Below are 70,794 nucleotides of genomic sequence, written 5' to 3' on the forward strand. Positions count from 1 at the left end.
CACCCCTATGGCCCAAACTAGGAAATCTGAGGAGGGGCAGAGTTCAGTTACAGATGGTAGTGAAGGAAGAGATGGATGGAGGCACAGTCTAACACTAAGGTTCTTCTACTGGTCAAGGAGAGAGTTAGGTGAGACTGAAGACCTGGGAAAGCAGGAGGCTGAAAGGGGGTGGAAGCTTATTGAGGGAGGCCGGTGGTTAAAAGGGAGAGGAGGCTGAAGGAGGGGGAGGAGCCAGAGACTGAGCATGAGAGGCAGTGGCATGTGGACTTCTCTGGACCAGGCCCACCAGGCATTCCATTGGCACCTGCTCCTAGACTGACCTGCCGGGATGAGCCACCGAGACCTCCAAGGATCCGGACCTCACCCCATCATTCCTCCCTCTCCTGGGAGCCCCGATGGGGGATGGGGTGAAATTCAAGGCCGGTGAGGGGAGCCTTTGCAAATCGTGCTTTTCCTACCTCTCGGAGTAGAACTAAGCAGACCACTTGGCTCGCCCGTCCCCCTCCAACATGGAGGCCATTTGGGTCCTGGCTCGACCTCGGGCCTCACTCTTCTCTTCCCAGACTCCCCTGGTCCCCACTGTCCATGGTCTCTGCCATCTCCCTAAGCAAAGGATGGAGGGGCCCATGTACACACACACACACACACACACACACACACACACACGAGCACACACACACACACACGCACACGCACACGCACATGCACAAGCACACACATTTTGTCAGTCCTTCCCACCAGGGTCTCAACCCTGACATTTCCTTCTTCCATCCTTCATTCTTCCCTAAAGTTGCCTGGAGAGGGGGAGGAGACTGCTCTTAAGGTAGTTGCTGGGAATAGGCCCGTGAAGCTGTGTCCACATGGCCAAAGTGCTGGGCAAGACTCCAGCAGACCAGCGCAGTGCAAATGGAGCTGTCTCCCCTAGGTGGGCCGCCACGGCCATCCTCCAGATCACTCCATCTGGTGTCCAGCCTCATGCACTGCTTAGATCAGACTGACTGCCTGGCAGAGCAAGCTCAGAGCTGCCCACCCCCCCCCCCCCCCCACCGTGAGGGACACAGGCGCTCTAACCGTGGGGCTCCAGAGGGAGGCTTCGGAAAGAGAGTCAGTGGTGTCTGAGGTCACCTCTAAGAGGCCTCAAATGGGCCGTTCCCCTAGTGAGCATTGAAGGTCAGCCCCAGCCCCAGCCTCCCCAGGCACAGCCTTCTTAGGAGCTCCTGAGAGCAGGGTAGGACCTCACCTGGGGAGGGCCTTCACATTCCCAGGCTCTGGAGCTGGAGGAGACCTTTGCCATCCTCTCAGCTTACCCCGATTAAGAAGAGGAAGGGGAGGCGGGTGGAAAGGGTAGAGCCTCATTTTGATGCCAGGCCCCTGCCCCCTACCAGGTGGCTATGGTGGGCTCATGCCCCCTGGTTCCTGATGTAGTGGAGCCCCTCCCTGAAAAGGGGTGGCAGACTCTGCTTAAGGCCTGAAGTATCGTGTGTTTTTCCAACTCTGGTTGTGTGGACGCCTGTACATTCCTGAGGGCAGAGACCAACCCCAGACATCTCTAGATGACCCTTCCCAGCCTCAGCCCTGGTGGGCTTCCTCCCCTCCCATTCAACCTTCATGTACCTGGCATCTGAGAAGAAAGAAAAATGAAAGCCAGCTGTGTCAAAGCAAAATAAATATTTACTATAAACCCAAGTTACTGATTCAAGTAAACAGGCCTTACAGGGCATTCACACTGTTGGGCTTCCCCCAGGACACGGCCGAGCTCAGAGGGTCCATGGAGACCTCCAGACATCCCTTCTGGGTCCTGTCATTGGCCTGTTCTGGCCACATGAGGTTAGTGTGAAAGGTGGGCTGGCCTTGGCTCAGGGCAGAGCACCTCCAGAGGGGGATGGTGGCTCCAGGGGCCAGGGAACACTTGGCTTTTTCACCCCTCCAAGAGGTCGGTTCACAGTACATCTCCTGCTCCCCCTCCCCGCAATATCAGGGGGTGCTCGTAAAGTGAATTAAAAACAAATACAACACACAAGGAGGGCAGAAAGCAGATGGTATATGTAACATGGCAGTTTCTGCACCTCTCCAGAAAGTCTACACAGGGTGCTTCACTTCACCCTCTGACAGGAAGGCCTCCCCAAAAGTGAAGTCAAAGCACCCATCCTCCAGATGCCCCAGCTGGGTCCATTGAGATCATATCTGTAAAGTGCTTAGTGAGGGACCTGGTATACAGTAGGCACTTAATAAATACTTCCTTCCCCCTCTGGTCTCAACACTACAGCTGAGTGATAAAAATCAGGGCTGTGCTCTGAGTCCCCACACACACTCTACAAAGGTGGGGGGCACCTCTGGGTCAGTAGGAACAGCCTTGGGGAATCCCTGAAGGCAACATTCAGTGACAGAACCGATGCCATCCAGCCCCAGGGCACAGCATGCTGTCCTGTTCCACCATCCTGCTCTGACACCAAGTCATCAACTACTTGTCCCTGGATGCAAGCACCCCCACGTCTCCCTGGAAGTAGGTTAGAGAGCCATCTGTGTTGGCATCAAGCCCTCAGCCCTCTCTGGGGCCCATGCTTCCCAGAGTGCAGAGTCCTACAGCCATCCAGTGGGCAGGGACTTCACTTTGGGGAGGGTCCAGGACAGAGGGAAAATATCACAGCTTGACTGCTAAGTGTAAGTAAGGGGTGGGGGTGGGGGGACAAAGGAACGAGCCCAAGTAGCAGAGGAAAAGAGCAGTGAAGGGTCTTGCGGGCAGGAGCCCCCACCAGCGTGGTGCCATGCACACGGTAGGGACTCGTTGTCTGCTGAATTGAAATTAATTCAAGAATCTCCCTCCCCTCACCCCACCTCTGTTAAGGTGGCTGCCTGAAGCCCCTGAATCTTGGTGGGTTCTGTCACCTCCCTGCTGGATCCCTTAGACAGTTTTGGGGTTTATCTTTCTGAAGCTCCAAGAGGCCCCAGGAGGTTAGGGAAGCCTAGTGTCAGGCTGTGGGAGCTGGGGAAGTCTGGTGGGACCCAGCAGCCACAAAGTCAGAGGTTGGAAATCTGCAGCCAGGGGCTTTCCTCACCACTGGGTCCCCATGAAGTGCTTTTGACTCCAAACTGAAATGTCTCTTATGTTAAACACGTGGCTCACTATGACTATCTCTGCTGGCTTATAGGGTTCCTCCACTTGGACAGGGATGGGACAGCTGTGGCCCAGGGCCCCCCTCCCCCGCCAGGGGACTCCTAAAGTCCAACAGGCCAAGAGTTGGGGGGAGGCCCCCAGCCCTCATGGGGCACAGACCCTTAGCCTGCTGGGAGAACAACGTGAGCATGGAAGAAGGAGGTTGGGGCCCCCACCACCAACATCGGCTCCTCTGTGGCCAGAGACCCTGGATCCACCTGGACCTCAGCTTAGGCCCCTGGTGGCCAGGCCAGGTTTGTGCCTCCTATAGGCAGAGAGCTCACACTGGCCTTTTCACCAAGGGACCAATGGCAGAAGGTCTGGCTGGACGAACAAGGCCAGATATGGAGACAGACAGGTAAAGTCTCAGGGACTCAGGGCCCGCCTGCTGGGCCCCTTCCTCCAAATGGGCTAGTACCCCCAAAGGCACCAGGGACAGTGCTGTCTGCCAGCCCACAGGTCCAGGCCCATGGGGCAAAACCATATTCCCAAGGACTTGGGTCCCGGGGTGCCGCAGCCTCTTCACACTAGGCCTCACACTGGCCTCTGCTGACTACACTGAGGTTTCAGGAACTTCATCCATCTCATCAAATGCATTAAGGGTGGTTTTGCTGTTGTATCTGGAGGAGTCCTGAGCTTTGCTGAGATCTGTTGAGGAAAAAGAAAAGAAGGGAGGGATGGAAGAAGGGAGGGGGAAAGAAGAGAGGAAGGGAAGGAAGGAGGGAGCAGGAAAGGAGGAGAGGAGGGAAGGAGAGGGGTCACTTTGGAAACCCTCGAAGGGCCAGGATCCTGGCTCTCCTTCCCCCCTACCCCCACTTCACCCAGGTTTCTAAACATACCAGCACCACAGGCTCTAGCCCTAAAGCTAGTGAGGAGGCCCCAGAGCTTCCCAAGTCCCTTAGATGGCCCTAGAATGAGATCCTCGTCCAGTGGCCAGATGCATGCCCAGCACTGGTCCTGGCCTCCAAGTCTGGCCCACCTGATGGCACAGGCTACAGTTGACATTCCACTGGCAGGACCTTTGAGGCCCAAGGTCCCTCCCCACTACGTTTGTAATGTCGCATCAGTACAAAGTAGGCAGTGTGGAACAGTAGGCAGGGCCCTGGGCCTCAGCTCCACAGAGCTCCCACCATCCGGCTGGTCCTATGACGTGAAGCAAGTCACTTCATCTTTCCTGGCCCAGTCTCTTCACCTATAAGAAGAGGGCGATAATGCCAGCCCTTGCCTCCCTGCTGGGGTGCTGAAAATCACACACACACACATAAGTGGATGAATGAATAAAGGTGATGTAGATAGATAAAGATGTGGAAGAAAGGACTCTGCAAATCTCAAAGTGCGGTGCAAATCTACCTAGGTGAGGAGGATTTGGGGGGTCACGGGCTATTCTGTTCTGGCAGAATGCATGACAGTGGAAAGGGACCTGGATTTGGAGGCATGGGACCAGGGTTCAAATCTTGCCCCTGCCCTTGGTTTCTGTGTGATCTCTGGGCCATTAAATGCCAGGGAAATGGGCATTGTCTGTATGAGCCTCTTCGGCCCTTTGGGAGTCATACCCCAGCACAGGGAGTGGGGCAAGCCTGGCTGTAGGAGGCTGAAGGGACCTCGGTGGCCAGCAACCCCAGGTGGCCAGTGACCCCAGGGAAGCCAGCCGCAGGAGGAAAGGCCCTGAGGCTTTGGGCTGATGCTGCCTTGGTTGGCTTGGGCAGTCCTCCACTGTCCTCCTCACGTGTGAGCGCCTGGGGGCCGTCAGAGGTCTCTGCACAAGAGGACTGGGGGCTGATCTCTCTAGCACCATCATCTCTCTGTGACTCTGGAAGGGAGCAGCCACTCACCGGCACAGGTCAGCAGGGCTCAGGATTAGTGCCTGCTGCATGTCCAAAGCTTTCAAGTGAAGCCTGGGGCCTGCCTGGTCCAGAGGCCTGGAACTTGTCAGTGTGAGATTGCTGCCCATCCTGTGTGGCTTTCATCTGCGTCTTCCCAGGTGGAGCTTTCTTCACATTTTCTGGACGCTGCACATGGGCTGACCGTGGGCTGCCCTTGCATCATGCGGCTGGGCCACCTTTCCTTCCATCTGGGTGTTTCTCTGCAGCCTGACCACCCCTCTCCATTGCTGCCTGGGCAGATGATCCCCAATCCAATTATTTGGAGATGGCCAAATTCCATGACTTGAAGCCAGACACCATCCTTGGAGAAATCCTAATCTCAGCTACCAGGGAGTCTGAGGCTGGCAGATCTGGGACTCTGCTGGCTGAATGTCTGCACAAAGTTTGGCGCCCATATTATGGGCTCTGGGGAGCAGGGGGCCACCAACCAGCCTGGGTCAGAGGCAGAGTCAAAGTTCTTGGCCTGACTCTGCGTCCAATGTTCTCCATGACAGTGGTGAGCGCCTTTGGGGAGAAGCTGTCTCCCTGTTTTCAACTCCCTTAATACAAATAATTGTCCTAGATGGCAAAATAGGTGTATGACTCTAACCTCTTGACTCCCTCTCCCTCCCCCCCCCCATTATATACGTAAAATCTTGATGTGTGCAGGGAGACACTTTGCTGGAAGAGCATCTATAAAGCAGAGATTTGCTCAATTGAACCCAATGCTTTCTGATAATATGGGGGAAAAAAGCCCAGCGGGTCCTATGTTTTCTAAATCTCTCCATCAACCATCTTGTTGTAGAGATGGGGTCTGCTGAGGGGGACGGCTTGTGGAAGCCTGCCTGCTCCCTCAGTGTGGCTGGGGATCATCCTTCTAAGGATGCTGTCCAGATGGGGAAGGACTAGTGGTCTTTTTCTGGATGCTTTTGGGGTAACAGTGGAGTCTGAGATTCTTTCACGCCTTTGGTGTTCTCCTCTCCTCGACTTTGAGAATCAGTCCCTTGATGTCCTCAGATTCACCTCGTCTGTGTACGTACCTGGTCATTAAAGCGTCTTTGTCTTTTTCAGCAGCATGTCTTCCCCTTCCTCATGACGGACATCGAGGATGGTGAGGTAAGAGGCCAGCCATGGTGGCCCCAGTGTGCTGGGTGTGTCTGCAGAGGGCTTCCATCTTCCATCTGTGGGTACTCTTTCCAGCTTGGTCCTTAAGTACTGTTGGGTTGATTTGCCTCTTTAGGTCTCTCGTGAGCTTTTCTTCGAGCTGGGTTTTCTTCCTCTGCTCCCCAGCTTCTCACGGGGGGGACACTGTTCATATTCTTCCATGACTTCTCAGCGAAGAGTTAGAAAAGAGTCTAGTCTACACCAGCCGGGCTTTAAGCTGCCGTCTCTCCACACAGCACTGGGATCCCTAGTTTGCTGAGAGAAGCGATCTCAACTGACTGACCTCATTGAACTTCTGTCGCTGTCCATTATTCTGTCCATTTCCCATTTGGGGCATCAATCACTTTTTAAATGGGTCGGGGTGGAGTCGTCTTAACCTGCCATCTCCTCCTTTTTCAAATTCTCCCTCCGAATTTTAATTTTGATCTTGGCTCTAACAAGTTGGGGCTTGGGCCATCATTAAGAATGATGCCCACCTCCATAAGGAGCCACTGTCTATTAATGCATTTCTATTTGGAGCATGATGTGACATGGGGCTCACTAAGCCTGGAACCCCCTTACTCTCTTCTTGAAAAAAAAAAGTTTTCAGGATGTGTGGCTGTGAAACATAGACAGTCTACAGGTGTTTGGCTTCTTCTTCATGCCTGGTGCCTGAGTTGTAATCTTGGGCACCTCCCCCTATGTCCGGCTCTGCACTGAAGTTACTTCCTATCAAAATGGTATTTCTTTCATGGGAGGGGGGCCATCACGTTCTTTGGAGAATCTCTCCCACATCCTTCATCCTCCACCATGGCTGGTGTGTAAGCTGCAGCCCTTCTCGGTGACTTTCTGGCAAATGCTTGCACTGCCCCATGAGATGCCCCAATGTCTGGCATCAGGACGCTCTTGGTTACGTTGGCCACACAGTGGGGCCACCTCCACCCACTGTCCCATCCTCTTCTCCTGAGAGAAGCCACGGACCATTCCCCTCCACGGAGCTGCATTTCCCTTCTCTCTCCTGGTTTTGTGCATAGTGAGCATGTCCCCCAGTTTGCTGGTTCCTTGGTCACAGGACAAGGGTTTTCCATTCACTACCAGCAGCGAAGTTGAAGGCAGAAGCCCAACAATGGTATGCTTCTTAGCATCATCTGACGGCTCCCCACCCGACACTCTGCCACATCACTGAAGACGGGAAGGGGGCCGTGGAAGACCAACCGACTGGGTGAAGCTCTTTAGCCAAGGATCCCACCCTATGGGGCCAGGCCAGCCTCCCCTTATTTAGCTAGGCTGGCATTTGGGAAGGGTTCAAAGCCTTTCCATCATGGTGGAAACTGCCCTCCCCCCCCCTCCCCGCCCCACGTTAGCACAGGCTCCAGGAGCCCAGGTCTCCCTCTATGCCCCTGAGGCATCGGAGTAGGACAAGGAGAGGTCCTCCATGATGGATATTCATTTCTAAAATGAGATAAAAGGAAAGCTGAGCTTGTTTGGAGATTCAGCTGGGTCCACTGCACATCAGGCCTCCGGACTGCCAGCCTTCGGCTCTCCCCATTGGCCCACACTGCCTTCCTAGAATTCCAGCTAATAGACGTGGTGGATCTGACGTCTGCAAGCAGCCTCCGCGCTTGTCCCAGCCCCGCCCCAAGTCAGGCCGCCGCGCCCCTCCCCCAGTCAGGCCGCCCCGCCCCCTCCTCCAGGGCATCCAATCCAGCTTTGCTGGGACGGTACCTAGCCGACGTAGCGGCCCCGGATCTTCATTAATGAAGGAGACGTGAGTTTTCCATTCTGTCCATTTCACTTCATTTATTCTGTATAAACAACAAAGACAAAGTGGACTCGTTACTTGCTACCATGGATGTCCCTGGCTGCCAGCTGGCCCTTCCTGATCTCATGGAGGGTCACATCCGGGCCTGATACTGGACTGCAGGAGGCCTGGACGCCAGGCCCAGCTCTTCCACTTACTAGCTGGGTCCTCTCCTGTTGGACCTCAGTTCCCTCATCTGGAAAATGGGAACGAGGCCCTCTGGGACAGTGACAGCAGGAGATCCAGAAGATCAAAGAGGCGAGAACCCCACCCCCAGATGAGAGGGCCAGGGGGGTTCGATGAGGAGGCGGAGGGGTCTCACCTGGGAGGACTAGACTAAGGTCAGGTCAATGTGGGGAACCAGGGAGGGGCTAGGCAGTGAGTGACCAGAGCCTGGGCAGGCAGACCCCCAAAGGGCAGCCCAGCCTACTGGCCCCTGACATTGTGTCTGATGAAGCGGCAGTCCGAGACAGATCCCGTTAAGGTTGTGACACGCCCACCATGCAGCCTCCTCCCTCTGCCGCCTCCATCCCTAACAAGAAGCACTTATTAAGCACCTACTGTATCAGGGCAGCTAAGTGGAACCGTAGAAGATCTGGAGAAGATCCAACCTCAAACACTCACAGTCAGTGTGACCCTGGACAAGTCACTGTACCTCTACCTGCCTGTTTCCTCATCTGTAAACTGAGGCTCATAATAGCACCTGCCTCCCTGGGTGGTTGTGAGGACTGAGAGAATACCTAGCGCAGTGCCTGGCACATAGTAGGTGCTCCAGAAATGTTAGCCTCATTGTTATTGGGGAGCTCCAAGGTCGAGAGGACCCCGGTGGCCAGCTAGTCCAACTTCTATCTAGCAAAAGTCTCCTTTGTGGAGCGCTGGACACAGGAACAGCCAGCCTCAGCTCAGAGGCCTAACCCTGAGCCTTCTCCCGCCACCCCGCTGACCCCTAGAGACAAGCAGGCCGGTCTAATCTGTACAGTCATGGCCCGCCCCAACCCTAACCCTAAAAGCTGAACGTAGCCGGGTCCTCCAATTGTCTACGTGGCACGTCTACAGCATGTCTGGCAGCTAGGGGGTCCCACCGTGCACAGAGCACCAGGAAGAATCATCCATCTTCCTGAGTTCAAATCTGACCTTGGACACTAGCTGGGTGACCCTGGGCAAGTCACTTGACCCTGTTTGCCTCAGTTTCCTCATCTGTAAAATGATCTAGAGAAGGAAAAGGCAAACTATTCCGGTCTCTCTGCCAAGAAAAACCCTAATGGGGCCAGGAAGAGTCAGCCACGACTGAAACCACTCAACAAAGACAACTCTGCACCTTGGCCTGTGGGCTGCTGCAGCGCCCCAGGATGGCAGAGGCTTGTCAGACTCCGCCGACTGGATATGACTTGGTCCCCATTCCCTGACCCATGAATTGCCTGAAGCTGACCAGCCAGGATCACCCTCAGCCTCGGACATTTTGTAGAGGTTCCAAACTCTCTCCTCCAGAGATTCCCAAGCTTTCTCTGGGGACTCTGGCTTGTTATGCAAAACAAATAACCTAGTGAAAGTGGGAGAGGGCCCTGAGGCTCCCACCTGCTTTGTTCTCTCAGGCTGAGTACCCTGAGCCCTCTCTCAGGTGCCCCAGCACTTGCTGTGGGGTTCCGCCTCCATTTTGCTGTATTGGCTGTCTTCTCTTTAATTCAGGTTGGCTAATGCCCTATGTGCCTGATGTCAGGTGAGCAGACAGCTGGTCTCCAGGGGCCTTGGGCTATCATGGCCAGCCAGGGTGAAAATGGCATCCCATGTTCCCTCCCTGCCTCAAATCCAGCTTTTGCTTTAAGCATCTCCTTCTTCCATAGGGTGTGTTTTTTTTCCCCTAGGGAGACTATTTTCTATGGAGACCAAATTGTGGGACACATCCCTGTGGCGTATGATATGGGCCAAGTTTGGTAGGAGAGTGGGTAGCTCTCCTCAGGGCACCGGACAACTTGGCCTCTAAAATGAACTGTTTATGAGCGCCTGGGCAGGACAAGATGGTAGACAACATCAATAAGTCACTGGGCTCACTGCCTGCACCTTTGACCTCTATGTCTCGGGGTAGGCCTCAGCACACACCAGCGCGTCTACACAAGGTACCAGCAGAGTGGCAGAGCTAAGGCAGAAGCCAAGACTGTCTCATAAAGCTTGTCTTTCCCCCTGCCTGCTCCCTCTTGGCACATTATGTGACCCAGAAATCCCACCTCCTCCATGACTTGGGATTTCCCCAACTTGTTCAGTGGCCAGTGTTGGAGGGTAGCCCAAGTCCATTTGTTCTTCGGGGCGGAGTCTCTGGAGGTAATAAAGTGATCACCGGATAAGCTCCTCCTCCACCTGCCCAGGCCTGCAGCTCTCCCAATATGGCCCTCCCTTTGAACTTCTCCACAATGACTATGCTGGACAAGTCGAGCCTTCCCTTCCCTCACGTCTTCTCAGGCATCATCTCATGGGCCACTACATTTCTCCCAGAGTAACATCTAGCCGGCTGGGCACTGGCCACAGAGTAGACCCACCAGTCCTGGGTGCTGGCACTCATTGATAAAACTCCTTCCCTCACTTCTTGGTGGTCAGTGCTAGAGCCTCAGTGGTAGAGACAGGCCCAGACAAGCTCTTTCTAATGACCGTTTTCCCCAGAAAATGGGCAGGGCTGCCGCCTTGGCCCACTAGATGAGAAGGCAGTCTGCCCCACCAGAAAGGGTTAACTGCACTTCTCTGCCTTGAATATGCTGAATTCATAGCAGGCTCTAGCAGTGGGCATGGTGGGCACACAGCTGAGGTCTGTGCCAGGCAGTGTGTTAGCCATTGCTGGGGAAGAGGATATGGCAGTGATGTCCCCAAGTCCCCTACAATGGCTAGATTATGCAGGGCCAGACAATGGATCCTTAGGGCCCTGAGAAGAACAAGAGATGTTTAGGGCACTACCCCAGCCAGGTCTGCTGTGGCCAGACCAGAGTGAAGGCTGGGGCATTCTGTGAGGCCCTTCCCCATCCCTGGGGCACCATTGGTGCTCAGAAGCTCACTCTGGCCCTCGAATCCACCAGAATTCCCTCCTCCACAGACAGGATGTGGACCTGAGTCCAGCTAAGGGAGAAAGTCCTCACAGGTGACCTTTGGCTGCTCTGAGGCCCCACGCTGAAGTCTGTTCAGAGCCACAGTGGGCAGCATTAGAACCTGGGGTGGGGTGGGAAGGGAGGATCCCAAAAGCCCTGAGGCTGGAGATCAGACCCTGGGAAGGGATTCTTCTCCCCACCCAATTGTGAAGGGGCTAAATCCAGCAGAGGGAAGGAGGGAAGGCTGCCAGGGGAGAAGCTTTCTGCCCACTTCTTACTCCCAAAGAGCTGCCGCCACCCCCCAGGATCCCCTACCACAGCATCTGGGGGCTGCAGAGGCTCCTCTGGGAAGGAGACAAAAGCCAGGTATGTGGAGACAGCAGAAACCTTTCACATGCCCCAGCCGCCAAGCCAGGCTGCCTAAGCAGGGCCCTGACACCTCTGGGGACCCATAAACTCCTCTGTCTGGGACAGAAAGCCCTTGACAAGCTGGCTCCTTCTGGCCCCCTCCAGTCTTCTTACCCATCTCTCCACCCCCCCCACCCCAACACACACACACACACACACACACACACACACACACACACACACACACACTGGCCTATTACTCACACCTGGCCTTTGGCTCTGGCCATACACCACACCTGTGTCAAGCTCCCTCCTCCCCTCTGCCTGGTGAAATCCCCTCAGTCTCAGCTCAGGAGCCACCCTCTGTGTGTAGCGGCACCTGATCCTTCGAAGTAGCTGCTGGTGTCCTCCCTCCCCCATGCGTCCATTCTTACAATCTAGTCTGTGTGTATTTAGCACATGCACGCACTGCCTCCATAGAAAGTAATGAGAGCAGGGATGATTTGCTTTGGTCTTCCTCTCCCTACCATCTTTCACAGCACCTGGCACACAGCAAGCGATTAATAAATGCTGACCTATGGCAGTCAATAAGCATTTATTAAGCACTTACTATGTGCTGTGCTAAGCACTGAGTGATCCCTGAATACCAGGAAAGCCCTAGCTTAAATGATGAGCCACAGGAGAAGCCCCACAGCAAGATGGCAGCTCTGATGTGACTCAAGGCAGGGCTACTCCTGACACCCTTTGGGGCAGCCCACACACTCACCTCAGACACAGCCTGAAGTCTTCATCAGCCACTTTGCACAGTTCTCCCATGCGGAACTTACTCCTCAGCCACTCGGGCAGCAATTTCTCAAATTCCAGAATGGTCCTGGCTCTCTGGCAAGGAAACACAAGCATGGGCTGAGACCCTTGGACCCAGCCTGGGAGCCCCTTAGGGAAGACAGTGCCCAGCTCATGCAATCAATCTTCAAGGACTGGAGGGGAGGAGGAAAGGAGGCTGAAAATACTCCCATGACCTTGAGTGTGTTTGAGGCAGTGTGGCCTCAGGAGCCAGAGCTGGGAGGGACAGTCCAGGGTATGGGGAACTGGCTTTATGTGAGCTTTCTCTAGAAGCTATGTGACCTGGGGACATCCACTACCCTCTCTGTTCCACACAATGACAAGGTTGGAGGCAATGGTCTCTAAACTCCTTCCCCATCCAGAAATCTGGGGGGCGATGTAACAGACCAATGCTGTTATTTATCCATGACCCAGGCTTGCGGGTAACGAGCTCCTGGCCCAGGCTGGCCTCCCTTGCTGAGCTCTACTGGTGAAGCACCAGCCACAGGCCCAGATCTCCCTGTCTTAACAAGCCTTCACTTGGTGGTGTCCCCTAGTTCAGCTGCTGCCCACCAGCTCCCCCTTCCTTCTGCCAAACTCCTGAAAAGCACCGTCGACTCCCATTGCTTCCCAATCCTCTCCTCTCCCTCACTTCTCAGCCCCGTACAGACCAGCTCCCACCAGGGAACAGCTCTCTCCAAAGCTAGCTAGCCGCTGATCCAGGTGGTCCATCCTCAGGTCTAGGCCTTCTGGACTGCTCTGCAGCTTCTGGCGTCGTCAGTACCACCTCCTCTGGATGCTCCCCCTTCTTGGCATCTGTCAGTGACTCTCCTCCTTTCTGGTCCCCCTCCTCCTCCTCTATGGGGAATCTCTCTTTCTTGGCCCCTTTGCCCTCATCCCCTTCCCTAGGCCTGGCTCCTTCCCCCCTCTACGCTTTTCCCTGGTGATCCCATCAACTCCCAGGAGCTCATCACCCAGCCCAGACCCTCTGCTGAGCCTCAGTCCCTTGCCACCAGACATTCCACATCAACAAAATAGTCTTCCTAAGATGTAAGTCTGACCTGACTACTCCCCTTCCAAAGAAATACATCCCCAGGGGCTCCCTATCACTTCTGGGAGAAAACACCAGTGAGGCGTGAAAGCCCTGCAAAGACAGTCCTCACTCCCCTGCTCGGCTTTACATGGGGCCCTTGTACCTCTGCTTCTGTCTCAAAGGCACCTCCTTCCTATTCCCTGCACATGACCCTCCATATCCGGCCTTCATGCCTTTGCATTGGCCGTCCCCATTCCTGTACTTTTGAGGGGATGCCATGGAACCAAGTTCTCCTGGTGCTCCAGCTTTCTTAGACATCATCTCCCTGGCACAATGGAAGGAGCCTGGTTTCTGGTCCCAGTTTTCTTACAACCTTGCTGTATGACCTCGGGCACATGGGCCTCAGTTTCCCCACCTGTCAAAGGGGCCCAGGGTCTGCCCACCTGGAGACGCCAGATCCGCTCACTCTCCTTGGAGATGTTCTCCACGGTCTCCCCCATCAGGGCGATGAGCATGTTCAGGAGGAGGACGAACGTCAGGATGACGTAGGTGATCAAGAGGAAGAGGAAGAGGATGGGGTACTTGGAGTTCTGCTGGATGTTGAGGTCTCCCAGGCCGATGGTGAGCTTGAAGAGCTCCAGTACCGCGTCGCTGAAGCTTCCGTAGGAGCTGCACTCGGGGTTGCTCTGGGGGCACTTCTCAATGAGGGAGGCGAGGGCTGGTTGGGGAGGAGGACAGAGAGTTACCTACCCACAAAGCAAGCTGCTCCCCCCTGGCGGGAATGTCCCCTTCCCTCCCTGCCTCTCAAATCCAACCCCCATCTGAGTTCAAAAATCACAGGAACAAAGAACGTGGTCACATGGTCAACACAGAGGACCCACGCATGATCACAGGCTACGTGCACATGAGCCCCACGCGTGACCACACGGTTAATACAAAATACGGCGCCTGCGGCTGCTAAGCATGGTGGGAAGCACAGGCATGGAGGACTTTTCTTTCTTTAGAACATTTTAAGGATAGATCCAAGATCAAGAGTTAGGCTTGCCTGCCGAGGAGAAATGCTAGAAGCTTTCAGAGGTTCTTCCTGCTACCCACAACTAGCACTCTGGGAATGCCAGAGCCAGAAGACAACAAAGAAAACAGAAGGTGGGTGAACATCAGCAAAGAGTGTTCCCTATCTGCGGGTGAAGCAGGTTTAAGGCGTCAGCCGTGAAAGTCATTGGGGCAATTCATTGCTTCGAGCAAATCCTGTTGCTATTCAGTCATGTCTGACTCTCTGTGACCCCATTTGGGATTTTCTTGGCAAAGATACTGGAGAGGTTTGCATTTTCTTCTCCAGCTCATTTTACAGATGAGGAAACTGAGGCAAACAGGGTTAAGCGACTTTCCCAGGGTCACACAGCAAGTAGCCGAGGCCATATTTGAAGTCAGGTCCTCCTGACCCTGGTGCTCTATCCACTGCTGCCCCACCCTAAATCCTGCCGTCTCATAAAGGCCGTTTTATAGCCTCTCTCTGCCAGGAAATGTTCCCAGTCGACCTCAGGCCACTTTGTGCTCTCCTACCACTGCATATGGCCTGGACCCTGGACCCTGTCCCTGGTTTACACATGCCTTATACTGTGGTTTCATCCTGGGTTTCTAATGTTGACGTATACCTGGGATTTCTCCACCAGACAGGAAGCACCCCGAGGGCAAACACAACACTCTCTCTTTGGCATATCTCTCTTAGTATAGCTGGATAAACACTCTACCGTAGATGCTTGGCTTCCCTAATTTAAGGCTGAATAAATACATAAAAGTCTTAATCTGAGGCTAAAGGGCTTTTTTTTTGTTTTGATCACTGTATTATAATTGGCTTCCTTTGTAACCCTCAATGCACTTTATTTTAAATAATTAAAACTCCTACTCTGGCTTTACTCGACTTCCAAAAGTGTCCATCACACACCCCCCCAAAGGGGTTAAAAACCCCTGAAATAAATGAAAATGAAGCAGTGCTAGGGACTTCTGGCTAAAGGAAGAGCGCTTCAAATCTCCGGGGCGCCGAGAAGCAGCCCCGAGGGGTATCAGAGCTGCGTCCCAAGGGCGTGTGGGCTGCGCCGCGCGCGGGCAGCCCACAGAAGGGAAACCATGTGGCTCCCTCTGTGAGAAGTGGAACAGACTTCCCTCTCTGCGCCCACTAGGCCAGGAAAACTCGGAAGGTTTTGTAGCGGTGGGACGTCCTAGCTAGTTCCTCTTGCCAGAGACCACGCGGGCCTGCAAGAGGACCACGCCCCGCACGGCCTCCGTCATGCCCAAGAGCCACGTGGCGGTGCCTCGCTGTGGCATCCCAGGTTTTCTAGCACTGACTCAAATCCAACACCTGGTGCCAACTCAAGCCCAATGCCCACCTATCACAGGCTGTTAGGCTGTTCATTCTAATAACCAAAGGAGATTCAGGAAGATACCTAATCAACGGCTGAAAATGGGTCTGTGGTTAAGCTCCATGAATGGCCATGCAAATCAATTGAAAGATCGCCCATCAAGGACCGTGCATGCCCAATGCCGGGCCAAGCCGGCCTGGAGGGGCTGCCCCTGAGCCAGCCTGCTCTTTGATGGGGAATCTGTGGGCCTCAGCAGGAGGAGGAATATGCCTCAGGTGCGACCAGCTGGTCCCTCGGCGACGTTGCTGGCTCTTCAAAGAAAGGAAACCCTAGGACACTTACCCACGCCGAACCCAAGTAAGAAGACGATGTACACAAACAGAAACTTCAGAACGTCGTGCAAAATGACCTAAAAGGAAAGAAAGCGGTCACGAGGGACAGCATGGAACGTCCCGCGTTCCGCGAGCCCGGTCTCTCTCTTCTCTCAGGCTCCCTGGAAACCTGCCTCCTGCCCGCCCGAAGCCTCCCCGTTCCTCCTTCGCCTCTCCAGCAAGACAGTAAACCCCCTAAGGACAGAAGCCTTGCGTCGCCACCCCCGCCCCTGGGGTAGGGTCACAGGGTGCTCAGCATCCCATAGTTCTCCAGCCTCAGGCCGAGCACTTGAGGACTGCGGATCCTCAGAAGCCGGCCCCTGGCTGCCCTGAAGCTTCCCCGGCGCGCTCTCGCACCATCCTGCGCCTTCACACTGAACGTGGAAGGAGGCGTTTTCTCCATGCTGCCCGCCGTCGGTGGAGGCCCAGACCCCACTCGAGGCCGGGCTCTAGAGCAGCGGCCACGTGGGTGCCAAGTTTGGCGGCAGCTCACCTTTTGTATCATGACGCTGTACATGCCCATGGACTGGAAGCCTCGAGTGTAGTATAGCATGTTGGCCCAGCCCAGCGCCATGGCAAGCACCAGGCAGGCCAGGTATTCTTTGTAGGCAAACAGGTACAAGAAGACAGAGAGTATCACGAGCACAGCCTGAATGAAGCTGCGGGAGACACAGCCTCGGCGTAAGGAATCCCGGCCCCACCAGGGACTCGCCCCAAGTGGCATCTCCCCAGCCCCGGGACCCAGCGTGGTGACATCCCTTCTCCCACTTCCACGCCTTTACCCAGGCGGTTCCCCAGGTCTGGCATACATCCACCCTCATCTCTGCTCCACTGCCCCCTTCCCTAAAATGACTGTGTTTATGCCACGTTGTGTTGGCCGCTGGCTTCCGTGTGTGTGGACAAGTTGGTCTCCTGTCCTTCCCGCCCCGCCCCCCTCCCCATGCAAGCTCTTCGAGGGAAAGGACTTTTTCCTCTGTGTCTCTGTTAATAAATGCTTATTGGATTGACTTGAACGGGCATGGCACCCAAGGGTGGCTGGCCCTGGGCCCACGGGGGATGAGCGGCACCAAGCCCCCCTAAGTCCTAGGGCCTATTCTGGGTGCCGAACCCCGAAGGAGCAGGAGGGTTTGGGAGGGCTCCCTCCCTAGGAAGCACTCCCTACCTCCTACCCTTGTGACCCCTTCCCCCAACTCCTTCAGGGCAGGCAGGGAGACTGAAGGAACCACTGTTAGCAAAGAAAAGGCTATTCATTGCTGCCCAGTCAGGCCTCTGCCCTGAGGAAGTCACCAGGGTCTTTAAGGGAGGGGGTGCCCCATCCCCAGCTTTGTTGGTGCCATCAGCGGGTCTGAGTGGCGTCTTGAGGCGGGAGAGCCTTTGCCCTGTGGCCTGGAAGATTTAGCTTCCCTTCAGAGCTACCTCCTCCAAGAGACCCTCTCTGATGCCCCAGTGGTTCGCATGTCAGATGACTGCATTTACCGCATACTTATTTGGTATTGACTTATATTGGGTTTGATGTTTTCTCTGAGAGAATGTAGCCTCAGCACCCAGCACTGACTCCCCTCTCTGCCTTAACTGGATGCTCTTTATTCATCCAGGCCTGGCACACAGTAGGCATTTAATATATGCTCATTCAATTGAACCCTACCTCCAGCATATGTCAGCTGGAGGCTGGGGGTAACTCACAACTCACATTGGCCAAGAGCTCAGCAGCCCCCTAGTCTGACCGAGAGTGGACCAAGAATCCCAGAACTCCCAGATTCCTGACAGGCAGTCTCTGCTCCGAAGCCTGGGTGGGGGGCCCTCTCCCCTTCCTCTCTTCCCAAGGCAGCACCAATTGTGGGGAAGTCTTCCTGCCTTGGTCCTACCCCCTGCCGCTGGTTCTGCCCCCAGCACCCAAGCAGAACCAGGCTCCAAGCCAGCTCTCTAGTCCCTCCCCACCCAAGGCTAAACACCTAGAGTTCCTCCAGCCTTCTCTGTTGACCCTTCCCCATCCTAGTCACTTCCTTGGATGCATCTCTCCTAAACTGTGAGGCCCAGACCTGAACCTATATCTGATGAGGCCTGACCAGGGCCAAGTTCAAAGGAGTTCTTCCTGAGCCCTTCTGCCCTCCCCCTCCCCCACCTTAGCATCCTCATTACATTGGTGACAGGAGGGACCTCTAAAACCCTGGGGGGGTCTCCTTCCTCCACTTGTGGCGTGGACATTTTGGATCCCAATATAAGGCTTTGTACTCATAAAGCCTCCTTTTCTCAGATGTGGTCTGAATCTCTTGCCCACTCATCAGTAACCATGAATGTCAGGCTTGGATCCCTGGGTGTGGACTTCTGAGCACTAATGACTGAGGGAACAGTCCTACCATCACTCCCAAGAGTAGCATGAGAGACCTCATTAAGGGGATCACGGACATCTAGAGAGCTCCCATTTGTGATGTTGTTTTGATCTATTTACTCTGCTACAAAAATCCCCAAATGATGTTTATTTGGCCTGATCTGTTCTTGATGAAGGTTCCTGTGATCACTGCTTCCCTTTCTAAATGTTTACTACCCATCCCTTTAACAATATGTTCTAGAATTGTGCCAGAAATCAGTCAGGGTCACTGTTCTGTGGTTTGTGACCTCCTTCCTTTTCCTTTAGTTAAGCATCAACATTTGTGCCCTTTTTGAAGCCTGTGGTTATCCTTCCCTCACAGATCACTGATGGGGGCTCAGAAATAGTACCCAATCCAGGCAGCATCTACTAAGGATCTGCTCTGGGCAAGGCCCTAGGATGGATGGGGGGATAATAAAGGCACACTCACACCTGCCACCAGCCTGGAGCCCAGCCAGGGCAGTCGGGGAATCTCAAATTGTCCCCGTATCCTGGGTTTGAACCACCTGAGAGCTGCTTTTGTCCTGTTCCTTCCAAGGCTTGGATCATAAGCAGAAGAAAGTGGGAGGTGCTCTGCTTCTGTGCTGCTGTCTGTTATCATTATGCCAGCCTCAGCCCCACCAGCCCACCGCCTACTAACTCTTCTTGGACCTCCTCTTTCCACCAGCACAGCTTTAAAAGGAATGGCCTGCTGGTGGTCCTTAGCTCGCCTTCCAGGCCCAGCTGGCCTTGTAACATCAGCTGAACTCCCGCCACGGGCACCAGCATCCCAAAATGGCGATGCTTCCGAACTCTCTCTGCATTACCTGTGCTTGTCTCCCTCAACAACCTTCTTCCAGTGACTCAGCCCTTCTCTCCCCAGCAAAGAATCATTTCCCACACACATCACCATATGTGCCACACCCCTTCCCCACAAGCACTCACAATGCAAAGTGGAACCAGGCATCAGAGAGGATGGACTGCAGGTCTGAGGGCCTCAGCAGGAAGATCGCGATGCCCTAGGAGAGGAAGAAGTTCCACAGCTGAGGAAATACATTCCCCCCCAACCCCACCCCCGCAAAGCCCTTTATTGGAGGGTTTAGGAGCCTGGTCTAATTCAACTCAATCAAATATTTGCTGAGCACCTGCCCTGTGCCAAGCATGGTGCTGGCCCTGGGCATACAAGTACAGGGAGTAGTTCCTGCCCTCAAGGACCTTACCAAATCAAGGGAGACAACTCATATACACATAAGCACAATATAGACCAGAGGTTGCCGGGGCAAAGGAGAAATCAAACAGCTCTAGGAACTGGGGGAGTGGGGTGGGGAGTGAAGTCAAGGAGGGCTTCCTGGAGGTGGTGGAACCTGAGCTGAGAGAATGCACTCCAGCAATGGGTGGCAGCTTGTGAACACACTTGGAGGAGGGAAATGAAGGAAAAGACAGGTCAAGTTTGGGAAGAGTGTAGCAAGGATGGATGTAGCACACATGAAGGTCAGGGGAGGGGGAGAGGGAGAAACAGACAGGAGAGAAAGAGAGACCAACAGAGAGAGTGGAAAGAGTGCTTGTCTCAGTTTTCTCATCTGCAAACTAAGGATGCTGCTTGCAGCATATGCCTCCCAGGGTTGTAGTGAGCATGGGATGAAGCTTTACACAAACATTAGAGAACTAAGAAATGTTCTCATCGTTAATTTGCTCTTCCACACAGGGGAAACTGAGGCCCGAAGAGATAAGGACACTTGTCCAAGTTGTCTCATGAAGTGGGAGGCTGACCTCCCAGCTCCTTGTGCCTCCCCCCTCCTGGAAGCATTGGTTGCTACACCGCTCCCATGCCGCAGATAAGGAGTCTGAGGCTCAGAGACCTGAGTGACCAGTGCCTCAGATTCCCAGCAGCTGAGTGAGATGGGGGCTTATCAAGCACCAGGAAGCCCTTCCAGTATCCTGGAAATGCCAGCTGTTGTTAGCATCACCTGTGGTGGCCATGCCAGGAAGAGGAGGAGAAGACAGAGTTCTGCCCTCTTTCCAGGACAGTTCAGAGCCCATGTGCTGGGCAGCAGGGGCAGGGTGCAGGCCACTAACCTCTTTCACAGAGATGCATGTGGCCCAGATCAGCACGAACATCCTTCCGATGAGCTGCAGCCATCCCATCTTGTGTGTCAGGGCCAGTGGGTGCGGCAGTGCCTGGAAGTGGAGACACAAGGAGAATGGCAGGGTCTTTTGGGGACTTCCTGCCATGCCAGAGGCCTGCCCATAGGGAGCCAGTCCTTGTGACAGGCCCTCCAGGAGTGATTAGGATTGGTCTTGGAGCCTCAGACAAGTTGAACTGGGAGGGGTCTCAGTGGCCTCCAGTCCCACCTGTGGCTGAACAAACCCCTTCACCCCCAAAGCAGGATTGGCCATCAGTTTTGCCTTGAAGCCCCCGAGGAGGGAGAGCCTCCCACTCTCTGGGAAGCCAGGCTCCTGTGGGACAACTCTCACTGTCCCTACTGAACCTATCTGGCATCAGCTCATGGTTGAATCCTCCCTGTAAGTAATCTTTTAGGGGTTGGACTAGATTTTAGAGAAGCCCCCAGACCCAGAGGAGAAACAACTTTGGCCCATCCGGCTCTATCCCAAGACCACAGACGCTCTCCCCATGAAGAAAATGGAACAAATATTGTCCCCTCCCCTTTCCAGCTTTGACTCTGGCACCTCCATCCATAAACACTATTATGTGAATGACTGACTTTAGACTTCCCCACTGTGTTCACACTCACCATCTCAGCATCTCTCTAGAGCCTTCCAACAGCTCTGTAAGGCAAGCTAGACATGAATAGCTTTAAGCAAACACATAGCACCACAATGGATAGAGTATTGGGCCTGGACTTGGGAAGCCCTGAGTTCAAATCCATTCTCAGATACTTACTAGCTGTGTGACCCTGGGCAAGTCACTGCAAAATGGGGATCATAATGGCACCAACTTCCCAGGGCTGATGAGAGGATCAATGAGATCTCCCTTTCAAAGTGCTTTGCAGGTTTAACAGAGCTAGACACAGGCTGACTATTACTGTTGTGATGACTTCTCATTTTACAGAGGCCCCCAGGCTCCAGACATTGACAGATTGTTTATTTTCCTTGATTTAGAATCATCTGCAACATATTTCTTTTTATGAGTCTCCTCCTTCCCCACCTTTACAGCAAATATAAAATCCTCTGTCTGTCCTTCAAAGACCTTTGTGGCCTGGCTGTCCCTCCCTCCTTTTCCAGGCTCCTTACACTTTATTCCAACAGTACTCTTCCATCGAGTGGTACCAGCTTCCTACCTTGATTGGCTCAGAGTGAATGTAAGCAGCAACTGGTTCCGTTTTGGCCAGAAACCCTGAGGGTCTTCCCCTCCCAGAAGAAAAAACTTTTTGACTAGGTAAAGAGGCCTCATTTCTTACCTAGCCTTAATCACTGAATGGGCATTGCCTCAGTCACTGAGACCTGGGAAAAGACCTTAGCTTAAAAAGGCCAAGGTCTCCCACTAAATCCAGGGCCATCTCCAATCATCCTGATCTGCATGTGGCCACTGGACCCAGCTGGCTCTGGAGGAGAGAGTGAGGCCGATGACTTTGCACAGTCCTCCCTCATTTACATCCAATTCACTTGAAAATGAAGGACAAACAACCACAAACAACAGTTCAGAACCTGGATGGAGTCTGACAGAGCAGCCGTAGATACCCCTCTGACTGAGACTCATTGTTACCAATTGTGTAACATGTAGGAGTTTTGTTTCTTCAACTAGACCCTGAAGTCCTAGGTGCCAGGGTCCTATGACCTCTGACTGCATGAGAGAAGAGGAAAGAAGATGCTGTCAAGGATGTGGCTGCCATTTTACTTGTGAACCATTTCTGTCACCCAACCCATTTGGTGCTCTCACTGCCCAAGACCTCAGCTAGCTTCCAACAACAACCTCTGTATACTCTCTCGGTACAACACCCGGTGATTGAGCTGGGCTGGGCTCATGCCTTCCCCTTAGGTACACAGAGGTGACCCCTGATAGGACCTGTGCATGAAATCTAGTAGAACTGAACTCAAGATTATCAATCAAGATGAGAAGGGACTCGATTGGCTTACGCTATCATTCAGGGATGACTGCAGGCCGGTGGAGATCTCACGTACCTCCTCCTCCCGTGGCCGATAGTAAGAAACCAGGGTCAAGGTGATGTTATAAAGGAAATAGAAACAGAAGGACGTGAAGAACATGTATTTAGCAAATTTCTTCCATTTCATTCGCAGCAGGGTATGCAGAGGCTCAAGGGTCAGCATTTCATGGCGGTTCTATGGCCGGGAAATGAGAGAGAGGAGATTCAGTCAGGACGGGCCCCAGAACTAGGGGCAGGACAGGACAGACATAACCACCCCGTGTGGCCAGCTCCCTCACTCAGCTCCTGTGGTTTACTCTTAACTCTGTGAAATTCCCTGGCAGGTTTTGGAGGATACAGAATGACATTTAGGGACTTTAACAGAAATTTCTAATCCCAAATCAGAATTTTCTCACCTACGGCTGGGACCAAGTACTTCAAATCAGGTAGCAGGAGAAAAGTACAAAAAGCCCCAACCCCTTAGCTTGGGGCAGTCTGATGGCTTTTGAGGGCTGCCTGGCTGGGTATAGCAGTTCATAGCCTTCAACCACATGCTGAAAGCTCCCTAGCCCTTCCTTTCCAGGGAGAGGCTTCCTAGTCACTACACTCTAGCAGATGGCGGCAGAGCAACAGACTCAGACCAATGGAAATGCCCCGCAGAAAACAGGACACCCACAGCTCTACAGCACCAGTGGTGTGAGATGCCCTGGCCACATATGTTCCTATGCACCCTATGCTTTTGTCATGCACGTTTTTTGTCTATTTATGTGTTCCCTCCTCAATTGATGGTGTTGTGACCCATGAGCTATCTCCCATGTGGAAATGAGCAGATTTTCCTTTTATCGCTTAATCTGCCATCTTGTTTAATTCAATGTCTTTGTCTTGGAAACAACTTGTGCTTGAAACCCCTGAATCATGGGGGCCTCTGAGTGATGGCTGGGATTGGGTGCTGGGTCACCAAATGCCTCAAAGCTGATATAGCTCCTGGGGGCCCCTGTTTGAGAAGGGAGGCCCAGGCATCTCTGCCATTGTTTTCTCTGCCAAGGGGGATTATCTCTGAATTTCGAGGGACAGAACCAAACTGGCTGCCAAGGAGCTGATCCTCATGTGGGTAAGGAGATGTTTGCCCAGCTCCAAAGAGCCATCAGTGAGCTGAAGAACAACCACAAGCCCAGGCACTGAGAGATGTGACTGGGAGCCCTAATAATGGTCGAGCACAGGGTGGGGCTTTCATAATAAATGAGGTCAATGAAAGGGAAGATGGGATACTCTGCCACCTACCTACACCTCAGTTCTGGGCAATATTCCAGAACACTTTAGATCATGATAGAGAGCCAGCCAGGAGAATCTGACTTCCTTTTAAGACAGGGTGACCAGACACCACCCAATCCTAAACACTGCCTGGAGAGAGCCATCACAAGGACTGTCTCCCTGAGGACTGCTGACATGGCAGGAAATCCCTGAAGGACTCTCTTTCGGTCTCCATGGTTCCCAAGTGCTGCCACACCCACTGGCCCTGATGTACAGGATGGGGCAGCTGCAAGGGACGTAGCTCTCTCTGATTATCCTTGTGGAAGGATGGAGACAAAGAGGACAAACAGCAGAGTGCCATGGAGTAGATAGAGACCTGGAGGAATGGCTGGACCATTCTGAGAGGCCTCCATTGGAGGGGTAGATCCATCTGGGTTTGGCCCTGGCTAGCCCTCAGGCCAGCTGGAACTGGACATTGACCACCAGGACCTGCCCCTCACCTGCTCTTTCTGTCCTTTCCCCACTCTGGCTTCTTCCAAATCCTCTCTCCTGGGACCCAAGGCCCTTGCTGCCTCCCTGTCATGCCCTCCGAGTGGGGAAGAGCTGGTGGTCTGGTCCCTACTGGGGCCGCCATTGTACTCTGAATGACTCCTGACCCCAAGGGCTCAAAGGTTCTTAGACCTCAGGCGTGGTGATAGATGCCTCCCCGGCTCCCCTCCCATGGGTAGTGCCAGACTTGCTGATCACAGCCCTGGCCAGGGGCAGGCCACTCACGTCAATGTTGGTGTTATAAACGATGATCTCTAGCACCGAGTTGTCTGTGGTGGTGTCCACGTTGGTGAGGTCGTAGAGGGAGGACGAGACAGGACCATAAGCCCAATCTGTGAACTTCCGAGACAGGCTTCTGTGAGGCTTCTCCTTGATCTCTCTGCTGAGGATGTATTTGAGGATCTGAGAACAGGAGAGGGGTCACTGGGGAAGGGCCAGACTGTGACCATCCCACAGAATTTTCTTTGAGGAGGTGCCAACTTCCTCCACACTAGTCCCTTGAGCACTAGTCCCACCATCCCTAGCTCGGGAGGGAGGATGAGCAGAGGAGCCCCTTGATATTTGAAAGGGGTGACCGTCCCATTTTCACTTGAGCCACACCCCTCCAGCCCCTGCCAGTCCCTGATCAGCTGCCTAGGCTGGGGGAGGAGGGATAAGTACACTCTGGAATGCTCACTTCTGATCTCAAGTCTTTTGCTTCCAGGCAGGGAGTTGAGAGAGGGCCTCTCTTCCCTGTCTGCCTCACTGATTCTCAAGAAGACCTAGAGGGGAGAAAACCCTAAACACTTGATAAGTGCTTATTAAGGAGCTGTACCATTCAACTTGAGCAAATGTCTGTACATTGCTGTCTGAATGTGGACATGCCAGTGTTTTGGTGTTCTTGAAGGTCACACTCAACATAGTCACTCCCTGAAGGACACAGGGCCCTACCCAGTGTCTGCATCTCCATTCACAACTTGAGGCCTGTTCCCTAGGTCATGCGGTGCATCCTCACACAGCACCAGCATCACATCCTAGCCAGCTGCCTTTTCATAGACTCCTGGATCCCAGATGCAGAGCTGGCCATGGAAGCCAGCCTCTTCATTTTAAACATGAGGAAACAGACCCAGGGTTGAAGAGACTCACTCATGGTCATGCAGAGAGTGTCAGAAGGAAGATTCAAACCTGAGTCTCTCCTGAGCCTCTTCCCATTCCTCTCTCCTCTTTCTGCAGCTCACAACCTCCTCGAGGAAAGGAGGGAATGAAAACTGCCATTCACCCATGAGCCCATGTGAGTTCAAATCCTGCCTCAGACACCAGCTGTGTGACCTTGGGCAAGTCACTTAACCTCTGTCTGCCTCAGCTTCCTTCAACATCAAATAGCACAGGGTTGTTGTGAAGGTCGGATGAGTTAGCGCATGTAAAACACTTTGCAAATCTTAAAGCACTATACAAATGCCATTGCAGAGGAAACTGAGAGGCAGAGATTAAGTGACCTGCCCGTGGTCACACAGCCAGGAAGTGTCTGAAGAAAGATTGGAAGTCAGCTCTTGCTGCCTCCAGATCCATTGCTCTGCGGTGCCCCAGATCACTGATGGCCCCTTTCCCCCAGAATCTGACCAGAAAACAGAATAGAACCAGGATCCTCCTGAGCTGGACCTCCTCAGCGGCACCAAGTTAGCTTCTCGAATGGACGACAGAAATCCCCAAAGACACTTCCACAACCCAACCTGGGTGGAGGGCTCGTGTGACACACACACACACACACACACACACACACACACACACACACACGCACACACACATACAAACACACACACACGGTATGGGGCAGAATGACCCCCAGAAAAAGGCTTGGAGGGAGCCTGACTGGGGCCCCTCAGGATGAACAATGACCCTGCTTTTTCTCCAAGGCCTTGGTCTCTCCCTGGTGGGGGGCTGGCGCCTCTCCTGTACAATTCAGTTTCTGTTGGAATCCTGCCCCTGGGAGCTGCCCAGCATCCCTGGCCTCTCTGGGAACTGAAAAGGCTCCTTTTGGGGCCTCCACCCTGCCTGGCCTTTCTGGCTAGCCACCAGCCCTGAAACACCTGACCTGTGGCTGACCCATGAGAGTTTGCTGGCATCAAGACCCCTGAGCATCTGAGTCTGACCAGCTGTTCAGTGGTTAGACCATGGCGCTTCTGAGGCCAAGCTGGGGTGAAGGGGGAGGGGAGGCTGTAGTTGACAGCTGGGGGCAGCAATAGCCTGCCTGGCCCCCCATTTTTCAGCCCCCTCTCTCTGTGGAGACAGCTTTGTCTCAGTTAGTTAGGTGGTCAATAAACCCTCAGTGCATTGCATTTGGTCCCTTTCTGGGCTCCTTCATGTCTCAGGGGGAGTATTTGAGGAGCACACAGTCCTCTACCTTGCCAGCATAAGCCATTGGTAGGGAACTGTAGATGGCTCCAGCAGTCGATCCCCATGGCTGGATCTCTTGTGCCTGTCCTGCTGACAAGCCTCCTGGGGCAGGAGAGGACAGGGGAATGCTTGTATCTTGGGGAGGCAGGACCCCAAACTGTCTCTAGGCAGAGTTTGGCCAGGCTCTGGAAAGGCATCGTGGAGAAGAGACCCCCAAACTTGGAAGGGCTGGACTTGGTGTGGGACTTGGCAACTTCCTAGCTCAGACCCTGGCCATGTCCTTCTGGACTTCTAAGGGGGCTGCCGCTATATTATTCTATGCCAAGAAGTGTGATTAACCCACGTGAGTTTCCTATCAAAGACAATCTGATTCCCATATTAGAACACCCATGCTTTCCCATATAGTTTGTTTTGTGCATTTAAAAGTGCAGAGTCCGTGTGTGGCACCAGATGCCAAAAAGGGGGATATCCCTGAGATGCTCCCTGGGCCAGGCAAGGACTGAGCCTACAGGGAAGGCACTCCCACTCTGGAACGGGAGGACATGCGAGACCTCAGGCTTCAGTTTCTCCTCTCTAATATGAGAGCCCTTGAAGCTTCTGACAGTTCTGGGCCTGGGACGCTCTGGTCCCCCAGCTGCCCAACTCCTGGCACTGCCCAGGTCCCAGGAAGGCGCCCTGGTGAGCCGACTGGGCCACCCCCCTGCCCCGCGGCTCACCTCTGACTTGCCCGTCTTGGCGGCCAGCTGGAGCGGCGTAAGGCCATCCTTGTTCTGTGCAGTCTCCAGCTCTGGGTCCTGGCTTCTCAGGAGAATCATATCGTACATCTCCTTCACAAAGTCATTCTGCGTCTTACTGTCTTCGGCCACCGTCACCAGCGCATGCAGGATGTTGTTTCCGCGCGAGTCCTGGGAGGCGATGTCCGTCTTCTCATTGTCCATCAGCAGCTGGACGATTTCTGGCTGGTTGGTGCAGGCAGCCAGAGCCAGGGGTGTTTCACCTGTAATTGGGAGCCATGTGGTCAGCCTAGTGCCACTCCATTTATACCTTGATGCATTCTCCACCAAACTACCGGTCCTGTTAGGATTTCATCACTGGGTCTTAGGCACTGTGTGAATGAAGGCTGACCAGCCATGTGCATGTAGGAAAGGGCAAGAGTGCTCTGAGGCAGGGGGGCAGTCACCTTGGCCCTTGCCCCTGGGTCTAGCTTTGTTCCTGTGCCTTTTCTACGTTGGTAGGGGGAGGGGGGAGAAGGGGTGCTCAGCCCCTAGAACTCTGGAAAGTTTTCTAGAAGAGCTTTGTGAAAGATGCTGACTAGGCTACTTCAGCCCCTGGAAATTAAATCAAGAGTTACATAGACTTTCTGAACCCAAACCAGACAGAGACTTCTGAGACAGACCCCACCCTGCTGAAGAAAGCAGATTTAAGCCTGAAGGAGCCTGTCAGCTGGAGAACCTTTGTGTTCCTAAGAGTCTGGAGCCTGGGGAGTGGGATTTTCTGGAGACAAAACAGCCATTCCAGCCACTTGAGGCAAAGAGGGACAGAGCAGCTCCTCCCCCATCACTAGGGCATGTCCCTTGTCCAGGATGGGCTGTATGAGATTCCTGCTTTTATTTAAAAAAGAAAAGCGACAGCAGTAGCAAACCAGAAAATCAGGCTATACATGAAAAAGGAGGTGGGAGAGGCTCAAGGGGGGACTCCAGCTGAAACCAAAAGCTAAAAGTGGAGAGGAGTCATCCTGCCCAGGGGAGCAGCAGCCAGCCATGACAAGCAGGGCAGTGACCAGGAGAGCAGCAGGGCAGCAGCCAGCAGTGACTATGCACAGCCATCAGAGCAGTGGCCAGTAGTGACCGGGAGACCAGAAGAGCAGCGGCCAGTGGTGACCATGCACAGCCATCAGAGCAGCGGCCAGTGGTGACCATGCACGGCCATCAGAGCAGTGACCAAGCAGTGACCTTGCAAGGCCATCAGGGCAGCAGCCAGCCAGTGCTGACCATGCATGGCCATCCGAGCAGTGGCCAGCGGTGACCATGCACAGCCATCAGAGCAGCAGCCAGTGGTGACCATGCACGGCCATCAGAGCAGTGGCCAGAAGCGACCATGCATAGCAATCAAGGCAGTGACCAGAAGACCAGCAGGGCAGTGACCAGCAGTGACCATGCACAGTGATCAGAGGAGCGTCCAGTGGTGACCATGCATGGCCATCAGGGCAATGGCCAGCAGTGACTATGCATGGCCATCAGAGCAGTGGCCAGCAGTGACCATGCATGGCCAGCAGAGCAGTGACCTCAAGACCAGCAAGGACACCTAGGGATGACTCACTTGGCAGAAGCCAGGCATTGGGCTGAGGTGTTTGTTGCATGAGCCCAATCAGCCCAATGACACCCCCGGAAGACATGAGCTGCCCCTCCCTGGGAACACTTTCCCCATTCTCATGCCCCACAATGTGCCTGTCTGTGCATGTGCCCTGGTCACACTGCCTATTCCATAAGTGGGTCCTCTCTTCTCGCTGAAAGTGTATAGAATGTGCCCAGGTTCATGAAGGGAAGCTCCATTGTTTCCTTTCTTCCTGGCCTATTTCTTTAAATGCCTTTGATTTTGATTCATTGTATCCTTTGGCAAACCAGGCAAGGTAAATCCACTGGTGGGGGCTTGTGAGCTATAATTTTGAGCAGATGTAGACCCACAGAGTACCTTCAGCCTGGCATGTGAAGACTGGAGGAAAGAAACCTGAGTGACTTTGCTAGCCAACCATCCATCCAGTTGCTGCTGAATTCTGGGTCCTGGGCTGGCAAGGGAGCACAAAGAAGGTTTTTCTTGGGTTGGGGAGGCCTGACTTGGAGTCCCAGTTCTGACCCTCACTCCCTTTATGACCCTGTACAAGGCACTGACCATTTGAGCTCCAATCTCCAAACCTGGCAAGTGAGGACAGCTGGGCATGGAGTGCACGCCTTCAATCTCAGCTAGCAGAGAGGCTGGTATCTATACCAGAGCCAGCACCAATATGATGAGCCTCTGGTGCCAGGGAACTGTCAGATCACCCCAGGAAGGGACAAAGCAGGCCAGGTCTGAAACAATCCCAGAGCCAGCAAAGATGGGCCTGATGGGTCTGACAGTGCTGGACACAGGGACAGGAGACTAGTGGCAACCCCATTGTGGGTGCCCCACAGTGGACTCACATACACTCACAGTGTAAAGTGCCCCTAGAGGCAACAGGGGGCACAGGCCAGGTACTGGGCAAGGAGAGGGAACAGAAAAAAGCAGCAGGTGTATGGCTCTGACTCTGGTTAGAGGATTCACTCTCCAGCCTGGTCTGATGCTTTGTGGTTGAGTAACCAAGTGAGAGAGGTCACACCATGGGGAGAGCTCTATCCCTCTGAGCCTGAAGGGCCTTCCTGTAGCTACTGGGACCAGACCCAATCTGGGGTCAGGAGCCTACAATGCTCAGACCAAAAGTTGAGTGAGCAGACTTTTTCCTAGACCAAACCACTTTAGGAACATTGGAAGCTCACAAGTTTCCAGCCTGAGCTGCCCCGAGATCCCTGAAGGACACTCAAAACCTGGAGAAAGTAGTATCAGGACCCAGAAAATACAAATCAGGGCCAAACAAGAAATATTCCCTCCAGAAGTGTGCAGAGCCTGGCCCTAACACAAGGTCCCATTTCTGGAGGGAAGGTTGGAAGAAAGAGTAAACAAACAAATTGGAGCAACTAAGTGGTGCAGTGAATAGAGCACTGGCTCTGGAGTCAGGAAGATCTGAGTTCAAATCCAGCCTCAGACATTTGACACTTACTAGCTGTGTGACCTTGGGCAAGTCACTTAACCCCAAATGCCTTGCCTTCCCCCCTCAACCCCCTTCATAAAAACTCCAAACAAATCCCACCATTAGAGAGCTAGTATGGTGACAGGGAGATCCAGGGCAGAAACCCAAAAGAAAAGAATAAATCTAATATATCTACAAGTATAAACTCAAAAGAAAACAAATGTGTACATAAGTTCAACTAGAATTACTGGAAACAATGAAGCAAAAGTTTTAAAATTAGTTTAGAAATGAAACAAGAGTTCTGGAGAAAAGAATTGGAAAAGAAATTAGAACACTGGCGAAAAGACTTGGAAGGAGAATGAACAGTTTTGCATAATTAAACCTTAGCCAAGAAATAGACTCCCTGAAAACTAGAATGGACCAAACAGAAGTTAAAGGCTCCATGAGACAACAATAAATATTAAAACAGTCAAAAGACTGAAAAACAGAAGAAAACGTAAGGTATATCATATAAAAAATAACTTTTGGAAAACCCATCAAGAAGAGACAATTAAAGAATTACTAGACTGAAGTCCGTATCATCCCCATTTCTTATGGCACAATAGTATTCCATTATCTTCATATACCACAGCTTGTTCAGCCATTCCCCAATTGATGGGCATCCCTTTGATTTCCAATTCTTGGCTACCACAAAAAGAGCCACTATAAATATTTTTGTACATATGGGTCCTTTTCCCGCTTGTGTGATTTCTTTGGGATACAACCCTAGAAGAGGTATTGCTGGGTCAAAGGGTATGAACATTTTTATGGCCCTTTGGGTGTAGTTTCAAATTACTCTCCAAAGTGGCTGGATCATCTCACAACTCCACCAGCAATGTAACAATGTTCCAATTTTCCCACATCCTCTCCAGCATTTATCATTTTCCTGTTTTGCTATTTTAGCCAATCTGACAGGAGAGATGTGGTATCTAAGAGTTGTTTTGATTTGCATTTCTCTAATCAATAGTGATTTAGAGCATTTTTTCATATGCCTATAGATATCTTTAATTTCTTCCTCTGAGAACTGCCTATTCATATCCTTTGACCATTTCTCAATTGGGGAATGGCTTGTATTCCTATATATTTGGCCCAGTTCCCTGTATATTTTAGAAATGAGGCCTTTATCAGAGATACTAGTGGTAAAGATTTTCTCCCAATTTTCTGCTTCATAACAACCTGGAAAAACCTACATGACATAATGCTGAGTGAGTGGAGCAGAGCCAGGAGAACATTATACACAACCACAGATATACGGATTCCGTGAGGACCAACCCTGACAGACTTCGCTCTTCTCAGCAACACAAGGTACAAAGACAACTCCAAAGGACTCACGATGGAGAATGCTATCTACATCCAGAGAAAGAACTATGAAGTTTGAATGCAGATTGAGGCACACTTCATGCTCGCCCTTTTTTCCCCCTTTTTTGCTTCTCTTTTGCTTTTGTTTTTGGGTTGTTTTTTTTTTTTTGGTTCTGTTTCTTTTTTCTCATGATTCATTCCATTGGTCATAATTCTTCTCCACAACTTGACTAGTGTATAAATTAATTCAATGCGAAGTTATACATGGTAGTTATATGAGATTCCATGCCATCTTGGGGAGGGAGGGGGGAGGGAGGGGAGAAAATCTGGAACTCAAAATTATGTAGAACCGTGTGTTGTAAACTAAAAATAATAAAAAAAAAATTACTGGACTGCCTAAAAGCCATGGCCAATTAAAAGATCCTGACATTCTATTCTATTCCCAGAAACACTGAAAGAAAATTGCCCAGATTTCTTAGGAGCAGAGGACAAAGAACAAAGTGTCTGCTGGTCACCTCCTGAAGGAACCTCAAGCTGAAAACTCCCAGGAACACCACAGCCAAAATCCAGAGCTTCCACGTCAAGAAAAAAATCCCATAAGCCATCAGAAAGAGTTCAGGTCCTAAGGAGACAAAGTCAGTGTGGCTGGATTATGGAGTACCTGGAGGAAAGTAAGGGCTACAAAGACTGGGAAGGTGGGAAGGGCTTTTTATTCGATTACTACTCAAAAGGATGAGAGAGCTTGGAATGAAGAAAGCCCAGAAGACAAAAGATCTAGGCTTACAACCATGAGTGACTTACCCAGCAAAACTGAGTATAATCCTATGAGAGCAGACTGGGGTGGGGTGGGGGGAGGGAAGGGATGGAGCAGGGATGGACTTTTAATGAATCAAAGGATTTCTAAGAATTCCTGATTTAAAAAACTGCATAGAAATTTTGAAAAACAAACAGTGGCCAAAAGAAACATTGGAAAGGTAAATAGAAGCATGCAATCCAGAAGGGAGTGAATATTGATGCATAGAGAGATGATGGAAGTGTCCACTAGGACCCTTGTGATCTCACTGTCATTGGAACTGGCATCAGGAGAGTAGAACGCTGACATACACATATACACAGTTGGGTGCAGAACTATGTTTCACTCAGTAGGGAAACAGGAAGGAAAGAAAGGGAAAGAATCTGTGACTGGGCTCTTGGCAGGGGAAACAGAGGAAGGGCCAAGGAGCTGAATGAGTTGCAAAGAAAAATAGACAGTAAAACTAAAACGTTTAGTTTTAAAACTAGCTAGGCAGCTAAGCGGTGCAGTGGATAGAACACTGGGCTTGGAATCAGAAAGACTCATCTTCATGAGTTCAAATCTAGCCTCAGACACTTATTAGCTGTATGACCCTGGTCAAGTCACTTAACCCTGTTTGCCTCAGTTTCCTCATCTGTAAAATGAGCTGGAGAAGGTAATGGCAAAACAGTCCAGTATCTTTGCAAAGAAAACCCAAAATGGGGTCACAAAGAGTCCAACACGATTGAACTGAACAACAACAAAAACTAAAATAGTGAGGCCCACAAGTACCCTTTTCAAATCTAGAAAAATTCAACCAAAAAAGAAAAAAATTAACAACCTGAAGAGAATTTTGGGAAAGATAGATCTCATAGACCTCTGGTGATTATCAAATGGTATTAGAAAGAAATATACATAGTTCTCAGCTGTATAATATAACATCTTCGCAAAAAGTGATCAAGTAATAGGGCATAAAACCCTCACAAATGCAGAGAATCAGAAATATTAAAATACATCTTTTATGGGCAATAATGTGATAGAATTGTATTCAATAAAAGGCTGTTGAGGAAATGATTAAGCAATTGGAGACTAAATAACTTAGTTCTAAGAATTGGTAGGTCACAGAATAAGTTATTGAAACAATAGATAATTTCATTAAAGATAATAATAGCAATGAGAGAACATCAAAATTTTAGGAATGGAAATAGAACGTTCCTTAGGGGAAAATTTATACCTCGAACCACTTTAATCAATAAAAGAAAGAACAAATCAATGAATTGGGTATGCAAATAAAAAAACAGAAAACACAACAAACTAAAACAATCCAATCAAATGTCAAAACAGACATTTTGAAAATCAAAAAAGAAATTAACAAAATTGAAACAAAAATTAATTAATTTAGAAGTTTTTTTTAAAAAAAGGTGAAATTGTTAAGTCATTAGTTAACAATTAAAAAGCAAAGAAAAAAGAGAAAATTCAAATCACCAGTATAAAAAATGAAAAAGAATAATTGACAATAAATGAAGAAAAAATAAAGGAAGCCATTAGAAATTATTCCACCCAACTCTATGCCAATAAAACTGACAACCTAAATAAAATGGATAAATAGTTACCAAAATGTACCATGCTCAGATGAACACGACAAGAAATAAATAATCCAATCTCATAATTTTTTTTAAATGAACAAGCCATAACCAAATTCTCAAATGGGAGGGAAAACCATACCAGAGAGATTTATAAGCAAATTCTATCAAATATTAAAGAACAATTAATTCCAACATTACAAAAACTATTTGTAAAATTGGAAAAGAAAGGGTTTTGCTGAATTTTTTCTATGATAAAAATACAGCTTTGATACCCTAAATCAGAGAGAGTCAAAATAGAGAAAGAAAAATATAGACCAATATCCCTAATCAATATTGATTCAAATTTTTAAAGAAACTATCAGCAAGGAGACTGTAGCAACATCTCACACAGATTATGCACTATTCAAAGTTGGATTATACCAGGAGTACAGAATTAGTTCAATATTAGGGAAATTATTAATGTAATATACAAATTAATAATAAAAACCACATAGTTTTATCAAAGAGATAGAAAAAGCTTTTGACAATATCTAATACCCATTTCTGTTAAAGACACCAGAAAGCATAGGAATAAATGGACCTTTTAAAATATGATAATTATTATCATTATACTTAAGAAGGCTAAAGTAGGGACCTTTCCAATCAGATCAAAGGTAAAGAAAGGATACATGTGGTCACCATACTATTTGATATAGTACAGTTTGTCAAACAATTACTATTTATCAAGCATCTACTAAGTGCCAGATACTGTGTTAAATGCTGGAAATGCTAGAAATGTTAGTTATAGCAATAAGACAAGAAAAAGAAATTGAAGAAAGAAGGATAGACAAAGAGGAAACCAAATTATTGGGTTTTGCAAATTACAGAGAGTTTACTTAAAGAACCCTAGAAAGTCAACTAAAAATCAATTGAAAAATAATTTCAGGACATAAAATACATCCACATAAATCATCAGCATTTCTGCGTATTACCAACAAAAACCAGGAAGAAATAGAGAAATTCCATTTTAAATACCCACAAAATGTATGAAATACTTGGGATTTCTTTCTGCCAAGATACTCAGAACTATATAAATTACAATTACAAAACATTCCTTACACAAATACACAGAGCCAAATAAGTAGAGAAATATGAACAGCTCACGGGTAGACCAAGCCGCTATCATTAAAATGATTCTACCTCCTAAATTGATTTAATCATTTGATGCCATACCAATAAAATGACTAAAGGATTCTTTTAGAGAGCTTGAAAAATGAGAGTCATCTGAAGGAACAAAAGGTCAAGAATCACAAGGAAAATCCTGAACAAAAGGCAAGAAGACTGGGGTGGGGGCGGGCGGGGGGTGTGGGGGGATGCCTAGCAGGCTCAGATCTCAAACCACAGCACAAAGTAGGACTAATCGGAATAATCTGCTACTGGATTATAAACAATTTGATGGGTGGAACAGATTAGGTAAACAATACACCAAAGCAAATGAGCACTGCGGCCTAGGATTTGACAAACCCAAAGATCTCAGCTCCTAGGGGAAGGACTTACGAATACTGGAGAGCCTATGGGAAAATAGGCATACCGATGCATTGTTGGTGGAGCTGTAGACTGGTCCAGCCATTCTGGAAAGCAATGTGGGACAATGATCCCAAAGCTTCTAAACTTTGACCTAGTGACTAGGGCTATGCACCAAAGAGATCAGAAAAAACTGGGTTTGGTGTGGGGTTGGTTGGGGGGTGGTGAGGAGGTGGGGGGGACCGATGTAACCTACCATCCAGCTACTCTGAATGACCCCAGCTCCTCTCAGGACTGGCTGCTGAGAGCCCCCACCTACCGAAGTAGAAGCCTTCATGCTTGCGCTTGGGGTTAAAGAATAAACCCTTGGCATGGGCATTGACATCAGCCCCCTTCTCGATCAGGGTCTCGGTGATGGCCACCTGTCTGCGCTCGATGGCAATGTTCAAGGCCGTCTGTCCTACAACAAATCAGGGCAGACCCATCAGGGGCTGAGGGCAAGGAGAGGGCAGGCCTGGGCATCCCCGTGCTGTTCTTGCTTCCCAGTTTCTAGGGTCTGAGGCCTGTGGAGATCCATCCCCTGGAGAGTGTCAACCCCTTCACTTCATCTAGGAGAGGGTGGGAATCAGAGCAGGCAGGGGACTTGCTCCAATGTACAACTAGTAAGGAGTAGAGATGAGAGGTCAGCCCTGGCTCCTTCAGTTCCCAGCCTGGCCCCCAATCACACCCCTTGTTGGCCTTGGGCCCACCACGTCACTGCTCTGGGCCTCAGTTTCCCTATCAGACAGGTGTGACAACAGAACCTGTTCTGGGGGGTGACAGGTACCAAGGTGTCAGGGGTATCCTGGGGGGAGGCATCATGGTTCTTTCATGTCCACCCAGGATCCCAACAGGGAGGAGACCCAGCACCCCACCTCTGTAGGCTTCCTCTGTGTACTCTGCATTGATGAATCGCTCCAAAATGTCATTTTCTTCGGCAAAGGCAAGCAGGGTCCTTACAATTTCCTCAGTGTTGGGGTTAATATTCAGCAGGGCCTTCATGAGACATGTCTTCCCAGTGTCAGAGGCTGTGAGCTTGTGCATTAGGTAGTCTGTGGACACAAACATGCCAGTGGATGGACAGTCCTGGCCACAGCACTATCCCACCTTATGCTGCTCCTGCCTGTATTGACATCGCTCCAGATCCAAGGGCATCCCTTCAGTGCCTACAAAGGCTTCTCCCTCTACTGGAAACCTACTGGATTCCCAGTCATGGTTGCCATGGAAAGTTGGAAGTCCAGGTTCTCTGGGCTTTGGGTCAGAGGCAGGGGGAAGGGCTACCTCCCAGTATGTGCACCACACAGGACCGGAACCACACAGGAAGTACTTAATAAATGTTCAATGAATGAATGAGCTCATGTCTGTTTCTCCTGCTGAGAGTGAAAGTTCCCTGAGGGCAAACACAAAGCCATTCCCTGTCTTTGTACATCCAGTGTGTAGCACAGTGCCTCACACACAGAAAGTGCTTAATAATGTTTGTGGGACTGGGGAAAAAACTCTTTATAGCCCCAGCCCACCCCCCACACCCAGTGTCCCACAATAGACCCTGCAGTGTGGAGGGGAAAGGAGGAAGGGAGGAGGGGAGGAAGGGGAAGGCAGAGAGGGAAGATTGGAGGGAAGAAGGGAGAATTCGAGAGAGGGAGGGAGGAAGTGGGAGGATGGGAAGGAGGCAGGGAAGGAGGGAAGGAGAGAAGAGGCAGAGAGGGAAGATTGGAGGGAAGGAGGGAGAATGAGAGAGAGGGAGGGAGGAAGGGGGAGGATGGGAGGGAGGCAGGGAAGGAGGGAGGGAAGGGGAAGGCAGGGAGGCCTCGAGGGAGGCTGGCTGGCACTGACCCAGCGGGTCCATGGTGCGGCGCCTCCTGGAGAGCTCCCCGAGCTCGCCGAGCAGTCCACCGAGCTCCTCCACGCTGCCCTCCGCTGCCGCTGCAAAGATGCGCTTTTTCAGCCTCTTTCTGTTTTTCTTCTGCTCTTCTTTGGCCAGACTGACGCTGAGTGCACAGGAATGAGCAGAGCACCCCTAAGTCAGAGCCGTGGCCCGAGGACCGCCCTCCTCCAGTCCTCTGCCTGACCCCTACAGTCAGTCTGGATAGGAGGGGAGGGCCCATTGAGAATGTCTTCCTGGGCTCAGGACGCAAGTAAAACACGCTGCCCCCACCCCGACCCCACCACACTTGAGAGCCCCGTCTCAGAGCTAAGGCCTCCATGCTTTTTTCCCCTACACTCGGATCCTTGGAAGGGGTCCCCTCAAATCCCACAGCTCAGTAACAAGGAGGAGGGAACTCTGGCGAGGGCCACCTTGCAAGCTGGTAGGGTTCACCTGGGCTGGAGCTTCAGTTTCGTCATCCATAAAACGGGCGGGTGCCCTAAGGGCTGGTCCAGTCCCGTGAGGGAAGAGACTTGCCCAAGGCAACCCAGGGGCCAAGCCACAAAGCCAGCACTAGCGTCCTGGGCTCCTAATGTCTAGTGCTACTAGACTCGGCACAGCCTGCTAGTGAGGAGGTTTGATTCACTGGCCCAAGACCTGGGGGGCTGAGAATGTGAGGAGGGGAGGCAAGCGCTTGGGGGACAAATAACACAGAGCAGGCATTTTGCTGAGGGCCGGCCCTGCACCAAAGACCTGGGGAAACTGCCTACATAGACAGCTCCGGTGTGGGAAGGGGAGGGGGCAGGATGGGAGTGCTGTTAAGGGGACTGTGCCACACCACCCATTTTACAGTTGAGGAAACTGAGGAAAATGAGATAAAGTCATTTGCCCAGGGTCACATAGAGTGTGGGGCAGCCCCTGCTCCCTCCCAGCCTGAGGGGCATGGATGCTCCTCCTTCCCCACTGGGTCCCACCCCAGATCCCTTTAAGGCTCTCAAAGGCACCAGCCAGCCTTGCCAACAGGAGATTTTCACAAAATGATCCCACCCTGGTGACCTCCACAAGAAGGGCAGCTGGCAGAATAGCCCCCAAATCTTCTCCAGGGCCCAGCAGTCTGGAGGGAGCAGCCCTGGGGGCCTCAGTTGGCCTGGTGAGGGCACTGGGTGAAGTTTGTCCAGGGGTCCCTAGTCAGTGTCCTCTGTTTCAGGAGGCATCAAAGGATGTGAAGTTTCTTAGAAAGATTTCCATCCCAAATGGTTAAAAATGCAGAGTTCAGCCTCCAGACTCCACCCCACACCTGCATGGAAGGGTTATCATCCATCACCCTCCCTCCCATCATCGGCATGGGGGGGGGGCTGTCTCTCAGCAATCGTTGACTCTGTTAGGGTATGATTTAATTCTCTCCTTCCATGGTTATTTTTGTCTCAAAGACATCATCTCATCGAATCCCCTCTTTTTACAGATGAGGAAACTGAGGCCCATGAAGGCAGGAACATGCTCAGGGTCCGCACGCTAGTTGGTGGCAGAGCTAGGTCCAGAAGCCCAGCCTCCAGTTTCTTGGTCAAGGGCACTGTCCGTGGTACCTGCCCTGCCTCAGCCTAAGGCTTCCTTTGTGGATTCCAGCCAGCAGAGCTCCCTCCTTTGGAAGTGAAAGTCCCCCCAAGAGCCCATGAAGGTCCAGTCTGGGCTGGCCTCACTTACCATGGGCTGTTGGGATTTGAAGGGGTCTCGGTGATATCATCCTGAGGAGACTGGGGAGAGTCCATGTCATCACAGTTCCCAGAGTTACTGCCAGGGAAGAGAAAGGGGTGCAAGGGAGCCATGGAGTAGGGGGCAGAAGTGGAACAGGTCAGGGTGTGAGATGGTGTGGGGCAGGGCCAGGCCTCCTGGGGAGAGCTGAGGAGGGGGAAAGGGAGGAGGAGGGAATCTGCAGCTGTCTGGGCTTCTGAGGCAAAGGGCTGAGCCCCAGAATTGACTGAGCTGCAGCCCAAGCTGCTCTCTGCTCTCCTGGCCCCTGCTGGCCCCAGGGAGGGCACACCTGCTTGTCCAGATCCAGCACTTGAGTCAGAGGCCTCCAGGCAGCCTCTGGCCAAGTGTGCCTGGGTCACCTCCTCCCTCTCCTTCCCCCACAGACATACACACTCACATACACACACTTGCCCACATGTACCCCCATACACATGCACACGCTCCTATATATACATACGCACGTGTACACATGTATTCCATGCACACATGCATATACACACATATAAGCACACACATGCATACACACCCCTCCCCCATGCACATGCACACATGCCACCACCATGTATGGACTTACCATTGGCGGATGTTGGAGTCCATGGGCTTGGGGAAGATGGGAGGAGAAGGTTTGTTGGCAGCTGGGTTGGGTTCGAAGCCTTCAATTTCAAGAAAGAAATGGGCGCTGTTGGACACAGGAGAGAACAGCTCACTTGGTGCCCAGAGCCAGCTGTCCACACTGGCCTCCCTGGCCGAGGCCACCACACCTGCCTGTGTGCCTGTCCACTCACAGTTCAGGCTGAGGCTCGGGCACGAGTCCTCTGGGTCAGCCAGAGAAGAAGACCTGGGCCTGAGGCCCTGCTGGGCTTCCTCACAGTCTAGCTGATGGACCGACTCCAGTGCAGCCCCAGTTCAGGAAGTGCTCGGGGCAGGTGTGAGTTAATGATGTCGCATTGACACATCCACTGCCATGTCCTCTGCAGGTGTACTGGGCAGTCCCCTTGGCTCTCCTCCCACCCTTCCAGCTCCTTTGCAATAGCCCAGGTCATGCCCCCTCACCATGGGTGGCCCCGCAGGGCTAGGTCCTGGACTCCCTCTTCTTCTCCCTTACTCTGTGATCTCATCAGCTCCCATGGATTCAATGACCATTTCCAAGCCAATGATTCTCAGTCTTCCTCTCCTGCCCCAGATTCTCTGCTGCCTTCCAGACATCTTGAACCCGATGCCCAGTAGTCGGCTGAAACTCAACATGCCTCAAACTCATTCTCCTTCCCCTCAATCCTCCTTACCTCCTACCTTCCATCTCTGCAGAGGACACCCCCATGCTCCCACCCTGAGGCTCCCACCTGGGAGTCACCCCCCAGATCCAACAGGGTGCCTAGGACTGTTCAGGTCACCTTTGGAGCATCTCTCGAATACACTCCCTTCTCCCCTCTGATGCTGCCCCTCCACCTGGTGCAGGCCTTCGTCACTCACACCTGGATTATTGTAGTAGCTGCCAACTCCAAGTCTCCCCATCCGACTCATCCTCCATTCAGCCTCCAAAGTGATTTTCCTAGTCTGTGGTTTGAGCGTTTCAGCCATGTCTGACTCTCTGTGACCCCATTTGGGGCTTCCTTGGCAGAGATACAGGAGGGATTTGCCATTTCCTTCTCCAGGGTCCTCATTTGACAGATGAGGAAACTGAGGCAAACAGGGTGACGTGACTTGCCCAGGGTCACACAGCTAGTAAGTGTCTGAGGTCATATTTGAACTCAGGTCTTCCCGACTCCAGGCCTGGAGCTCCGTGCACAGCAGTGTCCCCTAGCTGTCCCAAGTCTGATCCCCATGTTACCTCTCCTGCTTAACAAACTCCATAGCTCCCTATCACTCCTGGGATCAAACACAAAATCTTCTGTTCATCACCAGCCCTCTCCACCTTCCCAGTCTCCTCACACCCAACTCCCCAACCCTCACTCTAGGATCCAGTGACCCTGGACTCCTGGCAAGTCCACCTGAGTGTTGCTGGGCAAGGTCGCTCAGCTGGGTGAGCCTCCGAGTGAAGGGGGATGGACTGAATGAGCTCCCCTAGATCTGGGATCCTAGCAGGTACAACGCTTTGCATGCGTTGTACATAATGAAGGTTTATTAAGTTGAATTGTTTCTTTCCTATCTGTGAGCTAAGTTATTTAGAGTTAAAAGTCTGAAACTTCTACCTTTCCCCAGTGAAAGAGGACTTCACAAGGGCCCCCCCCATACCAGCAAGAGGGGGGATTCTTAGCACAAAGCTTGGCATACAGTCAGTGCTTATGCCATGCTCATTCATTCGTTTTCTCAGTGAGATGGGACATGGGGCATGAAGGGGGTGGGGAGTGTGGAGATGGTGCTAATCAAAGGAGGCCTCTCAAACTTCCTGGCTAGGGACATGGAGAGACCAGGGTCAAGGCAGAAAAAGGGACAGAGAACAGGCTGGCCAAGCTCACCCTGGAGGCTGAGGCCCTTGGGGCAAGGGTGAGCCTGAAAAGACAAGGCCTCCCAGCTTTACTCATTACCAGCAAACATCCCCAGCAAAGCAAGTTCCCTGGCCTGCTGGTCCTGGCTCCCTCGGCCCTTGGGTGACTCACAGGGTCTCCTTTTCTGGGAGGAGGAGCCCAGCTCTGTCCCTGTGGGCTTGGCTACCTTCCTTTAGTAAAGCCAGACTGGGTCCTGCTCCTGGTGATGGAGGTGGCAGAGCCTGGCACATGGGGAAGGAAGTCCAGGAGGGAGCCAGAAACCCTGCCTATGCTTCCTGGTATTCTGGCATCCTGCCACCCCTTCCAGGAAGTTGCCTGCCTCACCCACAGCACAGTGTATACACACACGTGCACAAACACACACATATGTGCTCACACAGCTGAATAGCTCTTGGTTCCAATGCCTCCCCTCCCCCGCCCCACCCCCAGCTCCATTCTCTCTGGAGACACTAAAGGGAACCAAGTCCCAGAGGCAGGCCAGGTGGCGGGGGTGGCAGAACCCACCTTCAGTCTGGTCCTCACAATTCAGTGGCTGGAGGCAGGAAGGGGCCCGTGGAGTTGGGGAGCAGAGCAGGGACAGACAAGCAAGGGCCCCAAAGCCAGAGGCAGGGCCCCTAGGGAGCTGTTTTCTTTTCTCTGGGAGTTCTAGAGGTGGTGAGGAGGCAGGCAAGGGAGTGGGATTAATCCCAGCAAGAAGTGAGAAACCTGCCACAGTCACATAACTTGGAACTGTCATAAGGGACCTGGTCTTGGTGCTAGGGGACCTGGGTTCAAATCCTAAATCTGACCCTACCCTGGGACCCAAACAAGTCAACTAACATGCCCAAGGTCACACTAGCAGAGTCAGTGATTTTCCATGACATACGCAATTCTAATTCAGAGAGCTGAATTATAGTCTTGACCTGTCAGAAATGAACCATCTTTTGAACTCAGCTTAAGGCTTCTGAAGACCAAGAGAAGGCTGGCCATGAGGCACTGAAGGCCAGTATCAGGAGGTGGTAGCGGGCCTCTGCCTCATGCTTTGGAGACTTCCTCCAGAACCACAGAATGACTCAAGGACTGACCCTGACAAGGGCCTCAAGAAATTGAAAAGGCAGGTGGTTGGGGTGGCTGAAGCAGAGTGTGAACAGTGGACTAGCTGATGTGAGGACAAGGGATTCAAGAGGAGAGGACGGAGCTCAAGACTGGCGTGCATGTGTGCAGAGGGTAGATGTCAATGGGCTGAGGAAGCTGAGCAGCATAAGGATGAAGAACAGGGCCAGCAAAGGGGAGGGAGGAAGAGACAACGCTGTGCTCAGAGACCTGAGGGAGGGGGGGAATTGGTGAGAAGGGGAGATCCAAGCTTGCCCAGTCATCCATGACTCAGGTAGCATGGAGACAAAGGTCATGGGAGTCAAAGAACTGAATGGACCAGGAAGCAATGGCTTAGTGGTCTACCGAGCAGCCATCCTGTCCAGGAAAGCACTGCAGCTCCTTTCTCAGAGTATGTTGTGTGTCAGTCTGTGGAATTGTCCAAACTTAAGACCTCACTGCGGTGAATGAATGAATGAAAATGCATTTATTAAGTGCCTGCTGTGTGCCAGCACTGTGCTAACTGTTAGAGACACAAATACCAAAATCAAGGAGCTGCCTTCCTTCTGGGGGCTTACACCCTAATAGGGAAGGACGGGCCATGTAAAGGTGTAGAGGTGATCTCTCTTCCCAGAGCTAGAAGTGGAGGCTTGGCAGGAAGGTGGGGCATTTATCAGCCTGATGTGCTAGGGAGAGCAGACTCACCTCCTACCCTCATGCTCTTCCCCCCTGCCCCTTGTGGCATCCTCCCCTCTCTCTCTCCCCAGCCATCTATAACCTCTCAGGCAGCTGCCCAGGACACATTCATTGCCTCCTGGTTCTTTGTCCTTGGATGAACTCTGTTGTTTGTGCCTTTCCTTGAATGGAATCCAGAGGGAACTAACTGGATTTTGTAAGCACAGGTGAGCAGGCAGACAACTCAGGAGCAGATTACAGGAACATTCTATCCCTTGGGCACCTGGGGATGCTCTGGGGCATCTGGCCCATTCCATTGCACTTGGGCATTCCATATGACAAGACACATAAAGGAATGTGTCTCCCCCTTTGGAGCACAAGCTTCTTGGGATCCATTTTTGGTATCTCCAACATCTAGCACCTAGTAGGTGTTTAATCAATGCCCACTAGCCATCAAATAATTGATTTTCAAGGCCGGCTTCTCAGGCAAGCACAGTTGTCATTGATGTGGTCAGCCCTGGAGAATAAAAGCAGTGTAGAGGAGTGGGGACCATTCAGCCAAGGTCAGCCTAAACCACGGGAGGCTACCTACATGAGCTGCAAGGATGGACCTCTGCCCAAATGGGAGTCCTTGTCACCTCCCACAGGACTGAAATTTCACCACCACCCAGGAATCACTCCTTTGCCTGACAAATTGACCTGTCAGGAATAGAACATGTGGGCCTGAAACTCTCCTATGAAGCAGAGTCATCCTCAAAACGTTAGGAGACTATTTGGTATTAGGAGAAGCAGGGAGAGTAAAAAGGTATTAAATTCACTAGGTCACTGTTTGATAAACCCAAGAACATCAATTCTGTGGGAAGGAGCTGCCTGTTTGGCAAGGGCTGCTGGGAAAGCTGGAAAGCAGAAATTTGGCTTAGATCAACATCTTCTACCACATTATCAAAAAGAAGCTGAAAAGCACTGTGGGACCTGACTGTTAATGGTCACACCAGACAATGAGCTCAGGCACTTTTCTTCACCAAACATGGAACAAGTCAAGCCAACAAGCATTTATTAAATATCTACTGTGTGCCTGGCACTGTGCTATGCACTGAGGATACAAAGAAAGGCAAAAGATTCACCCTCCCCCCCCCCCCGTCAAGGGACCCCCATCTAATGGGGAAGAGAATATACAAACAAGTATGTACAAACAAGGTATAGGCAGAATAAACTGGGAGTAACCTCAGAGGGAACATACTAGAATTAAGGGAGAATAGGGAAAATCTTCCTGCAGAAGTGAGATTTTAGTTAAAACTTGAAGGAAGCCAGGAAGCAGAGATGAGGAGAGAGAGTATTCCAGGCCTGGGGCACAGCCTGAGGCAATCCCTGGAATCTGGAGATGGAGGTTCTGGTTTGAGGAATAACTAGGAGACTGGTGTCACTGGATTAAAGAGTATGTGTTGGAGAGGAAAGTGTAAGAAGACTGGAAAGGGAGGAGGGGGAGAAGATGCCTTTGATGACATGAAATGGAAAAGCTTTTGTACAAATAAAATCAATGCAGCTCAGTGAAGAAGGGAAAGTAGGAACTGGGAAAATATCTCTAATAAAGGTCTAATATACAAGACTGAGAATTAGTGCAAACCCAAATGACCGAATGCCCTTCTCCAATAGATAAATAGTCAAAGGAGAAATATTGAACAAGCCATTCTTGGGAGAAGAATTGCAAATTAGTAACAACCCCTGGAAAGACTGCTCCTAGCCACTAATAAATAAGATTAATACAAATCTGAACAACTGAGTTTTTTTTTTGCTTTTTTGCAGGGCATTTGGGGTTAAGTGATTTGCCCAAGGTCACACATGTGTCATGTGTCAAGTGTCAGAGGCCTGATTTGAACTCAGATCCTCCTGACTCCAGGGCTGGTGCTCTACTCACTGTGCCACCTAGCTGCCCCAACAACTGAGTTTTCACCTCACACCTCACCTCTAGCCAATTGGCAAACAGGATGAAAAATTGAAATAGGAAATATTGGGGGAACTAGAAAAAGACAGGCACATGAATATATTGTTGTTGGAGCTGTGAATTTGGATGGTTTATTCAGGAAAGCCATTGGAATTGCACTTTTAAAAGTTGACTCAAGTGTCCCCAACTCTTGCGTTCAGAGAGCTCATCACTCATTATGGACCCCAAAGAATTCAAAGACAGAAAGAAGGATCACCTGTACAACCAAATATTCACAGAGGCACTTTTTGTGGTAGCAAAGAGCTGGGGACAAAGCAGATACCCAGCAGTCAGGAAACCCTCACACAAATTGTAGTGTGTGAAAATAAAGGCATATTAATTATCTGCTAAAGGAAACATCACGTAGGAGGGATACAGAAAAATGCAGGAAGACCAAGGAGTGAAGAAAAGTGTAATCAGGGTGTAAGTGCACAGTGACTACAATACCAAGGGAAAGAACCCCAAACCCAAAGTAAACATCAAGTCATTAGAACAGCCAGGCTGGGCCAGAAGTGGTTGGTTTGTTTTTCTGGGCTGCATTTTTCCTTTCTTTTCTAATCTCTGTTTCAAGGGACAGCTCCCCAGGAAGGGGAGCCGGGAAGGGCATAGTCAGACATGAAGGTGAGGTAAGAAAAAAAAGTTATCAATAAAAGAGCAAGGTAAGGTTCTCTTCCCTCCCTTATATGTGCTGGCTGTCTCCCTTAGTGATGGAGCTGGAAGAAGCACGACAAACAGAGAATGGAAAAGATCTGGGAAGATTTCTGCAACAAATTATCTTTTCCTTCCAGCAGAGTGAAGCCAGCACAGTTGGTCTCTAGCATCACAGTCCCCTTGGGACTGTACCACATGGGGAAATCAAAATGACACTGACAAGCAAAGTACATGGACCAGACCGCAGGTGACATCCATTCATACTAGAGGGGATTCAATTATAAGAACCCTGGGGGACTGACTCACAAGACATCTGGAGAAAGATATGATGCCAAAGGCTGGGAGTAAATTTCAGATCTTGTTATTTTCCCCAAAAGGCTGACAGAGAAGACCAGGGATGTTCATCCCCTATCCCTACTTTCCCATCGCTATCAAATGTTTATGAGACATTCTTGGAACATCTTCCAGAGACATGCATGACTCAACCCTGAAAGGCTCAGTGCTCTGGGATGACACAACAAATTTGGGGGGTCCTGGGTTTCCCCTTTCTGCCTGTAACCACTTATGGGGAAGAATGTGTCAAAGCCATGTCAGAGAGTATTGGCCATGGAAGCAGAAAGAGTTGCTCAATCAGGAGACAGTAAAAGGATTGACTCCATCTTCTGGCCCTTCCCTGCTTTCTCTGGAACATAGGTGGCATGGAGCTCTCTCTCCGCTGGCTGCCTCCACATATGCTGGCCTAGGTGACCCCAAGACTGGGTCTCAAAGCCAGCCTGGCTGCCTCTTCTGATCTGTGTCTCTTTCCTGACTGAATAGTGATCCTGAGTTGGGCATTTCCAGCCGCTCAATGGTTGGGAGTGCCTGGGTTCCTCGGCTGGTACTGGCCCTACTAGGGGAGGTGTCTGGACACCCCTGGAGGAGAAGCATCGGGCAGAACTAAGACAAAGATAAGATGCCAACTCAGCAGCCCTTCAAGATATTTCGTGCTTTGATGCTGAAAGCTTCAACCTTCTGGGTGAGTACAACGGTAGTTAACTGTTAGAGTAGTTAACCGTTACTGCTGCTTGACTAAGTCCCTTGGCCAATGCACCCTTGGGAGTATTTTGTGTCTCATGCCTATCTTTTGTGTGGAGGAAAGAAATAGTTGTCCTATGCCCAATTTGGGGCAGCTAGAGGTGCAGTGGATAAAGTGCTACGTTTAGAGTCAGGAAGACCTGAAATCTCCTGAGTTCAAATCCAGCCTCAGACACTTCCTAGCTGGGTGACCCTGGGCAAGCCACTTAACCCTGTTTGCCTCAGTTTCTTCCTCTGTAAAATGAACTGGAGAAGGAAATGGTAAAGCACTCCAGTATCTCTGCCAAGAAAACCCCAAGTGAGGTCTTGAAGAGTCGGACACGACTGAATGACAACACAGAAATGTGCAGTTTACCTTGCACGTTCCTATTCCCCACGCTGGGGAAGACCCCAGGCACAAGCCAAATCGAAATCAAATGATTCTCCCTGGGCTTATGAAGGGAGGGGAGCAAACAACCAGGGAGACAGAGAAAGATGAGCCTGACCTCTACTGAGGCCGGACCTCAGGACCAAATCTGGGCCTCATGTGCCTGGGTCCAGCGCCGCAGGTGCCTCTGTGGGAGAGGGCAAGCGGCTGCCCAGCCTCCCTGGGCCCACCCACCAGCAAGTCTGTGGACGTAACATCAGAACCACGGAGGAAGTGTCTGGGACGGGCCTTGGGCCTTGCTGTCAGCCCAGCCTCTTGTTGGCTTGCTCCATCCCTACATGCGGAGCTCCTCACAAGAAGGATGGGCCGGCATTTGTGGACAAAGGGTAGGCAGGACAACTGGGGGTGGGCTGAGCCAGGGAATTCCAAAGACCCAACTCCAAGGCCTTTGGGGAAGAATCAGGGCCAGGACAAACAGCTAGCTCTGTCTCCTGCAGGACTGAGTTGGGTGCAGAGATGTCAAAGTGACCCTTAGATTGTCTGGATTCCCCCCATCCCGTGCCAGTTTCCCCTGGGCCTGTGACTAGAGTGATGATCAAAGCTGGGCCTGAGCTCAGGTGAGGTCAGTGGGCACCAGAACAGCCCAGAGATTGCTGAGGCAGGCAGGGAGTTACATGGGGGTAAGTCAAGTCACACACATCACGCCAAGAGCTCCAGGCCTCTGAGAGACAAGATGGCTGCCCTTGCCCAGAGTGCCAGGACCCCTTGCCAGCCCATGCACTCCTCGGGCAGTTCTGCTGGCTGGGAAGTCTCTGTCCCCATTTCACAGAAAACCGAGGCCCTCAGATGCAGGCTCACTTGCCTCAAGCTTTACAGGGAGGAGGCAGCAGACTTTGGACTCTATGATCGGGCCTCCTGCCTCTGAATTGCCTGGACCCCAATTCACCCTCTCCTACCTCCAACCTGCCCGGACCCCACTTCGGTGCTATGTCCATGTGATGGTCAATTGTCAAAGGTCCATCTAAAGTCCAGCACACTCCGGACTGTCCCCCACATGCCTAGGAGTCTTCCACTTGTTACTACACCAAAGCTGGGCTTTGGCCCATCAGCCTGTCATCGTCTCCTGGCTGAGGTTCCTAGCCCTACAAGGAGATCGGGAGCTGCCTGAGGGCAGGAGCCGAGCCTTCTCCTCCAGCTTTGTCCAGGGCTGGGCCATCGGGCATTTAAGGGAATGAGGAGCAGACCAAAGCCTACCTTTTCTTGGTGGGTGTGACCTCGGCGGGCCTCCTCTCCAGTGGGCACACTGGGGCTGTGCTGGGGGCGCCGGTTTTCTTGCCCATCAGTGAGATCATTTCCTTGGAATTCTTGCTCATGTTTCTGTAAGCCAACATGGGCCCTGTTAGTGATATGCCTTTGGAACACTGGTTCTGCTCTTTCCCCAGAAGCCATGGTGCCTTGGACATGGGTGACTCCTCCAGCCTTTCCTTTGTATGGCACATCGCAGGAGGCAAGTCCACCTAAAAGGTCCTGGAGCTCCCAGCCTCAACAGCAGCATAAGGACTGCGGCTGGTGCTGAGCCCTGTCCCAGCCTCCCCCAAGAAGCCACCACCAGTGGCCTTGGGGTCTGGGCCTGGAGCTCCTGGACCAGGAAGGCTGCAGCCTCTGAGTCCATTTAAGGGATCACCCCAAGGACCCCAGAGGGTGAGGTGGATAGGGCTCTCCCTGGGGCAACAGAGTGAGGAAGGGGCCCCTGAGCCACTGAGTCTGAGGTTGGGCCAGGGTAGGGCCTTGGGACTGACCCCTAACACACACCCTGGGAAATTGCTTGGGTCTTGGGGGTGCAGGAGCAGAGGCAGAGGTCAGCAAAAGGCTCCTTTCCTCCTCAGGGGGCACAGGAATGGTGGGGGAAGGGGTGGTTTCCCCACGCTCAGTAAGAAACAAGGGAGGCCCATGCTGTAGAAGGGCACATCTGGGTGGAGAGATCAGTGGTGACCAGACCCTTCCTCCTCTGGAGAGCTGGGATTCTGGACTCTTCTTTGGTGTCAGGGCCTGAGGTGCCTGGGACATGAGGGTGAAGGGATAGACAGGACAGAAGCCATGGCCCCCAGCTCAACAAGAGACTCAGATGGGAGATGTTCCAGGCCAGGACAAGATCCAGCTCTGGTCAGAGCCCATGGAGGGCAGGCAGAACCTGTGAGCCAGGACCATGAGTACAGATGACCACCGCCTCAAGGCCGGAAGCTTCCACCTCAGTAAAATAATCATGGAGTCAGAGATCTCTAGAGGAAGCAAGCCTGGAGAGGGGCCTCATTCAGAGGGTCAGTGGCAGAGTTGGGACCAAACCCAGTCCTCCTAATTCCAGCCTGGTACATGAAGGAGTGGGGAGGAAGCCTTCAATTTGGGCACAGGCTCCATGCAAGGCTGTGCCAAGCAACCCCTTCCACATCTGCCCAGTGCTGGGAGGCCTCCGAGGTGTGAGCTCCCAAATCCTCCCTGAGAGGGAGCTGCACAGCACAGGACCCTTCTGTACAACCCGGGGCTCCCCCGAAGGTTCCTGGGGACTTTTGCTCTATTTCTCAGGCTGATAAACAGAGGCCCCCCAGTGATGGAGCATTCCTCCCAAGGCTGCCGAGGCAGCTCTCTGGTCTAAATCCCTGGGACCTCCCTGGACGCTCCTGGGAGAACAGAAGGGGCCAAAGGCTTGGTCTAGGCAACCTCTTAGGCCCATCCCAGGCTCAGTTGGGGCCAAGGGAAGGTGTTCCATGGAACTGCGAGCCTCGGTCCCCTCCCCCACCGAAGGCCTGGCAAGGCAGACAGGTATTCTGAGGAGGCGGCAGTGCCTGGGGGGAAGCCAGGGCCCATTAGCTGCTGAGTCACCAGGACCAATCCAGAGCTCTGACCTAATTGACTCGGCCTGAGCCGGTGCCCAGGAAGCACCAGGTGCTAGGGAATCCTGGAAGGCATCCCGGGAAAGGCCCCTGCTTTTTCTGCTTCCCTCCCCTGCCCGTCAGGTCCCTGGGCTGGCTGGAACTCCCCAAGCCAAGGTGGAGGGCTCAGTTACCCCAGCCCAGAGGCGCCTGCTCTGAGACTCTGACTGCCCAATGGCTGAGCCAGCCCCTCCCCAAGCCCTCCAAGCCTATTGCCCTCCGTAGCAAGTTGTCACCCGTTTGACCACCCCCAAAATGAAGCTTTCAACCCGGTTGAAGATTTCAACCAGGCCTGCTGGGATCTGCCCCCTTCACTCCCCTCCCAGCAGGTTCGAACTCCTTTCCTTGGCTCCAGTGACCCAACTAACCCGTCCATCTCTCTGGCTCCCTCTGGGGAAAATACCTAGCTTAAGCAAGCAAGCACTGGGACCAAAAAGCGAGCCCAGGGCTCCCCCAAGCCCACTGAACCACCCCTAGGAGTTCAGCTGGCCCTTACCGTCTGCCTGAGATGTGTGCCTGGCAGCTGGGTGGTCTGGAACAGCCCCCCTCCCTGGAGGTGGCGGCAGTGGCGAGACCCAGGCCCCTGGGGCTGGCCCCCCCGGCTGGAGCTGTGTAGAAGGAGCCCGATGTCGGGAGGCCCACATCCCGCCTGGGCCCTGGCCTCCGGGAGGCAGGTTAGGGATAAGTACAGTCCCCAGGTGCAGGGTCACGCCTGGAATGAGGCGGCCGATGGAAAAACTGGCTGGGCCACAAGAGACTGGCAGGGGTGACGATCCCATGGCTGTGGGCCTCACCACTTCAGAGGCGGGTCTGGCGTGTGAGGCTCTGAGTCATTGGATGATCCTCAGCTGAAGCATCAGCACTCCACCACCCACACGGGCAGGCGGTGTTCACCTGTCTCCATGGCCGCCTTGCCTTCAGCCTCCAACACCTGGAGTCTGGGCACCTCCACACCCACACAGGCACCTGTCCCCATGGCTGCCTCGCCGAGGCCTCTGGGACCCTCCACCACCCACACAGGCAGACGGTGCTCACCTGTCCCCATGGCTGCCTCCCTCCCTCCTGGGGCTAGACTTGGGGACTCCCCCGAGGGCTCAGCTGGGCACTTTAGTGCACCCTGAGTCAGCAGCCAGTCTGCACAAGACCCAGCCTCCGGCAGAGGTGCGTGGGTGGGTGGGGTCACTTTACAGGCCTGTTCAGGTTATCATTATGTTCAAAGAGATCTAGCTCATTGGCTTTGGCTTCCTGCCCCTCTGAGGGTCTGACATTTTGTGTGTCTGCTTTCCCAGTCCCTGGAGGGAGGGCCAGGAGGCCTGTGGGGGGCCTGTCTACCTCTGGTCCATGCCCCATTCAACCTCCATAGTGATCCTTCTGTTGCCCCATGTGACCCTGTCACCCCCCACCCAACAACTGCACTGACTCCCTATACCCTCCAAGAGCAAATCCAAAACTCTTTGGCCGGCATCAGAGGCCTGTGCCACCTGCCCCCTCTGCCCTCCCCAACACATTCTCTGGGACTCGAGGGCCGTGGCCACAGCTGGCTCTAACTCTGGGCTTTGTGTCTGGCTGCCCTCCAGGCCTGGAGGATCTTCCTCCCTCTCTCTCATCTTCCCTAGGATGCTTTGCCCAGCCCCACCTTGCTCCAGGCCTCCCCTCCATGGACACTCCCCAATTTATTTTCTGTCTAGCTGGTTTATGGGGCCTTATTTGTCTCCCCCAACTCCTTCCAGGGCTATTGGGAGACCCCAAGGAGTTAATGAAATGCAGAGCTTTGAGTTAGGAATGTTTAGTGAAGCCCTGGGGAAGTCAGCTTGCTGTTGGGGTCAATCCTGGTCCATTTTACGGATGAGGTAGCTGAGGCTTAGGGAGGTAGGGTCCAGGTAAAACAATTTTTGAGTTGAAATATCAGAACTTGAACCCAGGGCTCTGGACTCTTGGCTCACAATTGTGCCCTGGTTCCCCCCGCAACACACATACACACACACACCTGTCTCCAGCAGCATCCCTCACCATGGTGAGTTTCTCCAGTCCGTTCATAATGGGCCCAGGAGCCGCCCACTGTCCCCAAGGTGCTGATCAGGGCCCGAGCCTTGTCATTGAAGGAACGGGCTGCTGTCACCCCACTTTCAAGGCAAGCAGACTAAGCTCCAGGCCCTACCTTCGAGGGGCTCACGATGGTGTTACAGAGATAAGAAATGCACTCAGGAAATGCCTAGAAACAATGCCAAGGAGACCTGGCTGGATGGCTGGATGGGTCCTTCAAGGCCTCAGGTCAGAGTGGATGTCTGATGTCTGTGCTCTGTGTGTGCCAGGCCCTGAGGGAGTCAGAGAGAAGGCAGAAATGGGGCCATGGGCCACAGGCTTCCTTCTGCAGAGTCCACATGTCCTGCACATGCAGGCCCCCTGGGGGGTTGCTGCTCTGGTCTTGCCCCTCCCCCAGAAGCCCCTGCTCCTCCCCCATGTCTACCTCAGCAGCCCTAACAATGGCCCCACTCTTCGAGACGGGGCCACTACCACCATTATCCCCATTACACAGATGGAGAAACTAAGGCTGGGAAGGAAGTGGAAGGGCCCAAGGCAGGGATCCAACCCAGGGCCTCTGGTTTAAGTGAGCAGGAAAGTGCCCTTGGGCCGCCTTATTCTCATTTTACCGAGAAAGAGACTGAGGCTAGGATGCGGGAAAGTTACTTTCTCAAGGTCACATAGCAAATTCATGGGGAGTTGGGACTAGAATGAAGGTCCAGCCCTTGGTGGGGCAGCCCTTCCCTCCACCAAACCCCTTCTCTCATTGGCGGGGTGACCCCAGGCAAAGCCCTCCACCCCTGGGGGACCTCACGGAGCTTAGGGAGGCTCCATTGTTTTCCCTATGATTTCAGGAGAACCCGAAGGAATTGGTCCACCCAACTCTGTTCCCATTTTAAAGATGATAAACTGAGACCCCAAAAGGACAGTGGACTTGTCCGAGATCACCTGGCCACTCCTGCTTCCCTGGGGGGCCTGAGGGGGAGGCCCTCACCCATGGACAGAGCAGTGCCCCTGCCCAGCAGCATCTGCTCCTCACCACTTGGGCCATCAGCTCTGACCTTCTGGGCCCCAGGAGCCCTGTCCTCGGCCTGTCCACCCAGCCAGTTGCAGGCGCCCCTCCCCAAGGCATCAAATGGCTAAGGACAAGCTGGGGGCCCTGTACACCCTGACATCTTCCCCTCTCCTCCCCCTCCATGAGCATTCCCTGCTGCCATCAGCACTAATGGTTTTCTGAGGCTGGGGGAAGCAGCTGTGGCCCCTGAGGCCGGGTCCCAGCCCTCCTCTGAGTCACCCCAGGAAGGAGAAAACCCCAGACTAGGGAAATCCCCCGGTGTTGTGGGCTGCTGCCTGGCACCACCCCTTCTCCATGCAGTGTGGAGAGGAGGGGTGGGGTAGCATCAGCATCAAGAGCTCTCCATGGGCCAGTGGGGTCTGAGCCCAGCAGGGTCTCAGGGGGCAGGGGAGGGCAGAGCCATCCTCATTCCCTCCTCCAGACCCTCTCCCCCTCCCCCTCCCACATCCAACCAACAACAGAAATGGGGGCAGTCTGTGACTGTGGCCAGAGTTAGGGGTGAGTCTGTGGTTGTGGCCAGGGTCAGGGATCAGTCTGTGTGGTTGGGGCCAGGGTCAGGGGTGAGTGTGTGGTTGTAGTGAGGGTCAAGGGTCAGTCTGGAGTCAGGTCCTGGCCAGGGTCAGGGATCGGTTGGTGTCAGAGTCAAAGTGTGTCTGTGGCCAAAGAGAGCTGTTAGTGGCAGGGGGCAGTCTATGGCAGTCTGTGGCTGTCCTTAGGGATATAATCAGTAGCTTCGGTAAAGGATCGGTGTGTGGCTAGAGTTGGGGGTCATTCTTTGACCAGAGAAAAGAGGGGTTTTGTTTGTTTTCACATTTCTGTAGGCACGAATTGGCTCCAACGGGCCCAGGGCATGGCTTGCTGCCTGCTGAGCCATAACCACTGAGCAGACAGGCCTCCAGGAGCAGAGAACAGGCCCAGGCCCAGCCCCAACCGTGGGTGAGGCGCCCCCTCTCTCTTTGTATTCTATCATCGGTGACGAACTTTCCCGAGTATGTAAATAAGGGGACTGGAATTTCTGGATTAGCCCAGCCAGACCCATGCAGGAGCCCCAGCAGCTCCCAGCAACTGGGAAGGGGGTGGTGTTCCAGGCTGGAATCCCTAAGTCAGGAGCCCTGGCACCCCCAGAGGTCACCCTCATGGGCTCCCAAGAGCCTGGCTCTGCCCCTGGAAGCTTCAGGGTGAGCCTGTGTCCAAGCCTCGTCTCTTATTGGGCTATTGATAGGCTGTATGAGTGAGGGACTGGGAGGTCACACACCTTGGGGGGGCGGGGCAGTGACTGGAAGGACCTGAGTGCCCTGGACAGAAATGGGGAAGTTTGGGACTGGCCCTCTGGACTGCCTGGGTTTCTCCTCTTTGAAATGAGCTCTTTGGACTGGGAGATCCCCCTTCCAGCTCTGTCTCCTCAGCCCATGAAAATTCTCCAGTCAGCCCCTCTTCCAGTCCCCTTTGGGCCCCTCATGGTATACCGTGTCTCACCAACAGCCAGGCTGGCAAAGTTTCTTTCTGCCTAGGATGTGGGCCTGAAGAGACGTGGCCAGGTGGCCCCCTGACCCTACTGACCTCACCTCTGCCCCTGTCGATGGGCCGAGGTGGCATCTGTGCTGGACAGAAGCCCCAGGGACACCTGGGCAGGGCACCACCTCTCCCTGGGCTCAGAGCCCATGTCCAGTTGGCTACCTGGCTACATGCTCATGCCCACACAATGGGCCCACAGACTTGGCCCCAACACTCTCCTCAATGAGTCCATGAGCACTTAGTAAGCACCAACTGTGTGCCAAGCACTGTGCTGAGCACCGGGGATGCCTGGAAAAGCAAAGGCCAGCCCAGGTCCTCAGATCTCTCCTTTGAGGGCCTCCTTCTCCCTGAATGCATTTGCTTAGGCTTGCCAAAGCTCCATCTCATTTGGGGATAACCACAGAAGGAAAGTGATCAGGAAAACAAAGAGAGAGGCGCCTCTGTGAGAAGGAGGTGAAGAAGGGCATCGCAGAGAAGGAGGAGGAAGAGGAAGGTCTTGGGAGTCAGTGCGCAGAGATTGGGGGTGACTTTGCAGAGTGTGGTTTTGTGGAAGGATGAGGTCAGGAGCCCGAGGAGGGTGGAGGCCCCCACTCTGGAGGCCTCCCCAACTATAGAGGCCCCTCCCCCAGTGTGGAGGCCTCCCGGAGGAGTCGGGCCACCAAAGACTGGTGAGAAAAGGAACCGCAGACAACTGGAAGGGATAGACCAAGAGAGGCAGGGGAGGGATAGGCTAGCCCAGTGGAAGCCAACCTGCCCCTCCTGGACCTCCACTGAGAGCCCTCGTGGTCTGCAAAGGTGATCAGCCCTGAGACCAGCCCTCCCTCAAATGGGGGCGATCCTGGTGCGCCCCTGGCAGAAGACGCCCCACCAAAGCTCCGGCTCAAGGCTGCTGGAAAGCTGGAACTGAGGTGACACCTAGTGGTTGTGATGGCTCATGACAGGCCCATGGAGTGGTCCCCACAGGGAAAGTCCTGCCCAGAATCTGAGGGGCTGTCCCCAGGGGCCCATGGCTGTCCAGGAGCCCCCTCTGCCTCCTCCTGCAGGCTGCTGGCGGCCCACTGGGGGACAGCTGTCATGGTAGGGGATCACTTCCCAGCCTCCAGCCTCAGGCTGCCTCTCTGCCTTTCCCCCATGGATGCTCCTGGCTCTGCCCTCTGGGGCCAGGCAGAACGAGGCTTAGCACCCATTCCCACCCCACCCCTGCAGAGTGGCCCTTCTAGTGCTGGACACCAGCTCTCATGTTGCCCTTCAGGCTTCTCCAGGCTACGCAGGCGCAGACCCTCCAGCTGCCCTTTCTATGGACACCAGCCCCTTCAGCTTCCTGGATGCCCGGACCATGGGTCTGAGCTTAGCCAGCCAGGACCGGATCAGTGCCGCAGGCAGAGGCAGGGTCATGTCTCTCTATGTCTGGACGTGCCAGTGCCGGTGGGTCCGTCGTTTCCTCCAGGCCTGCCTGTCCTGTGTGTCCCCTTCCCTGCCCTTCCATCCCAGGGATCCCTCAGAGCCCCCGGCCTCCCTCCCCCCCAGCCTCCCTCCTCCCGGGCAGCCTCGTCCATGAGACAAGCCACCTCAGTTCTCCAACAGGCTTTTCCCTCCCTCTGGGGAGCTACAATGAAGCGACTTCCTCATTCCCACGGGTCTGCTGCTTCTCCAGTGACCACCGAGGGAGCCTGCCTGCTCCTATGCATGGAGCTTACAGCCCACCCACAGAGGCAGATCGGCAGCCCCGCTGGGCCTGAAGTCAGGAAAGCCTGAGTTCAAATCCAGCCTCAGACCCTTCCTGGCCGTGTGTCCCTGGGCGAGTGGCAGAACCGCATTCTGCCTCAGTTTCCTCAGCTGTAAGATGGGGACCATCACAACCTCCTGGTTGGCCATGAGGACTGAATGAGATTGTCTTTGTGGAAGCGCTCAGCACGGTGCCTGGCCGAGCAGGTTCCCCTCCCCCACCAACAGGCCCCAGCTTCTACCTGGGAAGACGGTTCTTTGCCGCCAAGTGTGCGGCCTGACATTTGTCCTCATTAAATTCCAGCCCCGGGAGACCTTTTTGTACCGAGACAAGGCAGTCTCTCCCATCTTGGGGTCATCTCCACATGGAGTGAGCCTAGCGCCTTTGCCTTGGTCTAAATCATTGGCAAAAAGGTGGCTTTTTGGGGGGAGGTGCCAAATACAGATCCCTGGGGCACTCCACTAGAGACTCACCCCCACTCTGCCCCTTGATATTGAACCATTAATGACTGATCTTTGGATCCAGACATTCACTCACGTGTACTCTGCCCTATCTCATCAGGAGGGGACAATGTGGAGGCCATGCACAAAGTTTTGCGGGAGACAAAGACAGACCCAAGAAATAAGGCCAGGAGCCTGCAGTAGGGGAGGGAGGCACTGGTAAGACCAGGAAATGGATACTGGGTGGTCAAAGGGCCGCACCCACACAAGGGCAGGTGCCTCTGGCAATCCCGTGCACCTGTGGGTGGGGTGTGGTGGAGGGCAGGAAGGAGCGCCCAGAGCACCTTCAAAAGTGGACTCAGGTAGCCAATATAAGCTTTGAGAAATCAGCAGAACCTGGAGGACTGGAGGCTGAGCCCATGTTTCTGACAAGGCTCATCTGTCTAAGACCCTGGGCAAGGGGGTTGGATCAGGGGAAAATGCAAAGTCCACAGCCAGGCCTTGAAAGCCCTCTGAACTGGGCTCCAAACAACCTTTCCAGGCTGATTCCACCTTTCTCTATCTCTCTGTCTCTGTCTGTCTGTCTGTCTCTCTGTCTCTGTCTCTCTCTCTCTCTCTCTCTCTCTCACACACACACACACACACACACACACACACACACACACACATTTTCCACCCAAATTAATCTACTTACTGTTCCTTGAACTCTGAATTCTATTTCCTACCTCCAAGTTTTTACCCCACCTGTGCCCTCCCTCCTTCACTCTGCTTCTTAGGACCCTCCTTCAAAGCCTCTGAAGCCAGTGTTTTCCTAATCCTCTCTGGTGTCCAAATGCTTCTCTCCCTCCACTAATAACATTGCATTGACTCATCACTTAAAGGCTGGATCCCCCAGTGGAACAAAAGCCTCTGAGCGAAATGATCATTTCTCTCGTATTTAGTAACTAATTATTGAGTTAGGACCAAGGTTTTTCCCCTTTTGTACTTCCTCATCCAGAAAACCAACCAGGGAAATCTTGGGCAAAGACACCCAGGCTAAGATCTAATCAAAGACAGTAAGGAAAGAAAAAAAGAAATAAAGAAAGCTTGGGTGGATGGGTGGATTCCTGCTCCCTGTGTTTGCTCAGACAGGGTTGGGAAAATGTGGATTCCCCTGGGGTCCGATGGTGGTGTGGGAAGGTCTCTTGACCAAGATTGGGAGCTCGGTGTCACGTACCTAAGACTCTCCTTGGAACAAGCCCGCCTCTTGTAATATTCAATCTTGTTAACCAATCAGAGGAGATTTTCACCCTGCGGTGCACCCCTTTTCAGAGACTTTAAATACAGTAGGTCCCACAGACTCATTCTCTTTACCACCAGGGAGACCATGAGCCCATTTTATTGACTGCTTTTTAGATGTAGTCAATAAAAGTGATTTTAATTTACTCAGAAACTCTGTTTCTCAGAAATTTTCAATTGTCACGCTTCCCTCGCACCCCGATTCATGACATGGTATCTTCTCCACTTCAGGTGCCTGTTGGATTAAATTTCAGTAAGAGGGTGAGGGGGCAGCCAGCTGTCCTGCCTTTCTGGGAGATGTCACTACAAAGACATTGGCAAACAGGAGGTCTGGAGAGCTCTTGGCCACTGAGAGGAGGGCGAGGGTGGGGGCCCAATGCCCAGGGGGTCTTTTAAACTGACTTCTTGAAGAACTCAGTCACTCTCAGCCCAGCTGGTAGGACTCCAGGGAGCTTTTAGCCTGGGGGGAAGGTTCCCCCTCGACCCCTGAAAAGGGTGGGGAGAAGACAACTTCAATGCCCTGCACTAGGCACCCCCGGTCCTTGGCCAGAGGAGCACCACATGAACCTTGAGACATCAGAGAACATTTGGGTCAGGGTCTGAGCACTGTCCCCTATCCCCACCCCACCCCCCACTCCTGACAGCAGTAGCTGTGGGCCATGTCTGCACCAGATTGTGGGTTTTCTTTTCTTTTTTTTAATTAAGATTTTTTTATTTATAGTTTATGACGCTGAGTTCCTCCTGATTTTGAGTTCCAGATTTTCTTCCCCCCCCACCTCCCTCCCCAAGACGGCATGGAATCCGATATATCTTCTACATATAACTTCACATTAAACTTATTTACACAATAGTCAAGTCGTAAAGAAGAGTTGTGACCAATGGAATGAATCATGAGAAAGAAGAAACACAACCAAAAACAAAAGAGAAAAAAAAAAAACAAAAGAAAAAGAAAGAGAGCAAATAGTTTGCTTCAATCTGCATTCAGACTCCATAGCTGTTTCTCTGAATGTAGATAGCTCTTTTCATCATGGGTCCTTTGGAGTTGTCTTTTCACCTTGTATTGCTGAGAAGAGGTTAGTCATCACAGAATCAATACATCTGTGGTTGTGTATAATGTTCTCCTGGCTCTGCTCCGCTCACTTAGCACCATATCATGTAGGTTTTTCCAGGTTATTATGAAGTCTGTATCATCCCCATTTCTTATAGCACAATAGTATTCCATTACATTCATATACCACAACTTGTTCAGTCATTCCCCAATTGATAGACATCCCCTTGATTTCCAATTCTTTGCTACTACAAAAAGAGCCGCTATAAATATTTTTGTACATATGGGTCCATTTCCCACTTGTGTGATCTCTTTGGGATACAACCCTAGAAGTGATATTTCTGGGTCGAAAGGTATGAACATTTTTATAGCCTTTTGGACATAATTCCAAATTGTTCTCCAGAATGGCTGGACCAGTTCACAACTCCACCAACAACGTAACAGTGTTCCAATTTTCCCACATCCTCTCCAGCATTTATCATCCTCTTGCTTTGTTATTTTAGACAATCTGACAGGAGAGATGTGGTGACTAAGAGTTGTTTTGATTTGCATTTCTCTAATCAGTAGTGATGTAGAGCATTTTTTCATATGCCTATAGATATCTTTAATTTCTTCCTCTGAAAACTGCCTGTCCATATCCTTTGACCATTTCTCAATTGGAGAATGACTTGTATTCCTATAAATTTGGCTCAGTTCCCTGTATATTTTAGAAATGAGGCCTTTGTCAGAGACACTAGTTGTAAAGATTTTCTCCCAATTTTTTGCTTCCCGCCTAATCTTTGTTGCATTAGCTTTTTTGTACAAAACTTTTCAATTTAACATAATCAAAATTATCCATTTTACATTTTGTAATGCTCTCTATCTCTTGTTGTGGCATGAATTCTTTGCTTTCCCAGTGGGTTTTATTTTCTTACCAAGTCTGTCACCCTCTTTCGCTTTATTGGATTGTTAAATCCATTTATACTTAAAGTTATAATTGCTAAGCTCATGTTTTCCTACACTTATTTCTTTAATATCACATTCATTTTCTCCATCTTTTACGGCAGAACATTGTCGCTGCAGTTGATTTGGCTTAAACTACTTTGATGTTAATCTGTTCCCACAGGCCCTCTTCCCTTCCCCTCCTCCTATTGTCTACCTTTTACTAAGTTCTTTAACTTTACTTAAATTGATTTGGCTTCTTTCATTTATTAATTAACTATATTTCTTGTCCTGATTCAGTTAAGTCTGGGCTGAGGAACCTTTGGCTTGGGGCCACAGGTTTGATACCCGCAGTTAAATGATTCCTCTTCCCTCTAACCTTTTATTTTTTAATTTTACTTTTTACTTTCTCTGAATTTAGCCACCTACCAAAAGCCCCCACAGCATTTCCATTTATAAAGTAAAAGAGAAAGCTCCACCTTCTCATTTGTAGTAATCTCTTACTCAGTCCTTGGCAAAGAAAACCCTGGTGGCCAAGCCCTGGGGGCTCCCCTGCTGAGAGGGGCTCTTTGAAATACCCGTATAGTTAAGAGCAAGATTAACCCAGGGAACAATGAAGGTCATCGAGTCCCTGGGGCAGTGAGAGACAGTCTCTGAGCAAAGAAGACCTAGGTTTGAGTCCTTCCTCTGACCCTTCCTGGTGGGTGCCCCCCCACCTTAGGGCTTTAGGTAAATCTCCAGGGCTGGAAGTTGGGAGAAGGGGCCAACCTGCCTTGGAAGAGAGCCTTCCTCAGCTGGGAGGCCCCTATTTGGATTAAACCCCTGGTCTAGCCCCTGCCCTGCCTTAATGAAACCCTTATTTCTGCAGAGCTGCTGGAAATGGTTTTCTGTGCCCTGTCTGCTGGGGGCTTTGCTGATTTTCCTAGGCATTAGAGCTCCCTCCGCCCTGTACTTACTTTCTAATTGTATGTACATGTCTGTCCTGCTCCCCAGACTGTGGACTCCCTGTCTTTAATGAGTGAGTGCCCTCGTTGGTGGGAGGGACGTCCTCGGAACATCAGGTACCATCTGTGAGTGAGAGGCAGAGACGTTAGAAGGAAAAGGGGCTCCTGGGCCAGGCCTGGGCACACCCACCACCCCCAGCAGTCCTGGGACCAAGCACCGGGCAAACAGGGGAGAGGCAAGTTTTCTGTAAACACTGACCCTGACCAGCGGAGGCAGGAGGAGCGGGCCCTGGCCCCTGCTCTCCTCCCCTCGACCTGAGGTCTGGTCTGCAGGGCACCACTGGTAAGATATTGGTATAAAGATTTAGAGGTTGAAGGTGGGCCCCCAGGTATAACCCTGAGGTTCATGACCTTCCCTATCAGGGGAGTATTGGGACTGCCCTGACCACAACCTGAGGTGGTTCGGAACTTCCTGCCCCACAAACCCTGGGGCAGGGAGGGGAAGGGAAGGAGAGGGACCTGGGAATCTTCTGTGAAACCCTCAGAAGGAAGCCCCCAAATAGATGCGGCGGCCTTGGGATCACTCCGCTAAGGTGTCCCACCCCAGTAGAACACAGACTCCCGGCTTCTTTAATAATGTGATTATAGTAGCTGGCCTGTACAGGGTACATAAGGGCTACAAAGGGCTTAGCCCCTGGGAGGTAGATGCTGCCATTGACCCTAGTGCCCCCATTTTAGAGATCCAGCAACCGAGGCTGAGAGAGGTTAAGCGGTTTGCCCAGGGTCACACAGCTAATAAGCATCTGAGGCAAGATTAGAACTCCAAACCCAAAGCAGAGCCCCATCCCACAATGCTATCTTGCTCTCTTTCAACTGAAAAGGGAAGAGAGAGAAAGCTCTCTATGTCCGTGCCAAAGTCGGATACCCTAGAAGGAAGACTAACAGATGGAATCAAGAGGTATGGGCTGCTGAAGATATCAAGGCAAGCAATTCTGATGAGGAAGAAAGAGCGGAAGGTGCCCAGAGAAACCTGATGTGGACGCACAGGGAATTCACCAATCGGTTTAGTGTTTTTTAAAAGACATAGAGAAGTTTGAAGCAAGAACACATAGCAGGGCAAGGCAGGCACAGAGTAGGGCAGCGTGAGCACACAGGGCAGACACTGATGAGGGGGGCACATAGCAGGATAAATACAATAGAGTCTTGCCCAGGGTCACACAGCCAGGATGTGTCTGAGGCAGGGCTTGAACCCAGGTCCTCCTGGCTCCGAGGCCAGCTCTCTACCCACTACCGGACAATGTGTGCCCAGTCGAGGACCAAAGATAGCAAATGGAAGAAGAGCAGCTGTTGGTTAGCATCCAGCTGTCCCGGATCAGTTCGGGTGCCCTGGGCCAGACTAGCCACATCCTTGGGTCCTACAATGGCTGAGCATCCAGGAAGGGGAGGTCCGATCAGCACGAGGCAAGTCAGGCCAGACTCCCCGACTCCCTTGCTGGACAGGGTTCCTAAGCTAGTGCCGTCAGGGAAAGCCACGCACAAGGGACCGAGGATCCAAGGGTCAATATTCTTGTGAAGAGATGGCTAGCTAACATTACAGCCAGATGGCTCAGGACCTTGCGAACTGTGTGGAAGGTCTCTGAGGGGATCTCTCTGTGCTGGGCCCAGCCTGTGATCTGGGTCAAGGCAAGGATGGTGAGCTCACCAGAGGGAGCACACTCACACCTGGGTCAGGATCCAAAAAGACTCACAGTTCAGAACCCCAGGCCAACTCCAGTCAAATAAAGTTTAATAGGGAAGGATTTGGAAGCCTTAAGCTGGGGTTCCAAACTCACACTCCATGAGGTTCAAAGCAGGGTGGTGGGGCAAGGCAGCTGTTTGTTTGTGTGGGCAATCCTGGGGATTTTTGTTGATAGTAAACTTGAAATGAGTCAGACATGTAGGACAGCAGCCAGAAAATGAGCATGTGCAAAGACAGATTCCAGGGCAAGGGGGAGGACAGCCCACTGGTCTGAGCCCTCTGGCTCACTGGGATGAGCTGAAAGAGCACAGAGGAGGACCAGGGAGTCCCAAGTCCATGGCTGACACAGCAGTACCTGGGGAGATTTAGTCTGGAAAGTTTAAACACCAGGGGGACCATATGGAAGGCAGTCACACGCAGGAGGGTTAGAGCCAGAGGACAGATCCAGGGCCAAAGGTGGGAAGTGGCAGGGACTTGGGGCAGCCCCAGCTAATGGGCTGCAGATAAGGGAGAACTCCTTCACTGACAGGTGCCCCAGAGTAGAAAGAGTGAGCTCCCCATAAGCAGGGGCCTCCACGCAGGGGAGCTCAGGCAGGGTCTTCTTGGTCAGGACCAGGTCAGACTCCACAGCCACTGAGGCAGGCCGCTTCCCGCCTTAAGGATCTGGGCTTCTTAGGGTCCAGGAGGCCCCAGTCATTCTGCCCCAGGTGCTACTGTCTGCCATGGTCCTAGGGTGAGGAGATGGGGGAGCTGTGACCTGGAGCCCAGAGGACCCTGAGGACCTTGGGTCATGATGAGTCCGGAGTCCTCTGGGAGGAGGAGGTGGGTCATCTCTGCTGAGCCATCAGCTACCACCCAGACCCAAAATCCAAGCCCTTGGGTGCTTAGGCTCCATCATGCAGAGCCAGAGTGAAATCAGGTCCCCCTCTGAGCTGAGAGACCCCCCCACCCTCAGCCCTTTGATGGTTTTATGGCCGCTGTCGCCTCTGGGTCTGTGACTTTACAGCCGCTGGGATTTTCCTTTGATTACTTAGGGCCTCTATCGCGACTTGGTGGCCTCTGCTGGCTATCTATCCTGGCTTCCGGTTCTAAAGGTCACTTTCTGGGACTAGGAGACAGAAGGGGGAGGGGGGAGGGGGGAGAGAGAGGGAGAGCAGGGGAGGGAGAGAGAGGGGAAAGAGAGAGAGGGAGAGGGAAAGAGAGGGGGAAAGGAGAGAGAATGAGAGAGAGAGAGAGAGAGAGAGAGAAGAGGGAGGAAGGGAGACAGAGACAGAAAGGGGCAGAAAGGAAAGGAAGGAGAGAAGAAAAGAAAGAAGAAAGTTAAACAGATAACGTATGCCTGGAACATAGTAGGCACTTAAATGCTAGCTGATTGGACTTGGCTAGACAGCTAGATGAAGCATTTATTAAGCACCTACTGTGTGCCAAGTGCCTAAGTCCCAAATACAAGCAAGATGGTCTTTGGCCTCAAGGAGCTCCCACTCTAATGGGGAAGAGAGCACATAAAGAGAGCAGAAAAGGAAAGTATGCTGTTAGCACTTAATAAATGTTTGTTGACTTGGGGATGGCAAGGAAGTGTGATAGAGACCTGGTTCTGGTAAAGATGAGGCAAAAGCTCCCCTCTTGGAACCTGGCCTCCCAGGGGCACAGTCTGTGGTTCCTGTGGGAAGGCCATGGGGATGATCAGAACATACAGCAGGTAGAAACAGCCAGCATGGTGCTGGGACAATAATGCAAGCATTTATTAAGCTCTTACTGTGTGCCAGATCCTGTGCACTAGGGAGCCAGAGAAAGGTAAAAACCTGGTCCCTGCCCTCGTGCAGGAAGGGGCCAGGCCCTCTGCCAATGCCCAGGCACATCCAAACTACTTTGATGCAGAGGGAGGGCACCGGCAGTTGGGGCAGTGGCAAAGGCCCCTCAGTGGAAGTGGGATTTGAACCAAGTCTGGGAGCACCAGGGAGCCAGAGGCTGCCTGTCTCTGCGACCCTGAGCAGATCCCTTCTGGGCCTGTTTGGTCACCATGCCATGAGGAGGTTACTCCAGGGCTTCTGCAGTCCCTGCCCACCAAAGCTCTGCTCCTGTAACCCCAACAAAACCACCCATGTGCCCAGGAGCACCAGAAGTTCACAGAACCCCAGGGAGGGTTAGCTCCCACTTATCTCAGTCAGATAGACCCACCTCCCCCCTACCCATCCTAGCACCCCTGCCCTGGACTAATATGGGCTTGGTTATAGCCCCCCGGTCAGACAAGCTCCCTGCTGGACTGCCACCACTCATCTTGTGGGAAACAACCCATTCCTGGACACTTGGGGTGAGGGAGAAGTATGTGGGGGAGGGGTGGATGTAGGGGGTGGGGCCTGAGTGGGGGGTGGGGTGCTTCTCCAACTCCAGAAGACTCTTAGGACCTCTTACAGCCAGAAATGCCAATTGTCTGATTTGTTGGCAAAGGCAGGCCCTGGCGATGGCACCACAGTGGGCTGTCACTAGCTCCTCCTCAGACCTTCAGCGCGAGCTGCATTTATGGGTCTACCATTGGAGATGAGTTACCTCTAGCTATCCACCTTGAACTGCCCCAGGTAGAGGGAGGGATTCCCCACCACCACCCCTTGCCTGGGTTTATTCAGTATTGCACTCACATCAAATCCTATATTTGGACGTTGCTGAAGCTATGGACTATTTGACTATGGATGATCCCCAGAAAAACTCTAGAATGTAGGATTTGTTTAAAAGAATATTTTTATTTTTTTCTCAATTAAGTATAAAAAATTAACATCAATTTTTCCTAATTTTTGAATTCCCAATTCTCTTCTTCCCTTCCCTTCCTCCTCCCTTATTGAGGAGTTAAGTACTTTAATACTGATTATACTGGTGCAGTCATGCAAAACATTTCCATGTTAGCTGTATTGCAAAAGAGAACAGAAATGTTTACAAAACCACAAGAAAAATAAAGAAAGTAAAAACAGTTGCTTCAGTCTACATCCAAACTCCATCAGCTTTTTCTCTGGAGGCAGAGAGCATTTATCATCATAAGTCCTTGGGATCATCTTAGATCATTGTATTGCTAAGAAGAGCTAAGTCATTTACAATTCATCATTCAGTAATGCCATTACTGTGTACAATGTTCTCCTGGTTCTTCTCATTTCACTCAGCACCAGTTCGTGTAAGTCTTCCCAGAATTTTCTGAAATCATCCTGCCTGTCATTTCTTACAGAACAATAGTATTCCATCACAATCATACCCACAGCTTGTTCAACCATTCCCCAACTGGTGTCACCTCCATTTCCAATTCTTGGCCACCACAAAAAGAGCCACTATAAATATTTTTGTACATGTGGGTCCTTTTCCTTTTTCTTTGATCTCTTTGGGATACAGACCTAGTGGTGGAATTGCTGGGTCAAAGGTATGCACAGTTTTACAGCCCTTTGGGCATGGTTCCAAATTGTTCTCCAGAATGGCTGGATCAGGTCACAACTGTATTAATGTACCAGATTTCCCACATCCCCTCCAACATTTATCATTTTCTTTTTCTGTCATATTAGTGAATTTCATTGTTGGGAGTGGTACTTCAGAGCTGTTTTAATTTGTATTTTCCCAATCAATAGTGATTTAGAGACTAAACAGTTTAATCTTAAAGAATGAGTGAGTTAAGAATGTCATAGAAACAATGAAGAATGAGACAAGAGACCAAAACTCTGGGATGAAGCAAAAGCAGTAATTGGGGAATTTTATATTTCCAAATGCTTACATCAGTGAAATAGAGGGGAAAAATCAATAATGTGGGTATGAATTTTTTTTAAAAAATTAGAAAAAGAACAAATTAAGAATCCCCAATTAAACACCAAATAGGAAATCCTAAAAATTAAAGGTGAGATTAATAAAATTGAATGCAGGAAAACCATTGAATTAATAAAGCTAGGCATTGGTTTTATGGGGGGGAATCAATAAAATAGATAAACCATTGGTTAATATGTTTTTTAAAAAGAGAGAAGAAAACCAAATCACCAAATCACAGTATCAAAATAAAAAGGGTGAAGATACCACTAAAGGAGATGAAATCAAAGCAATTATTATGAATTATTTTGCCCAATGATATGTCAATAAATTTAATAATTTAAGTGAAACAGAAGAAAACTTACAAAAATATAAACTGCCCAGATTAATGGAAGAGGAAATAGAATATCTAAATAAGCCTACTTTAGAAAAAGAAATTGAAGAAGTCTTAAATGAGCTTCCTAAGAAAAAACATCAGGATCAGATGAATTTACAAGTGAATTCTACCAAACATTTAAAGATCAATTAATTCCAATACTAAATAATTTGGAATAATAGGCAAGGGAGTCTCACCAAACTCCTTTTATGAAACAAATATGGCACTGATACCTAGATCAGGAAGAACAAAAACAGAGAAAGAAAATCATAGACCAATTTCTCTAATGAATATGGATGTAAAAATCCTAACTAAAACACTTGCTAGGAGACCACAGCAATATATCACAAAGATTAGACATTGGGACCATGTGGGATTTATACCAGGAATGCAGGGATGGTTTAACATAAGGAAAACTATTAGCATAATGGATTGCATCAGTAACAAAAGGAACAAAAATTACATGATTATATCAATAGATACAGAAAAAGTCATTCCTATCAAAAATGGATTTTTCCTTAAAATGAAAGAAGCATTTACCTAAAACCATCACCAAGCATTATTTGTAATGGGGATAAGCTAGATACCTTCCCAATAAGATCGGGGGGAAAATAAGGATGCCCATTATCACCAGTTTTTCCCAATATTGTATTAGAAATCCTAGCAATAGCAATAAGAGAAGAAAAAGGAATCAGAATGGGCAATGAGATAATAAAACTATTTCTCTTTGCATATACTTGGAAAATCCTAGAGATTCAACTAAGAAGTTAGTTGAAACAATAACTTTAGCAAAGTAGCAGGATATAAACTAAACCCACATAAATGATCAGCATTTCTATAGATCACCAACAAAACCCTGCAAGAGATAGTAAGACATATCCCAAAATAATCATAGACTGCATAAAACACCTCACAGTATACCTGCCAAGAGAAACCCAGGAATCACATGAACATAATTATAAAACACTATTTATACAAATAAAGTCAGATTTAAATAATTGGAGGAATATTGATTGTTCATGTGTGGGCAGAGCCAGTATGATAAAAATGACAATTCTACCTAATTTACTTATTCAATGCCATCACAATAAAATTACCAAAGAAATTATTTTATTGAAATAGAAAAAATAATAACAAAATTCACTTAGAAGACCAAAAGGTCAAGAATATCAAAGGAATTAATGAAAAAAAATGTTAAGGAAAGAGGTTCATCAGTACCAGATCTTAAACTGTATTATAATGCAATAATTATCAGAACTATCTGGTACTGGCTAAGAAATAGAAAGGTGGATCACTGGGAAAGAGTAGATGTACAATTCAGGGTAGAAAATTATTATAGTAGTCTTGTGCTTGACAAATGTAAAGATTTAAGCTTGTGGAATGTGTTACTTGTCAGACTTATGGATAGGGGAAGAATTCATGAATAACAAGAGAAGGAGAGCATGGTGAGTTGTGAAATGGATTATCTGGTTACATTACATTAAAGAGTTTTTGCACAAATAAGACCAGACAGAAAAGCTGTGCTCAGGGCCCATTTTTGCCACATCCTGGCTGTGTGAGCCTGAGCAAGTGGCTCACCCTCTCAGTGCTACCGACAACTATTTGGGGGGATGGGGGAGAAAAAGCAAGCACTGATTAAGCACCCACTGTGTGCCTGGCACTCTGCTAAGTACTTCACACATATTACTTCATGTGCTCCTTTAAGATACCATACTGCAGAGGGGGTGCTACCGGCATTGGTGAAGGGAGTTTTCTGGAGTTCTCTGTACTAATGAATACAGTCTAGGATCTGTTTTCTCCCTAGGACCAAAGGAAGGCAGCATCCATCTATGGCCAAGAGCCCACATGACTTCAGCAAAGACAGGCTGCTCCTGCTAACCTCATCTTTGTTTGAGATAGGATAATGCTTGCTTAGAAGATCCGGGGAGTCTTGGGTCTTCCTGATGGTAATTGAAATAATGACCACTTTGGCCTGGACCAAGGGTGAGGAACCTGCAGCCTTGAGGCCTCATGTGGCCCTCTAGGTCTTCAGGTATGGCCCTTTGGCTGAGTCCAGGTTTTACAGAACAAACTCTTTTATGAAGGGGATTTGTCCTGTGAAGTTTGGGTTCAGTCAAAGGGCCACACTTGAGGACCTAGAGGACCACGTGTGGCCTTGTGGCCATAGGTTCCCCACCCATGGCCTGGACCTTTGATCTGGGGACCAAGCCCTATCCAACCCCCTTTTCCTAGAGGGTCTCTGGATGTGTGGGAAGGAAGCCCAGGTCCCTCCACCCAGAGACTGAGCACTGGCTGGAGCTGGGCTGGGCTGGGTGGTTGTGCAATGGCCCAACCTTGGGTGCTTTGTGGGGAGGAGCGGGGAGGGAATGGGTGAGCCAGCAGGTGCCAGAGCACAGAGGACTCTGGGCAGATTTTATTGCAGGCTAATTGAACCTATCAGCATCGGTGACCTCACCCTTCCTGACTGAGGAATAAAGGTACCCAGGGAAGGTTTTGCTATTGTTCCCTCTTTGCTACCATCTTGCTTTGGGGTCTGGCCTGCTTGGGTGCACACAGCACCTCCTGCAGATGGACCGGGTGCCTGGGGATCATTCCTCATCCCCAGACCTTCTCTTGCTGCCACTAGCCACAGAGCCCAGCTTCAGACAGTAAGTGTGCCTGTGTGCCAGCCCATCCCCAGGGCTGTACCTTACACGCTCTGCCCAGGAAGGGGCCACAGATTGGCTTAAGTTGCCTCCTCTGGGGTACCCCTGTTTCCCACACCCAAACAGAGACCCTTTCTGAGCAGTGGAAGCCCCAGCCCCAGCCTGGCAGCAAGGCCTGCGGCACATGGGATGAACAGAGTGGGAAGCAGGGAAGGGCAGGGGTTTGGGTCATCCAGGTTGGATGCTGCAGTATAAACTGCCCCTGTGTAGACATTGGGATGATTCTGAGGCCCAGGCCCAGACAGACACATCCCTGGAGAGTAAGATGGATGATGCTGACCTCCACAGGCTAGGCAGGTAAGCAGATATACACCCTTAGAGCCTGCACCGAGTCTAGTTCTGGGCACCCACAATAGCCGGGCCAAATGGGCAAAGATAGAGGCCCAGCAGCCCCAGAAGACCCTGCAGTCCTCAGCAGCCTTGACTGAAGGAGTGAGGGCCCACTGTCCTCAGTCCAGTCACAGCCTCTGCGGCAGGGTTGGGGAACCTGTGGCCTCAAGGCCAGCACTTTGACGGAATCCAAACTTCACGGAACAAATCTTCATAAAAAGATTTGTTCTGTACAACTTGGACTCAGTCAAAGGACCGCACCCACGTGTGACCTTGAGGGCACAGGTTCCCCACCCCTGAGAGGGGTCTGTTGAACTCTGGGAGTGAGCAGCAATTAGCAGCCCTGAAACAAAATGAATTTAAGTGTGATGTCAGGAACAATCTTGGGTTGAGTTTTCCCAAAGTAGAGTGGTTGGGGGCTTCCTCAGAAGGAGGGGCACCCCTCCTTGGCAGTTAGCACATGAAGGTTAGATAGTG

General features: G+C 51.5%; 1 protein-coding gene across 1 annotated transcript; it reads right to left on the reverse strand.

Moving 5' to 3' along the window:
* Positions 1–3,707: 3,707 nt before the first annotated feature.
* Positions 3,708–48,874, reverse strand: TRPV3 (transient receptor potential cation channel subfamily V member 3). The gene is made up of 17 exons (XM_036757055.1): positions 48,756–48,874; positions 39,771–39,875; positions 39,149–39,235; positions 37,417–37,571; positions 36,459–36,635; positions 35,864–36,004; positions 27,302–27,582; positions 24,438–24,614; positions 22,450–22,608; positions 20,386–20,487; positions 19,255–19,328; positions 16,456–16,621; positions 15,934–16,000; positions 13,675–13,949; positions 12,143–12,255; positions 7,885–7,964; positions 3,708–3,802 (listed from the first exon to the last, which is right to left on the reverse strand). The coding sequence occupies exons 1-17, from the start codon at positions 48,872–48,874 to the stop codon at positions 3,708–3,710; spliced, it is 2,373 nt and encodes a 790-aa protein (XP_036612950.1).
* Between the last annotated feature and the right edge of the window lie 21,920 nt (positions 48,875–70,794).

Source organism: Trichosurus vulpecula, chromosome 4 (genome assembly GCF_011100635.1).
Source record: "Trichosurus vulpecula isolate mTriVul1 chromosome 4, mTriVul1.pri, whole genome shotgun sequence".
Classification (NCBI taxonomy): domain Eukaryota; kingdom Metazoa; phylum Chordata; class Mammalia; order Diprotodontia; family Phalangeridae; genus Trichosurus; species Trichosurus vulpecula.

Coding starts and splice junctions, on each gene's coding strand:
- TRPV3 (XM_036757055.1), bottom strand. CDS start 48,874: ATGAGCAAGAATTCCAAGGAAATGATCTCACTGATGGGCAAGAAAACC. Junction 39,236..39,770: donor GACTCCAACATCCGCCAATG/GTAAGTCCATAC, acceptor CTTCCCTGGCAG/TAACTCTGGGAACTGTGATG. Junction 36,005..36,458: donor CACAGAGGAAGCCTACAGAG/GTGGGGTGCTGG, acceptor GATTTGTTGTAG/GACAGACGGCCTTGAACATT.